The 72,089-nt window shown below is 42.7% G+C and overlaps 1 protein-coding gene across 1 annotated transcript; it reads right to left on the minus strand.

Moving 5' to 3' along the window:
* Window positions 1-24,126: 24,126 nt before the first annotated feature.
* Window positions 24,127-26,002, minus strand: LOC126234808 (uncharacterized). Its single transcript, XM_049943556.1, has 3 exons — window positions 25,885-26,002; window positions 25,538-25,720; window positions 24,127-24,627 (listed from the first exon to the last, which is right to left on the minus strand). Exons 2-3 carry the CDS (start codon window positions 25,718-25,720, stop codon window positions 24,226-24,228), a joined length of 585 nt encoding a protein of 194 aa, XP_049799513.1. The 5' UTR covers window positions 25,885-26,002; the 3' UTR covers window positions 24,127-24,225.
* Window positions 26,003-72,089: the final 46,087 nt, after the last annotated feature.

Raw genomic sequence — 72,089 nt, forward strand, 5'->3', positions numbered from 1 at the left:
GCGTGGCGGCGCTCGGTCTGCAATCACTGACAGTGGTGACACGCGGGTCCGACGTATACTAACGGACTAGGCTACCACTTAGCAAGTGTGGTGTCTGGCGGTGACACCACATATGTTTTCGCCAAGTCGCCGGTGACTTGCTGTAAGCGTCTACGGATGTGGGTGGCGTGTTAGGTGTGAATGCCTTTGACATGAGGTGAAGACCTATTCGACGCGTGTCCGTATCACGTTGCGGCAGTGGCAGGGCGATGGACGTTTGAATGTCTGAATGAGAACCGACAACCACAGCGCTGCCCATCAGACGACGAACAGCAACAGGGCAATCCCACGCCCAATCGGAGCGCGTGGCGCCAAGTTTCCGTAGTTTAAAAACGGTGTATTGTCGACCTACACAACATTAGTAATTTTGGTTCCTACTGGCATTAGCTATCCACAGTTAAATTATGGTGACACGCTTTTTCTTCATCCCGTATAGTAGATACAAGCCCGATACATTTGAAGGTGTTATGGTAACATAACAGACGACTAAGAAGAAGGAAAAATGTATGGTTTATGAGTGATGAACTTCCAAATGGAAGAGGTTTCAAACATTTTATGTAAATCACTTGTGCTATCGGTTCTGTAGTACTCTTCTAGTGTTTGGATTCCGTACCAAGTTGGTACAGGAAAAGGGGAAAATGATTCTAGAACACGAACACAAGCTCCTCATACGATACAGTTCTACACTTAGACATGCTATAATGTTAAAGCAATTCTAGTTTCAGATATATTAGTTGTGGGGAATGCAACACTGTTAATACCCCAATTCAGGGAGTATATTTTCAGCACCTACATTAATTCGACCTACGAGTTTTCTATTCCACTTATTATGATGAGAAAGTTTAAGATGATAAAAACTACTACCCTCTACGCCAGAGGAAAAGACGATACATTCTTTGTGATGCATGCACTATATATCTCTCTGTAGGTGTGTAGCACTCAGTTTTCACATCCAGTTACGATTAAGAAATTATGCTACGCTCGCATCCGTCCTATAAAACGTTCGTCAGCAATGGAAAATGCATGAAACAACGAAATTTTATGGGGAAGTAGACATATGAATAGCAGCAGGAATTGACATGTGAAATTATACTCATGGTGCACTAGCTCCATGAACAGAACACAGTCTCTTACACACACATCTGACAAACAATTGAACACAGGGATTGCAGTACCTCAAATTGCAGTACCTCACCAATGCTTTGTCACTAACTTAGAATCACTACAGTTATGAAACTGAAGACTCGATTTATGTCCAAGATGTGACAGATGATGCTGAAATAGGTTTTCCATCGGTTTGGTGGACATGATTCATCAAACATGCGTTGAAAATCCTCTGCTGACTATGGTATAGAAAGATTTGCTGTTAACGATGGAAGGTAGAAAGCACTCTAAGTCACACACTGAACAATCATTGCATAAAGGTCGAACACAGGTTATACCACACAACTAAAACATCCCGAAGAACAACAGAAAGAATGGATAAATGTGTTATGAATGACCTACCGCAACATCTCCCTCTCTCTAGAATGCATCATCAGTCTACCATTAAATCATCCTTAGTAACTGCTACTCTCAGACGACTACTCCATCTACTTTCAATTAGTCTTTAACGCAAATCCATGTCAATTTAGAGGCACATAGTTCTCTTTTTTAAGAAAGCAACTTGTATGTATCCCTGTTACCTCAATAGACATACAGCAGAATGTTGTTAAAAAACCATGCAACAACTGTTCTGTAAAGTACTTGCTAGCTGATACCGAGTGGTTGTGATTGGTAGAGAATACGTAGAAACACATTGTAACTGCTGTTTGGTGTCATCCATGTTAAACATTCTGTTACAGCTGTCTTATTTCTGTGCACGGAAAATGATTGTTTCTCTGGTTCCCAGTGCTCCCATGTCACCTGTTACTCGTATTTCTCTTGCTGCCGCATATTCGTTCTGATGTACAAGAACTTTCCTGCGTGAATCAGACATGAAAACACTCCCTCATTGTCCTTCAATTTCCCCAGTTTCACATGGGAGGCCTCCAGACCACGCTCCGAACCTACCACCAATAAATCCACGACCCCACACATATAGCGAGTGGATTAACTTCTGAAGCACTTCCTAACGAATTCCTGGCCATAGCGCATGGTGGATCCAGTTTAGAACACTATCCCACCCGTAACGCATGATAGGTTCATATTCGAACCCTATACGGACCATAATGCGTGGGGAATGCACCCTCAAACACTATCCCTGATACAATGCAATCCCTATCCTGATCATATCCCCAAGCAACCTTGTGCCACGAAGGTCCTCGAACGTGAAACCGATACAGGCACAAACACATAGAAAAAGAGCGTAGTTGTGCTAGGTGGTGACAGTTGTACGACATGTACAAGCAAATTTAGAATACGTGGTGAGACGTGATGTCATGATTACACTAGCAGAAGTGACATAAAATCTGTAAAATTACCGAATTTGACGGAAAATACATCTAAATTGAGGGAAAATACGCCACATACGGGGAAACTGTAAGACAATGAAGGAGTACTTACAAGTCTGTTTGGTGCAGGAAATTTCTTGTACATGGGAAAAATGTATGTCACAATAATAAGTATACGAGAAAAAGTTGACATGGAGTCAACGGTAACCAGGGAAACAGTCATTTTTCGTACACAGCCATAAGACGGCTGCCGTAGAATGTTTAACGTGGATCATCAACAAATGTAAAGTAATAGGTATACATACGAAGTCTGCTGAAAAAATTCCGGAACATTTGTAACTTTGTGCCAATGGTGTGTTGCAGCGAAATGCGGTTGGCATCCCTGTACACGCTTGTGCTTATGTGTACCTGCTGGAAGTTTCAGTGTTGTATGTCTGTTAGTTATTGTTCTGTGCTGTAGTGAGTAGAACCTTATGCCTCACAGTTTGCAAATTTCGAGATGGAAGAGAAGCAGCGTATCTGCTTTAAGTTTTGCATGAAACTCTAAGAAACGTTTACAGAGGCACATCAAATGATGCAGGGAGCCTACGGCGATGAGTGGTGAGTATTACGAATGTTTCACACGGTTTTAAAATGGCCAGACGGAAGTTAAAGACGGCCCTCGTTCAGGACGCCCTTCGACGTCTACTGACGACGCTCGTGTCAGGAACGTCAATGAAACTGTGCGTGCCAGTCGAAGACTGACTATCAGAGATACTGCAGAAGAATGTAACATTTCACTTGTGTCATGTCTTGAAATCCTGACACAGCATCTATGAATGGCAAATTCTTCCCACTACTCTTGAGTCAACACCAGGAAGACCTTCGCCTCGCAGACTGTGGAGAGGTTCTGGATCGCGCAAATGAGAACGAGATGTTCCTTAAGAGTATCATAACTGGTGATAAGACGTAGGTCTACGGTTATGATGTTGCGACCAAGGTTCAATCTCCACAGTGGTTTGGGAAATTTTCTCAAAGACCGGAAAAAGCAGGTCAAATGTCAAAGCCATGCTGATAGTTTTCTTTGACTTTCAAGGATTAGTTCATCATGAATTTCTGCCACAGGGACAGAGTGTTAATCGATGGTAGTATCGGGACTTGTTGCGGCGTCTGCGAGAAAATGTGAGATGGAAACGGCCTGAAATGTATGCATCAAAATACAGCTGATGTACAGTTCACAATAAATCTTCGAATATGCCACCGTCAATTTCAATGCATGTTTGCACTCTGGGGAGAACACGTTATATCGATTGTCCAAGTGCCTCTGTGCGATCTCTAAGGAGGGAAGCAGCATCCATGACGCGACCAAGCAGCTCATTTCACGTATTCAGCATTCGTCTACACACCTAAGACTTCACCCAATTATAAACAATATTCTACTGGCGTAAGATCTACTGGCGATCTTGCTGGCCAATTAATAATTGTCCGCAGCTCGTGGTCGTGTGGTAGCGTTCTCGCTTCCCGCGCCCGGATTCCCGGGTTCGATTACCGGCGGGGTCAGGGATTTTCTCTGCCTCGTGATGACCGGGTATTGTGTGATGTCCTTAGGTTTAAGTAGTTTTAAGTTCTAGGGGACTTATGACCACAACAGTTGAGTCCCATAGTGCTCAGAGCCATTTGAACCATTGCCGGTTACGGTGCTTCACTAGGCTAGAGTGTTGTACCTTGCAACCCGTTTCAGGTTTTCGGATTTTGCCGGTTCTGTAACTGAAGTTCAGCATCTTTTCTCACTCAAAACTGAAGTGATAGCATTCGCTGCTGAAGTCTTTCTCTGTAATTACAAACAATTTCCGAAAACTAAAATCTTCCAAATGCGAAAATCTGTTCGAAGTCATCATGCTCTTGTAGAAGAAATATTCTGTTCCGATTTGAAAGTGTTCCAACAGAGTGAATATTGTGGCTACTGTGTGTAATAGTCTCTGTGCTACATTATTACTGTACTACATACCAATAATCAGTAAGTTCAAAAATGGTTCAAATGGCTCTGAGCACTATGGGACTTAACACGTGTGGTCATCAGTCCCCTAGAACATAGAACTACTTAAACCTAACTAACCTAAGGACATCACACCACACCCAGTCATCACGAGGCAGAGAAAATCAGTAAGTGAAAACAACTTTTGATAAAGTACGCTCTAAGGAAAAAAAGAATACGACGCACCACACAGAAATTATCCGAAAAGGGACGGAAATCGGTATATGTGATGAACAGCTGAAACCAAACGATTGATTACAATTTCAGAAAACTCGTATGTTTATTGAATAGGAAGACCTTCACAAGCCGCGGAAGGCCAGCGTATACCAGATTCAATGCCAGTGTGAGAAGACATATATTGAACAAACAGTGAGCACGGTCGGACGTCGTTGCCGAGAACACCAGAGGCTCACTAGACTGAGGTACGCCAATAAGTCAGCTGTCGCAGAGCACTGTTTATCCGACGGTCACGCGACGGACTGCGAACGTACCAGGATCTCGCCACAGACTTCCAAATACTGGGACAGCGCCGTTAGAGAGGCCACAGAGATTAACACCAGGGACGGTCTCATCAACCGAGACTGCTGCTATAATCTCAGCAAGGCTTGAAGGCTTGGGAACGAGCACTGAGTTTCATTAAGAAGACTCTCAGCACACAAAACGATCTGGCGACCACGATGGACAGAGGACGTACATCAGCGCTGTCACAGACGCCGACGCCATCGCCTCCGCGACCGCCGACGTGGTGGCTGGTGGGGGCAGGGGGTGTCGTGGGCCGCGCGCCCTCAGGAGCTCAGTTTGTCAGCGCACCTGACGATGGCGACACGTCTGATCAAATGGTTCAAATGGCTCTGATCACTATGGGACTTAACATCCGTGGTCATCAGTCCCCTAGAACTTAGAACTACTTAAACCTAACTAACCGAAGGACATCACACACATCCATGCCCGAGGCAGGATTCGAACCAGCGACCGCAGCTGTCATGCGGTTCCAGACTGAAGCTCCTAGAACCGCACGGCCGCACCGTCCGGCCTGTTCAAGTATGTTCCGAACAAAGTCTTAATGGACGCGAAAGACCCAGCGTAGCTTAACACCAGTTTAACATCGTGTTATGTAAACACAAATTCAAGAGAATGCAAAACCTAGCTGACAAACGAAAGGTGTTAGCGAAAATGAGCGTAAGGAGAGCAATGACAGAAGCGTTCAGTGACTTTGAAAGTAAAATTTTGTCAAAACATATGAATAAAAACCCTAAGAGGTTTTGGTCTTACATACTCGTAAAATCAGTAAACGATCCTCTGTTCATTCACTCAGCAATGATGCTGGCCCCGAAACGGAAGATAACAGAGAGAAGGCCGAAATGTTGAATTCAGTCTTCCGAAATTGATTCACTGCGGAAGATCGTGACACAGTGCTTCTTTTCAATCATCGTAAGAACGTCGAAACGGCAGATACTGACATAACCGATCGCCGAAAAGAAAATCAGCTACAATCTCTTGGTAGTGGAAAGGCATTAGAACCAGATGATATATCTATAATATTCTATAGAGATTATGCGAAAGAAGTTGCCCGCCTTCTAGCAGCAATTCATCGTAGACCATTGGAGCTACGAAGAGTATCTAGCAACTGGAAAAAAGTACAGGTCGTTCTCGACTTCAACAAGGCACGCGTAACGGTTGAACACCATTATCGATCCATTTCATTGGTGTCAATCTGATGTAGAATTACGGAACATGTTTCATGCTCAAGAATTATGATGATTTTGTATAACGAATATCTCCTCTATGAAAATCAATATGGATTCCGCAAACAGACATCTTGAGAAACTCGGGTCGTGCTGTTCCTTCATGAGATCCATAACGCTAGAGTCAACGGTGTTCAGGTTTATGCCGCGTTCCTTGACTTCACGAAGGCATCTGAAACGGTCCCGCACTGCCATTTAGTGAAAAAACCACGAGATTATCAAGCATCGCACCAGATTTGCGGCTTGATTCAATACTTACCTACAGACAGAGCTCAACAGGTCGCTCTTAATGAAACAAAATATCAGATGTAAATGTAATCTCCAGAGTTCATCAAAGAAATGCCTTAGAACCGTTACTGTTTATAATCATTGTAAAATACATAGTAGGAAGCGCAGGACGCTCTTTAAGACTTCGCAGATGATACTGTTGCCTACAAGAAACTAGCAGTACCAGAGGTATTATCGATTTCCAGCATCACCTGCAAACAGTTGGTAAATGGGTTAGGCTCTGGCATTGACCCTAAACGTAAACAAATATAATTTATTGCGCGTCAGTAGGAAAAGAAAACAGGTGCTCTACAATCACACTATTGGTGACGAACTGCTGGAAGCACGTGAAAATTTAGGACTAAGTATCCTCAGCGATCTCCCTATAAACCACCGTTGTTCCATCCGTAAACAGACCGACAGAAAACGTCCAGTTATACACAGACCACGCGACATGCTGGTGCCTTGCAGCCTCGATCACAACAACACAAGAAAGACTACAGACCTGGATGCAAACATGGCGAATTAATCTCAACCCTAAGAAGACTCAGACTGTTCTAATCAAACACCGATATTTAAAAAATATAGTAGGAAAAGCAAACATCAGACTGAGATTCACAAGACGAATCATATGATTGGGAGTGACACCATCTTGATGTATACGTGACGGTTCATTGCTACAACATAGTTGGTAAAAAGCATTTGTTCATGATGATTATATTGCCCGAGATCTCGGGTTAGCGTCTTTCGTTACTATCAAAACAACCTCGGTGTCGGGTTCGAAACCGCCAACGCAAAAATTTTGGTTAATAATCAGCACTGGCGGCCGAAGACTTCCGGCCTAAGAAGTCACCCTCATTCTGCCAACGGCTTTGTCAAAGAGGGTGGAGGAGCGGGCAGAGGTTCAGGGCTCTCTTGTCCTTGGGACGGCAAACTGCCACTAAAGGCCGGAAGAACCAGCAACGATCAAAGGCATGTGGGTGCAGAAGGCAATGGAAAGCACTGTATTAAAGACACATAACGTGTATCCACAGGACATATGGAGTGTAATTGAAAAAGTGTCATGCTGATCTCTCTACTGGCAAAGGATTCCGGAATAGTCCATTATTCGGATCTCCAGGAGGGGTCTACCATGGGGGGCGGTGACCATAAGAGAAAGATTAATTAACCAACGGAAGGATAACGTTCTACGTGTTGGGGCGTGGAATGTTAGAATTTTGAACGTGGGAGGAAAGCTAGAAAATATGAAAAGAGAAATGCAGTCACAATCTAGATATAGTAGGACTCAGTGAGGTGGAAAGGTGGAGGTAGAAAGAAGACAAGGATTTCTGGTCAGATGAGCATAGGGCAATATCAACAGCATCAGAAAATCGTATAATCTATATGAATAGTAGGGTAGAGCAGAGAGTGTGTTACTGCGAACAGATCAGTGACAGGGTTGTTATCAGAATCGAGAGCAAACTAACAACGACGATAATAGTTCAGGTATCATTCTGTGTATCGATAGTAAGGATGCCACATAGGTTCAAAGGTTGGCACTACCACGAGACACCGACGGCAGCGTTCTCTAGCTGGTGCTGTGCAGCTCTACGAGCTCCGCTACAGATTCAGCCCATTTCATCAGGTGCAGCCAGCCAGGACCCTTAGCTTCAGCTTCGCACCACATTCCACGTTATGTATTCTTATTTCTTGAGTAAAGGGGATTTAAATTCATACAGCAGTACCGACGTGTTTCACGTTTTCCTGATCCAACCCATGCGCCGCCTTCCAGGCGGGATACAAAACATTCCGACGTCGCAAGCTGAAGATGAAGAGATTATGAAAGTATATGAACATATTGAAAGTGTACTACAGTACGTGAAGGGAGACGGAAATCGAATATTCATGAGGGAGTGGAATGCGATTGTAGGGGAAGGAGCAGAAGAAATGGTTACAGGAGAATATGGGCTTGGGACAAGGAATGAGAGAGGAGAAATGCTAATTGAATTCTCTAATAAATTTCAGCTAGTAGTAGCGATTAGTCTATTCAGTAATCACAAGGTATACATGGATAAGGCGGGTTGATACAGTAAGATTTCAGTTATGGTCAAGTAGGTATTAAAATCCATGGAGAAGAAATAAAAACTTTGAGGTTCGCCGATGACATTGTAATTCTGTCAGAGACAGCAAAGGACTGGGAGGAGCAGTTGAACGGAATGGATAGTGTCTTGAAAGGAGGATATAAGATGAACATCAACAAAAGCAAAACGAGCATAATGGAATGCAGTCGAATTAAATTGGGTGATCTGAGGGAATTAGATAAGGAAATGAGACGCAAAGTAGTAAAGGAGTTTTGCTATTTGGGGAGCAAAATAACTGATGATGGTCGAAGTAGAGAGGATATAAAATGTAGACTGGCAATGGTAAGGAAAGCGTTTCTGAAGAAGAGAAATTTGTTAACATCGAGTATAGATTGAAGTGTCAGGAAGTCATTTCTGAAAGTATTTGTATGGAGTGTAGCCATGTATGGAAGTGAAACATGGACGATAAATAGTTTGGACAAGAAGAGAATAGAAGCTTTTGAAATGTGGTGCTACAGAAGAATGCTGAAGATAAAGTGGGTAGATCACATAACTAATGAGGAAGAGTTGAATAGGTTTGGGGAGAAGAGAAGTTTGTGGCACAACTTGACTAGAAGAAAGCATCGGTTGGTAGGACATGTTCTGAGGCATCAAGGGATCACCAATTTAGTATTGGAGGGAAGCGTGGAGGGTAAAAATCGTAGAGGGAGACCAAGAGATGAATACACTAAGCAGATTCAGTAGGATGTAGGTTGCAGTAGGTACTGGGAGATGAAGAAGCTTGCACAGGATACAGTAGCATGGAGAGCTGCATCAAACCAGTCTCAGAACTGAAGACCACAACAACAACAACATCAGAGATTCCGAAATCAGATACTGGATGGTAAGGCATGCCCGGGAGCAGATATAGACACAGATCATAATGTAGTTGTGATGAAGAGTGGGGTGAAGTTTAAGAAATTAGTCAGGAAGAAACAGTACGCAAAGAAGTGGGATCGGAAATACTGAGGCATGATGATATAGGCTTGAAGTTCTCAAGGGCTATAGATGCAGCAATAAGGAATAGCTCTGTAGGCAGTACAGTTGAAGAGGAATGGACATCTGTACAGAGGCTAATCACAGAAGTGGGAAAGAAAAACAGATGTAGAAAGAAGGTAACTGCGAAGAAACCATGGGTAACAGAAGAAATATTTAAGATGATCGATGAAAGAAAGAAGTACAAGAATGTTCAGAGAAATTCAGGAATACAGAGTACAAGTCGGTGAGGAATGACATAAACAGGAAGTGCAGGGAAACTAAGACAAAAGGCCTGCATGAAAAATGTGAAGAAATCGAAAAAGAAGTCATTGTCGGATGGACTGGCTCAGCATATAGGAAAGTCAAAACCACCCTCAGTGAAATTTAAAGCATGTGTGGTAACATTAAGACTGCAGGGTTAATTCCATTGTTAAATGCAGAGGAGAGAGCGGATACGTGGAAAGCGTAATCTGAAGGCCTCTATGAGGGGGAAGATTTGTCTGATGAATAGAAGATGAAACAGGTGTCGAATTATAGGAGATAGGGAATCCAACATAAGAAGCAGAATTTAAGAGAGTTTTGGAGAACTTAGAAAGGATAGATCACATTTCATCAGAATTTCTAACGTTCTTGAGGGAAGTGACAACAAAACGACTATTCGCGTTGTTGTGTAAAATATTTAAGTTTGGCAACATATCATCAGACTTTCGGAAAAATATCATCCACACAATTCCGAAGCCTACAAGAGCTGATAGGAGCGAAAATTTTGTCTCAATCAGCTCAACAGCTCATGCAGCCAAGTTGCTGACAAGAGTAATATACAGAAGGATGGAAAATAAACTTGAGGATGTGTTTGATCACGATCAGTTTGGCTTTAGGAAAGGTAAAGTCACCAGAGAGGCAACTGTGACGTTGCAATTGATAATGGAAGCAAGACTAAACAAAAATCAAGACAGGTTCATTCGAAAATTATGAGGAAATAGGGGTAAGCTATAGAGAGAGGGGTAATATACTGTATGTGCAAGAGCCAAGAGGGAATAAAACAATGGACGGCAATCAACGAAGTGCTCGGATGAAAAAGGGTGTAAGACAAGAATGTACTCTTTCGTCTTTACTGTTCAATCTGTGCATCGAAGAAGCAATTAGGCAAATAAAAGAAAGGTGTAATATTGAAATTATAATTCAAGGTGAAAGTATATCAATGAAACGATTCGCTGATAACATTGCTAACCTGAGTGAAACTGAAGATTTGCATGATTTGCTGAATGGAATCAATAGTCTAATGAGTAGAGTATAAGGACTGAGAGTCAGGCGAAGTAAGACGAAAGTAGTGAGAAGTATCAGAAATTAGTAAAGCGAGAAACTTAACGTCAGGTTTGATGGTCTCAAAGTACATAACCTAAGCACCAAAGTAACCATTGACGGACGGAGCAAGGAGGACATCAAAAGCAGACTAGCACTGGCAAAAAGGGCAGTCCCGGCCAAGAGAGGTTTGCTAGCATAAAACGGAGGCCTTAATTTGAGGAAGGAATTCATTGCATGATGGTTAAACGTGGACTATGGGGAAACCGAAATAGAACGGGATCAAAGGTGGGGTAAGGAATGAGGAGGTTCTGCGCAGAATCGGAGAGGAAATTAAAATGTGGAAAACACTGACAAGAAGAAGAGCAGGATGATAGGACAAGACATCAGGGAGTGACTTGTGTAGTATGAGCTGTAGAGGGCAAAACCTGTAGAGGAAGAGAGTGATTGGAATGCATCAAGCAAATAATTGAGGACATAGGCTGCAAGTACTACTCTGAGATGAAGCGGTTGGCAGAGGAGAATAATTCGTGACGGATCGAATCAAACCAGGCAGACGATTGATGACTCAAGAGAAAATGACGCAGTCCAGCGTTTGTCTACACTTTTATGAACACTAATGCAGACTGTAAGGGCAGTGAATACTCTGCAAGATGCTCCCATGCTGGCCACAAGTTTTGTAATAAATTCTTGTGGTAACGAATTCCCACTGAACCACCAGCGCGGTTGAGAACTGATAGGTCACTGGGACATGTGGGCGAGCTGCAGTATGTCTCTCCAACTCGTGCTACACGTGCCCGGTAGGATTTAAGTCGGGGCCAACGGGCAGTCCAGCCCAATCCCCGAACAGCATCTCGTCCCCAGAGCTTCTCCACCTGCTCTGAACTAAGCGGTCGCGCATTGTTAACTATAAAACCGAAGTCAGGCAGGAATGAATCCCTGAAAAAAATGCACGGGAGAGGTCTACTATGTCACAATAATGTTGACCAGAGAGTGTGCCGAGGTCAAAGATTTGGATGTTCGGGATGCCAATGCAATGTTAGACCTCACCGCAGCATATCACATCGACCACCAAAACGATCATGTTCAGTAATATTGCTGGATGAATTAAATGTTACCACCTCTCGCTAGATGAGGGTACGTCCAGAATAACTATTCACACTGAATCGCCACTCATCTGAATAGAGCACGCGACCCCCCCCCCCCCCCTCTCATTGGCCAAGTCCTTGTGCTCTCGACACATCGCAAACGATACGTCCGATGCACGGGTGTCAACAGAATACAACATACCAGTGACAGGGCAAAGTGACCACCCTGACTGTCCAGTCACCATACCACGGTGCAGCGTAAGACTGCGCCCCTTGCAGGCCAGCAAGTTGTTCCCACTGTATGAGGTAGATATATTCTTGCCTGTTGCACATGGTGCAGGTCGTCTGCTTTTGTGGTTGACCGTGGTCGATCACCTCACCTCCGTCTGACAGCAGTACCTGCGGTTTGAAACGCTGTACATGAAGAAGAAGACAACGCTGTGATCAGTAGCAAACTCCTAACCTACACTTGCTACACTTCGTCCTCCTTCCAGTTTCTGTATGATTCTCCCCCTGTGAAGTCTTCCAAATGTTGTAGTAGGTCATGTAGTGGAAACACCACCAGTGTGTACCGTATCCGCTCGATGATGGACACACATTGTCTTTTTCCGTTCTTTCAAATGCCTCATGTTGTGGAGTTAGATTCATTTGCCACTATTGCCACACTGACGACGTCCTGCTTTTTACGCACGGTTGGAAGACCTCTGCCAACGTGCTCCTGCACTTTCATTCATTTCCAGAGTGGTTAACACATCATCCACTCACAATGCACCAGCTGTGTTCGATGTCAAAGTGCAATAACTGCTCACAGACGACGATTTTAGCTGGATGTGTGTATGACTATAGTTTTAATGGATTATTCGGTAATGAAATGATGCAACATCTCGGTACTCCACTTACGAAATGACCATCGAGGCCAGTAATGGTCCATAAAAAGTGCTGTAATACATAGTTTTGTGTGGGAATTGTTTACACAAAACAGCGATACTGGCACCTGAACTAAAGGACGAATTCAGAGTTACTCTGCCGGATGGGTGAAAAGGCGAAACGCGTCTGGGAAAATAAAATATAGTGCAGCAATAGAAGGCGTTTTATTTTTAAAAAAATCTGTTCTTGCTTCGGAGGATAGCCACTGGAAAGAAATTCGAAAATTATTTCGTCTGATCCGTTACTTCTTACGCTCTCACAGCTATGACTGATAGAAACATCGTCTTTCGAGATGTGCCATGCTTCCACTAGAAATGCTAATGTGAATATCGTTGTAGCTACGATTAATCTTCGAGTCAATTATTGTTTATAGTTTACATAACATCTTTAGGATTGCTGTGGTGTGTTACGACAAAATATGAAATTTCATCAACAGTCTGGGACCCTAACCAGGTTTGTTTAATGGCTTTAGGTAACAATTACCGCAAGAGCTACTACCACAGAATATTTTTTACTTACAGTCCATTGCTTGCATATGTATAAATCGGAAAAAAAAGACATAGGGCAAGTCATCCGCTTAGTGAGGAATGCGTTACAGTGACAAAACCCATTGGCTGATCATAGCTCTTTTCTGTTCTTCGTAGGAAACAATGTGTAAGTCAGTCTTGAGGTTGTAACGGAACATATTAAAGGCTTTACTTTCCCGAAGTATGCGATACCCTCCAAATTCAAGCAGTTTAATGAGTATTTATGATTATAGAAAAGTTATTGTGTATGTTAACAATGATTGCACAACATGTCTCCATAAACAGTCAACCCATTAACTTATACTGAATAACTGACCCACACAAAAGTTTATATCACTTGATCACTGATACAGCAAATGTCATCATGAAAAACACTAAGTTTATCTTAAATAATTAATGTGAAGTACGAAAAATAGTGGCCAACTTAGGTATTTTGGATCTCCTTAAATAAAAATCACCCAGTGAACCTATTTGTTCACTAGGAGCGTTTTCACTCAGTATTCACGTAATCAATCCTATTTTAGACGAAAACCAATGTAATTCTTAATAATTCATGTTACTTACTTATTTATGCAAATTAGAGAAGTCAATTGACAAACTTAAAAAAAATGGCCTTTTTGTAACAGAGAATTATTCTGTCAAGTCAATAAATCTGTCTGTCATTTTCATAACATGTTAAATTATGTCACTCGATGCAAATTAATAACTTTTCTGCACAAATTATGATAACAGATGTACATGTGACTTATAAACTATATCTCTTTTTAGTAGTTCTTTGACAATGTTATAAATACAAGCAGCGAGAAGGGTCGGGAGGCAGTCGGAGGCAGTCGAGGGCAGTCGGAATGTCACTTTGGTGAAGTGTGTTTCTGTGTTATTGTTTGGGATGGAAAAACAATGCAAAGAACATGTAAAGGAAGTACTACTTTGTGTTGTGTTATGGTCTTTTGTGGACAGTGGAATTAATATGGCCACCAAAGTAATAAATGTTTGATGTTTACATATGTGTTGGTTTCGCTCGTTCTTTATCATCAAAAGCACATGAAAAACACGGGACCTCATGTGTTTACCCTAGACAACCAGATTTAGAGCCAGCATCAGCATCAAGACACAGCAGCGATCCAGCAAGCAGCAGCGATTACTATAATACAATACATTTTAATGGCGCCAACCTAACATCAAGTGCTAACAAGCTCCGTACATTGGAGTGAAATAGTGCGATTACAGCAATTAGCAATATCTACGACCAGGCAGACCATTACAAAAGTGGGGGCTCGTCCGGGATCTTTAAGTGCATCGATGATAATAGTGCAGCGATAAATTTCGTAAGTGCTTAGCACTCCAAAAAAAAATTTATTTGTGCATTGTGGCAACAGTGAAAATATGTCAAAAATAAATAAATAAAGTGTGTTTGTGTGACTACGAAAAACTATCATCACACCGCTCGGAAGATTAACGTCTGGATTATGTCAATGGAATTCATCAATCAAGACTTCAGCTTCAATAAAACCGAATATAAGTGAAGAAAGCCAACAAGAACACCGACCACGACATCATAGCATAGCCATAAAGCAAGGTATTTTGTTGTTGTTGTCATTAACAAAATTAATAGTGAACATGTCTCTACCTGAGAGTGATGAGATCGTAGGAAATGTAAAAATTGAACCAGGGGATGGCGAACAATTAAACTTAACAGAGTGGCTAGCAGGGTTAGCAACTCAAATAAGCTCGCAACTTAAACAATCGAGTGAACAAGTAAGTTTGAAACTTGAAGAAAACACAGATACACTGAATAAGTTAAGTTTGGATTTTAAACAATCAAGTGAAGAAAACACAGATAGACTGGATAAGTTAAGTTTGGATTTTGATCTATTAAGTACTCATCTCAATGAGAAGTGTGAGGAAATTAAAACTACCCTCAGTAAGAACACTAGCGAACAGTTGATACACTTCAGAAAAGAATTTCAAGTTAAAGTTGAAAGTTTAAATGAAAACATACAATCGAACACAGACAGCATTGCTGTCATCTACAACAGAGTAGATACTGAAGCTAAAAGATTAGATCAGAGAATAGACAAAACATCAGAAAACCTCAAACAGGAATACAACCTGTACACCACTAATGTAGATACAAAAGTAGAAAATATACACACTAAATATACACAATTGGAGGACGCATTGATGTCCAAACAAACGATTTACAATCAAAATACAATGTATGGGCACATCCAAGTGAAATGCTTTCCTGGTGAAAATCTGCACCCTATTGACTTTATTCACCAATGTAAGGATATGTTTGTTGTAGGAATGTCAGATAACATAAAAATTAAGTTAGTAAAACGGTTTCTAGAAGGGGAGGCCCTATCCTGGGCAAATGAGAATAATGATTCTTGGAATACGTTTGAAGAGTTTGAAGCTAAATTTATTTGTAAATTTTGGTCACAGTCCATACAAGCCAGATTAAAGTCAGAATTTCTAAATGGACCAGTGTATAGAGGGAAAGTAGGGGGAATGCAAAAATTTTGCAGAGATCAATTGAAAAAACTTGCTCACTTGAATAACTCTTTTGATATTATGACACAAATTGATGTTTTAAAAAGAAGATTACCAGAGAGACAGCAGTGGGAATTGGTCCATGGACCAGACGATTCAATGGAAGAGTTCCTGAAATTTGTAGATAGATTAGATAGGGCCTTGGAAAGAGAAAGTAACCAAAGTTTTGGCTCTGGCAACAACCAGTATGGGGGGGTGGAACAGGAATGTAAATAGAGATTATTATGGGAGGAGAGACTTTGAAAATTCTGGAAATAATGCTCCAAATAGGGGAGATAGGAGATATGAAAATGATTTCAGAAACAATACACAGGAGGGAGGATGGAGGAGAGATAACAGGAATGATAGAAATAGGTATTGGGGAAGAGAACAAGATAGAAGGGGGTTTGTTGAAACTAGTGAACAAAACGACAACTACAAACGGACAGACCGAGGAAACCAGCCGGGAAACGGTGGACAGTCCCACTAGATGTCCGTAGTTTTGGGGTTAGACAGTATTATGACAGGACAACACATAACCGAAACTGGAAAAGGAGAGGATACAATGTAAAGAGTAAATACCATGAAAATACTGATGTAGTTACAATGAATTAATTAGAATTTAATAAAAGGTTTTGGGATACTATGAGTAAAAGTGATACAGTTAATAAAAACTGTGTTCAAGCACAGGTAGTTAGTGAAAGTGCAGAAGTTGAAGGTATTGCAGAGTTCCATAGTTGGGCTGAAAAAGATACTGGTGTTAATAACAAGTCAGACACACCACAAATAGAATCTATTTTGGGGGGTTTATTTGATAAGAAGGGGGATGACGAAGTGTTTAATGGAGCCAAAGACTCAATTGCTGAGATTCAGATACATAGGGGGGAAACTGAAGATGGGGTTGTTGTGGAGAAGGAGGAAGAAGTAATAGAGGGACATTTAAATAATGATCCTAAATCAAGTGATGTTATTGATGAGAGTGTGGAGGAAGAAATAAAAGTATTTGTAGAATTGAAAAGTGATTATGTGGTAAAGGTAAGTGATGTGACAAACATGGGTAATAATGAGGTTAATTTAAGTGAAATGCAGACTAGGGAATGTGTATCTGAGGACAAGCTAGTGCCTATTGGGAACTATGAAACACTAATCTATGAGAATGGCAATAATAATAATATTAAAGAAAATATAAAGGGATGGAATGTAAATGTGTGTTTTCGAGAAAAAGGGGAAAAGTTTTTAGAAGTGTTGTGGAACAACTATGGAAACTGTATAAAGAAAGATGCCTTTTGGAAAGAATTAGCAAAGGTAAGTGCAACCTTGTATCCTATATGGTGGTTAAGAATCTGTAGCGGACTTCATAAAAAATGGGGTGAAAACAGTAATTTGTTGAGTGGCAACACAGTGTTAAGAGGAACAGATGAAAACAAAGGTTTATGTTTAAATGTCAATGCTTTGCAAACAGAGAGGGATGTGTCTAAGTGTAGGAAAGAGACATTAGACTTAGGGACTAAAGAAATTGAAAATGATCTATTGTTTGAGAATACTGAAATAGACAAAGATGTTGAGCTAGGTTGTCCATTTGAAATAAAAGAAAGCCCACATCCTAATGCGTATAGACTTATCTTTCCCAGATCAAGAAGGTTATTTGGATTAAGAAACATCACTGAATTGAAACCATATAAACATGATCAAGCACATTTCCCTGTTTGAATACAACAACTTACCCATTTTCCGTAAAGCATGTTATCAGCAAAGATTTTCACTGGGTGTGTAAAATAGCAACTACCACTCATGCTACAGACCCTGGAAAAGTTCCAGATATCTGAGACAATGTTTTTATATTTTTATTGTCACTATTGAATATTAAATTTTGAGACATCTTCTTTACTTGCAATGGGCAAGAAGGTGACAAACATTTATTACTTTCTTTTTGTATTGTTGAATATGGGACATACTTGCACCAAATATAAAAGACAATGTAAAAATTGTTGTGCAAGACCCATCATTTTGTTACTATTTTTTTCTTAGGCATAAGATTTGAGTACAATTTTCTACAGCTAATCAGATGTTCACCAAGTTTGATGTTTGTGTTATGTTGTGACCAAAATGAAGTGTGCAATTTTGGTATGAATATGTTCTTGTACTATCTTGACTATGTGTCTCAATGGGAGACAAGTTTTTTAAATATTTCCTTTTTTTTTAAATGCATATTATATTCATACATGTGACTTCTCTAGTGTTTGTGTTTATATATCATATCCATACTTATAATTATGTTCTTTGTTTTCATTTCCTTTATGTGGCTCAAAACGAGCAGACAGTTGCAAAATTTTCCTATGGACATCTGACCTGTCCATCTATGTAATATATTTATGTTCCTTCTATTATCTTGATTAATCTGTGACTCAATGAGAACTGACTTTGAAATAATTTACATATAGTTTTTATATATCTAAAAATCGCATGTGATATATTTGTGTCTGTTTTTTATCATTTTTCATGTGGCTCACTGGGAGCAAAGATTAACATTTTTTTTTACTTTCATATATTACTAAATATTTTTATGATGCTGTAATACTGAGAGCCATAACGCAAAGTGCATCTGAAACAACACAACTAAAATATTTGCAGGAAAAAGTCATTTTGAAACGGTGTAACGGTCGTTGTATACATACAAATTATGCATAGTAATTGACACATTTGTCCTAGTCGGCTAATATCATTAACATTCTGTAAATTATATTACCCGAGGGGGGTATTGTAACGGAACATATGAAAGGCTTTACTTTCCCGAAGTATGCGATACCCTCCAAATTCAACCAGTTTAATGAGTATTTATGATTATAGAAAAGTTATTGTGAATGTTAACAATGATTGCACAACATGTCTCCATAAACAGTCAACCCATTAACTTATACTGAATAACTGACCCACTCAAAAGTGTATATCACTTGATCACTGATACAGCAAATGTCATCATGAAAAACACTAAGTTTATCTTAAATAATTAATATGAAGTACGAAAAATAGTGGCCAACTTAGGTATTTTGGATCTCCTTAAATAAAAATCACCCAGTGAAACCTATTTGTTCACTAGGAGCGTTTTCACTCAGTATTCACGTAATCAATCCTATTTTAGACGAAAACCAATGTAATTCTTAATAATTCATGTTACTTACTTATTTATGGAAATAAGAGAAGTCAATTGACAAACTTAAAAAAATGGCCTTTTTGTAACAGAGAATTATTCTGTCAAGTCAATAAATCTGTCTGTCATTTTCATAACATGTTAAATTATGTCACTCGATGCAAATTAATAACTTTTCTGCACAAATTATGATAACAGATGTACATGTGACTTATAAACTATATCTCTTTTTAGTAGTTCTTTGACAATGTTATAAATACAAGCAGCGAGAAGGGTCGGGAGGCAGTCGGAGGCAGTCGAGGGCAGTCGGAATGTCACTTTGGTGAAGTGTGTTTCTGTGTTATTGTTTGGGATGGAAAAACAATGCAAAGAACATGTAAAGGAAGTACTACTTTGTGTTGTGTTAAGGTCTTTGGTGGACAGTGGAATTAATATGGCCACCAAAGTAATAAATGTTTGATGTTTACATATGTGTTGGTTTCGCTCGTTCTTTATCATCAAAAGCACATGAAAAACACGGGACCTAATGTGTTTACCCTAAGCAACCAGATTTAGAGCCAGTATCAGCATCGAGACACAGCAGCGATCCAGCAAGCAGCAGCGATTACTACAATACAATACATTTTAATGGAGCCAACCTAACATCAAGTGCTAACAAGCTCCGTAAATTGGAGTGAAATAGTGCGATTACAGCAATTAGCAATATCTACGACCAGGCGGACCATTACAAGGTACATTGACCGTAATGTAACAATGCATACGTTGTCAGAACGCATTTTTAATTGACCCAGTCATGATGGCAAACACGACTTAAGTTACGGCATATTTGTCTCAGAACGTTTTTTCCTGATACCATCGACTTAATAAGATCTCGCTTTGTGCAGGAAGACTCTGCACCCGTTCCTCTCGGAAGTATTAGGCTCCGATGTTACCTGATTTACGCTTCGTCGTCGACGACGTTGTATTGTCGGAGTTATATAGATACTTTCCGTTTGTTACTACGATTTGTGACCTCTCTGACAGCAAATCACGAATCCAGTCGTATAACTGAGGCGATATTCAAAACGCAGGCAATTTCACTGCAAGCTTCTTGTGTGGTACAGTGTCAAGAGCCTTCCGGAAATCTAGAAATACGGAATCAATTGGAAATTCCTTGTCAAATGCACTCAACGCTTCATGTTTGTAAAGAAGTAGTTGAGTTACAAAAGAACAAAGGTTTCTAAATCCTAGTTGACTGTCTGACAATAGAACGTTCTCTTCGAGGTAAATCATAATGTTCAAACACAATACATACTCCTGCTGCATATCGACGTTAATGATATGGGACTGTAATTTAGTGGATTACGCCTACTACCCTTCTCGAATATTCGTGTGACCTGTGCAACAAGCCAGTCTTTGGATACGGATCTTTCGTCGAGCGAGAAGTTGTGTGCGATTGTTAAGTGTGGAGCTACTGCATCGGCATACTCTGAAAGGAACATAATTGATATACATACAATCTGGACCGGAAGACTTACTTTTAATAAGTGATTTAAATTGCTTCACTACTCTGATGACAGCTCCTTCTAAGTTAGTCATAATGACAGCTGTTCTTAATTCGAATTCTGTAATATTTGCTTCGTCTTCTTAGGAGAAGGAATTTCTGAGGGCTGTGTTTAGTAAGTCTGTTTTGGCAGAACTGCCGTCGATAATATTTCCATTGCTATCGCACAGAGAAGACTATGACTTCACGCTAGCATACTTTGCACACGACCAGAATCTCTTTGGATTTTCTGCAAGGATTCGAGGCAAAGTTTCGTTGTGCAAACTGTTGTAAGGGTCTCACATTGACGACCGAGCTAAATTTCTAGCTTTTGTAGGAGATCCCCAACCTTGGATATTTTGGGTTCGTTTGGATTTGGCATCCATTTTCTCGTTTAGAAAATTGCTTGACAGTTATTGTGTGACAAAGAGACTGTGGTGATCTATTGTTCTGTTCTGTTCTGTTCTTGTTGTGACAATAGTGCAGGCGACTGCTTCAGTTCTGACGTCAAAAGTTAATGCCCTCTGCACGTCTATTTCTGTCAAGGCATTCGCTTTTATTTCATTGATGAAGTAGTAATAACATTTAACGATGGTTCATTCCCTTTATTGTGGCTGACTTGAATCGTTGTCTGACTTTGTAAAGCATCGTAGAAATGGATGGAAGACGTAAATTTTATGGAAATCCCATGTAATGTAAAGGAAAAGTGGTGGAGAGGAATGTAGTACAGTCAATTGTAGAGTACATAACAGATATCGAACGAAATCAAAGGGCGTATCGTCAAGGCTGCAAACTTAAAAAAGCGTTCATGCATGCAGTGGAAGCCATCAAACTACACATCGTAGAGTGTATCTTTCAAACCTGTTAGCCGTTTCCTTTCCTATTCCACGCACAGCTGGAGCAATAGGTGAACGATTAAGTGCCCTTGCGCACTAGGTGTTCTCTTTCGGGTAAATTTAAAGTATCAAATTGCGTTGAACCTGCGCTCCAAAATTGATCACTAATCCATGGCAGGTATGTATTAAAAAACTTTTCGATGATCGTCATGTGTGTGTTGAAGCATAAAGTAAGTGTTCCCGACTTCTGGTTGGCGTTCAGTACAGCTCCGAGATGTCAGCACATTAGCGAAATAAGGAATATCACGACGGATTTATGATTGCAGAGTAGAGTTCCTAGCTACCAGCATATTGTCATTAACAGTACCTATAAAATTCCATTACCTTCGGAACCATATTCGCTGTTTTCGAGATAAAATTCAGTCTTTTTGTTACACTAATTGTTCTAAAAAGTGCAAGAATACACCTGGTGTTGAACTTTATGCTTCCGTCGGCTCCTGTCTCAGTGTACTGGAAGTTCTTCGACATAGTCAGCTACTGTGAAATCTCTAAACTGAGAAGTGTTTAAGGTGTCATGAAAGCCTCTGTTTAAGTACCTACTAAGTGACGTACTCCATTGGAATGAACTGCATTTCCCAACACGTAAGAAATACATTTTGACAGTACTATTGTTTGTAAATACGGAAGGAGACGGGAACACAAAGCTCTAAAGGCAGTCATAGTCGTAGCGTGTGGCTGTTAATATTCGTGAAGAACCATAAGACGCTGTACAGTTCGTATGTGAGAAATAATGAAGAAGACTGTGTTGAGGTATTCAGCACGTATGTCAGTAGGACACTGGCGAACATTTGCCTGCAATCCAAAATGACGTTGCGCAGGTCTTTTCACACTTATATTGGGCAGGTGACAGCAGCTGGTTACACGAGACCAAACCGCCCGCTGGAGTGTCCAGCACCTAAGTATAGAATACGGCGTGTGCTGTGTAGCTGACCGAGGCTTACTGCAAGAGGCGGCTGTGGCAGCGGTGTTGGCGCGGCCAGCGCCTGCCATCATCCGGCACGGTGCTGCACGGCACGGCAGCTGCAGTGGTTAAATAAAGACCCAAGTGAGTGCCTCTCCTGTTGCTTTCCCTCCACTACACACTACAGTGACGTGTGTTTGACAACCATACAGACCCCATGAATGAGTTACACACAGCTCCGACAACCAGTGGGATTCCCTCAAGTACTGCTCTATAATAACCAGTGTGCTTCGCATCTCTTTGAACTTAGATTTTGAATTTATTGTCTGCTTTAAAACAAGGATTTGTGAATTTTGAAACTTAAGGTTGCTGGTGAGCGGAGCGTTGAATTGTTTAACCAGTAATGTCATCGAGGTGAGCCAGATGGCTGCGTTCTTTGAAATTTAATGTCAGAGGGTTGTTTTCTAACCACAGGACACTGGTACACTCTAACAACCTTGGAACTTCACGTAGTCGAATGAGGGTGAATGTGCCGGTGGAGTTTACAATTTTTCCTGCACATAGCGCCACACTGCGTCGGTTTGCTAGGCTTTCCTGGATTGTCGAATTGCTAGTATCAATATCAGATTTGCTTCTGTCTTCTGTGAATAGTGAATATGTAGTACAGTCAAACCTCCGTTCAACGATTACCGATACAATCATAAACCCGGATGCAGCGATAATTTTATAGCCCCGGCAGGTTTCCTATATGTACTGTTCTGTATACAGCTCATTATAACGATGGAGTAATTTTAGCAACACCCTGTAATAACGAAGACAAACTTTCGGGACTATAACTATTTACAGCTTCTAAGAATTTTCCATAGGGGTACGTATTGCTCCTAAAATCTCAGGACCTTCAGCGTGATATTTTCGGGAGCTTCGCTACGTACAGAGCTGTCAGTAAGGCCGGTATTACACTATCAAATTTCTTTGTCAAAGATTTGATCAAAGATGTGATCCAATATTCCGTCCAATATATTGGACAAAGATCTTTGACGAGCGCTAGAAGGGGTATTACACTGTCATCAAAGATTTCGTCAAAGTTCAAGATGGCTGACAAAAACAAATTGTTATTAACCGCAGCAGCTGCTGCATGTGCCACAATTGCTGTGTGTGCACATGCGATACAGAAGCGGTGGAAAAAAAGGAAACGTACCTGGGTGAAGCCGTGGGTTTCACGACGAGACGAAAAAAGCATTCAGCAAAACTTGTTACGTGAGCTAATAGTGGAAGACGTCAAGTCATACATCAATTTCTTGCGAATGGATGAGCATACTTTTCAGTATGTTCTCAGTGAAGTGATTCCTCATATCTCAAAACACAATACTCACCTAAGAACTGCTATATCTGCAGAAGACAGGCTCACTGTAACACTACGATTCCTTGCTACGGGAGAAAGTTACTCTAGCTTACAGTACAGCACTCGAATTCCACAATGCACATTAAGTAAAATAATACCTGAAACGTGTGAAGCAATTTATAAAGCACTAAAGGACCATTGTCTGAAGGTAAATAACTGTTCGATACACTTTATGTTCATGAAGATAAATTGTTATTATTTTATTTATTTACTTTATTTACATGGCAAATGAGATGTGTGATACCACAAAATTAATTGAAATGTACGATGCGGATGAGACACTTTACAATGTGAGGCACCCTGATTATAAAAATTGATTAAGAAGATTGGAGAGATACAAAAACATAGCAGATATTATTAGCCGTGACATTCGGCCAGGATGTACAAAAATTATACACACATATATTTATGGAATGGAGTCTTCATCCTCGATTCCAGCCTGCTGCAAGGCAACCTGGATATATCCAGAGGTGGACGGTTGTGCACGGGCTGTCGCATGCAGCAAATCCCACCTGTCCATCAATGTCCGCTGCAGACTGTGCATTGTGACTGTGGTGTATTCCCTGCCGCCCACCCTTTCCATTTCACGCAGCTCTGCTGCGATGTGGGCGCCCAGGGTGCTGTAGCGGTCTTCATGGACAGGCAAGGTTCTGGCAGCATCAGCCATAGCCTGTAGTGTCCTGCTGGCCTCCTCCATGACGTTAGTTGCCACGTCTTGCGTGACTTTCCTCCTTTTTGTGGGAGGCCGCTCTTGACGCAGGGGCTGTGGCTGTGCCTCGCTACATGCGACAGGCTCTTGGATCTCATGCTATAAAATAAAAGATAAAAGCCATTAGTTACGTACTTCCTTGCACATACATAAATCTTATTTATTTACGGGTACCCACAAGGAGAGGAGAGTGGGAGCAAATTGCAGAGGATTTCGAGAAGAGGTGGAACTGTTATAACACTATAGGAGCAATGGACGGAAAGCACATTCGTATTAAATGTCCACAAGCTAGTGGATCTCACTTTTTCAATTATAAATCCTTCAACAGTATCATTTTATTTGCCATGGTAGATGCTTCCTACAAATTTTTGTATGTGGATGTAGGAACTAATGGGCGTGTTGGTGATGCTGGAGTGTTTTCAAAAAGCAAACTACGTGAGTGTCTCATTGACCGATCTATGCTCAACATTCCTGAAGGCAGGAAGCTTGGGAACACAAATGTTACAACTCCAATGGTAGTACTGGCAGATGACGCTTTTCCTCTGAGTTATAACATTATGAAGCCATACCCCTTAAAAGGAATCACAAAAGAAGAAAAGGTTTTCAATTACAGACTGTCACGAGGGAGAAGATTAGTGGAGAGCAGCTTTGGCATTCTTGCAAGTCGTTTCAGGATTTTTCTTACTACCATTAATCTGCCTCCTGAAAAAGTTACCACAATAACACTGGCTGCCTGCACATTGCACAACTTGTTAACTGAGAGAAGAAAACACTTGTACACACGTCAGGAAACAGTGTCTGCCGTAGTAGGAGACTGCACTTATCTGGAGACACAAAGCACTGAGGACCTACAGCAAATGGAACCTATAGCTTGCCAAGCTGCTTCTGGACGTACAGTACATGGGAGAGCAGTTAGGGAATACTTTAAGACATTTTACAATGGCACTGGGAAAGTGCCCTGGCAAGATAATCACATTTAGTAACGTAAAATGTTAACAAATGTACATACCGCACACATTTCCTCAAACGTCGGTGTGGCACGTTCACTTCCAGTTTCACTTTCTGTGCTATCCAAATTGCACAGACTCTCGTCGGCCTCTGTAGACTGGTCAAGAAATTTCAACATCTGAAACCAGTATACTTGTGGTGTATATGCCGCCTGCGCACTGGCTCCACTTTTGCTTTTATTCATCTGCAATATTAATAATGAAAATAATTAAAACTACATGTAGGTTACGTAAACATTATTGTATGCTTCAAGTCGCTGCAGTGAACAAATTAATGCTAATCATTTGTATGACATGTAAACATTACTAGCATAAATAAATAAATAAAAATGAAAATGTCAATACGTACTTTTGCTTTCTCGTACGAGTAGCTCGTACGGAGGCCATTGATCTTCCTCTTTATATCTTCTGCCGTACATCCTGGCCGAATGTCACGGCTAATAATATCTGCTATGTTTTTGTGTCTCTCCAATCTTCTTAATCTATTTTTATATTCAGGGTGCCTCACATTATAAAGCGCCTCATCCGCTTCGTACATTTCAATTAATTTTGTGGTTGACGCCACACACCAATTGTATCTAGCTGCCATGTTTACAAACACAAAAGATGACAGAACGCTCCAGCGATGCTGGCGCTCCCCGTGGTAACATTTCGCATTGCAGTGAACAGAAGACAAGCGATTTCTTTGATCAAATATACGGCCTCGGCCTAGATTTGATCAAATATTGGACGACATTTGTCAAAGATCCCATTACACTATCAAATATCTTTGACAAAGATATTGGACAAAGATATTGGACAAAGAAATTTGATAGTGTAATACCGGCCTTAGACTGACCGCGTGGCGCGTTGTCACATAGAGAGGGGAGCTTTTAGCTTTTGGTCTCGAGTTTCGTCTTATAAAGATTTATTTGCTGGGTTGCAGCAGGGAATGCAAGGCTTTTGTAAACTTTTAGTTTGATTCCCAATGCAGTCTTCACTTTGATCCGTGAGAGGAACGCAGCTCAAAGGAGTTGCATATGTTGAATTGCCCTCGGTTCAGTGTCAATGTTTATGTGCCTACAATTGTGTGTGTATGCTTCTAATCTTTTCCGGATCTTGGTAATTTTTGTGTATTTGTGAATTTTCTTTGTCTCATGTGATTAAAATTTGGCCACGGTCCATAGAAATTGTCTCCGCGGACCGAGTGGGCCCGGGAGTCTGTTATGAAACGTGTCGTATTTCACAAGCAATTGCACATAGTTAGCATGCAACAGCAGGCTATAGATGCACTACATCAATGTTTTAAGGAATAAATAATTTTGCCTTCAATCTTATCTTGTGTACCGATGTTACGTCGCCGTTACCTTCGCCATTTACCTTGTAGTTTTCCTTATTGGCCCACCTATAGCGTTTCCATGTGCACAGGTGTAGTGATTAGTGTCCCTTTTTTTATCTGAAACAAATGATCTGGAAGAGATCGTGTTTTCACGAATCTTGCTGCAGGCTGCACTTACGCATGGTGTTCACGTCCTATTTACTTTACTCAATATTTGATTCACGGGAAGAATGCCTGGATCATATTAATAACTACATCCCATTCTTTATCAATGACTGTACAATGAATGTTCTTTTGTGGGTTTTTCTTATTAATAAATTAAGTAATTTTCCGACTCAGTGCTACCTCTTTTTGTCGTGTGGCTAGAGTTGGTGGCGACCCTACCTTTTATATTGATTTCAGTGTCAAGTAGTATTTTCTTATTCAAAGTGCGCGTGGCTCTTGAACTATCAGGATACATTCAAAGGGCGCTTCATGCTTCTTGCACATAGCGTCCTTTTATTCACGCCACTTACGATCTTCAGTATATTAATATTGGACTGCATGCTAAACCGACCACAGACACATATGCACCGCACATGTGATTCCTATAAGGAACAATATTCACAGATGCAACGTTGTTCTTTTCCATGTCAGTAACCTTTCAGTTGGCCTATCCTGCTAACATTAATCATATCACGTAACATAATATCTAATGCTGCCTTACAGTTGGCTGACCATGCCCGGATATTTTAACTAGCAGTTAAATACAAGTGAATAATAATCTCACTGTGTGTACTAGAAGAAAAGTGATATTTATAAGTAAGTAAGCTCCATTCACTACATGTCTGCCTCATACTGCATAGGAGCGATCAAAGCTGGATGAACTGCTTGAATGAATATGGGCCGGTAGAATGTCGCGGGTAAAATGAGAAGACCTGACAGTTTACAGATTTAGCTGTAACAACAAAGGGGATCTGGTATGTAAAAGTGGTTAACATGTAATGGTTAACATGCAAAGGATATTGGAATATTGAAGGGAGCGCGAGTACAAGTTACTTTCAGGTAGTTTACAGGTTGAGTGCGTTGTGGGACGTGGTAGCACGGTCTAAGAAGTCCCGCAGGCAGGGGCGATGGCAAGGGGGGGCTAAGGGGGCTATAGCAGTCCCCCCGCCCCCCCCCCCCCACCCCCCTTAATGGAGTACCATTTTATACTGGATAAAATGAGTTCAGAAATCAGCGAATATATTACTTGCACAGATTGAATCCATTTTTTTAATAATTATGTAGCAATATGGGTTGCAATGTATTTCAAACACAGTTTAACAAAAGAATAAGAGCGGCAAACAGCTTACTATCTAAACCAATAAATATCATTTAACTTAAAATGGGCGACTTATTGTTTATTAATATCCACTGGATGTATATTAATGTACCACTTACAATAATCATAAAAACTAAATATGCCAGGTACGCCTACCAACACTTAAATTACTAACCCCAGACAAAAACTTTAAAATCGCCGGACATCTGGGTCCGATCGTATTACTTTCCCGGGCACATACATTCTGTAGACGCGTTGTAGTGCTGGCAACGCCAGCGGGTGCGCGCCACCTACCGACCAGAAGATATAAACTACACACGATAGTTACAGGAATGTGTGAAAGCGCATTATAGGGACGTTCATGTTGAAACATAGTGGGCGTTTGTAGTAAGGAATATGAACGTAAATTAAGGCTGTTTTCATACAGCTCAATCAGTAGAAGGCAAATGATATCTAAATTATTCAGTTGTCTGATGAGCGGGGCAACGTCGCGGTGTATACGATCGCCGATTGTTGGCGGCTTCTCATTACCTCAATAAAGAAGTAAGGAAAATACAGGGTGTTCCAAAACAATCTTTACAACATTGATCATAGATATTTCAGAAACGTGTTAAAAGGTGATGTTTCATTTATATATACATAAATTTAAAGGGCAGCCTCCGATACTAAATTTTAAAACTAACCAAAAATTGATATGATAACCGAAAAGTCCGAAAGAGAAAGTAAATAAAAGAACTCAAACCCGGAAACTGAGTGTAAAATTCATATAACGGCTTCAACCGAGTGAAGAAACCGACTGCACGAAAAAACAATCGACTGACCAATCGATTGTTAAAAACAGTCAATTGTCCTTCCAGTGCTTCCTCGTGCTGTCAGCGAACACCTGTTTTCCGAATACGATTATTGATATTACTGAAGCGTGGAACTGAGTAGTGTGACCGAATCATGCGTCGCGAACTGTCAACTTTTTTCTGAAATAATAGTGTATTAGAGATTGGAGTGAGCGTTTAAAGACATTGCTCCAATGAATCGCAAGCTAGCGGATTATATTGGCAAACCTGAGCATAGGGCCAAAAACTCGTAATGAATCTGAAGCTTGCGCTATAGAACTGAAACCGTAACAGGCATGTGCATCCTGAGACTACAATTCCGACAACACAAAACAATTGGTAAGAGTCATATCTTCTTAATTTTAAATAACACTTCCTTCATGTTACTGAAATTTTTTACTAGTAGTTATTAGTTTAATTATGTAGGATTAGCGCTATTATGTTTAATCGATAACTAATGATAAGAATACGACTGCTTGAAAACATAAAAAGTGAGGTCAATTTTTAAAGATGCCATTCGTCTATAAGGAGGTAAAATATTTTCTGCATAAACCAGCATTATTTATTGTTGTATTTTTTTTACTAAAGCTGGCCATGCGTATTTATTGTATTAATAATATCGAAAAAATTTGTAAGATGTGAGATGGTGGTTGTTTATTCTATGACTGAGGACACAACTGTGTATGCTGTAATGACATTTGTTTAATGTTGCAAACTTTTCAGAGATATACACGCTTTTACACAGTTTACAATGTACCAATGTTAAAGACAGTTGTGAAAATGATGCATCTTGTCCTCTGAAATTTAACTAATCCTAAACACAACAATATAAAATTTTAACTAGAAGTTTCTTTACAAAATTATTCTTACAATTACGTTATGATGTTGCTTAGTACTACGATAAATCATCCGATTCCGTTTCAAAGTTCGGTTCTATTTAGGATGACAATCAAGTCCACGGAGGATGGTTAGTTTTGTGGCAAGTTGAGCAAAAGATTACCCAGGGTCGCTCGAGTTTACAGTGGACACAAGCTGGTGAACCAACAAGTTTACGCCTCTACACGCGGTATTTACCTTTGCTGTGATGAGCTACCCTATGCATTGCCGCTCTCTGCCTCTGAAATTCCTATAAAAGCTTATTAAACCGTTGCTGAATTTTTCCCTATGTTTCTCGTTATGCGAGAAATTAAATACTCATCCCTAGTCTTGGAATATGGCAATATACACGCGCATGGCTGGAGCAGCGTGCATATTATAATGCCCTCTGAGTTCTCTCAAGAACAATTAACTAACTGTCTGGTTCGTTTCTCCGCTGTTGGAGCTAATTCCTAGCTGGACGTCAGCCGCTGTGAACGCAGTGTTCACACAAATTTGTCCTCTGCGTCGTACAGAGCGTTATGCTCCCCGTTCTGCACTTGACGCCTGGTCAGAGAAGAGTCCTCGAAAATTTCCGTCTTGTCTTTCTCGTAGCCTGGGTTCTTTCATTCTCCGTGTAACGGCTTTTTTCGACCAATAGGCTCTGCGTCACCTGGTCGGTCGGTCGTTGACGCGCCTTGGGACGCGCCCTAAGTGCTTTCCGTGGTACCCCTGTGGTGTGGCCTTCTCCTCTCCTCACAGTTGCTTCCAAATCAAAACGTTTTTCCTCGCTCCTTGTCTCACCTTCTGCTCATTGACATGCTTCACATGATAGGTCTGTTAATACCGTCGATTGAGTGTCATCCCTTTTGCATTACATACTTACAGGCAAATTTGCTCATTACCGCCAAATTATATTAGGTGTCATATTCACCTTCCCGTTACGATATAGAAAGCTCTTATGTAAGGTCTAAATTGACCTTCATTTATTCTGTCACCGTACCAATTATTTAAAGCTTTCTTTCTCAACAAGATCTACCAACTTTCAGTAATAGTCTATAAACATGTGAGAGCATGTCTGAAGTTTCTAAAAGCTTTTCAGACTACTAGAAGAAAGCTTATAGGCCTTCAGTAAATAATGTGATGCGGATCTTTCCTGGTTTTGCTGTTATTAACGTGACTGACCGACTGATGGAACAGGGCGGAACCAACCAACGGCCTTCACTGACATAGATCGCTAATGTCGTGCTAAATTTTGAACCCTTTCTGTAGGAACATTTCAAACAAAACTTCCAGGCGAAGGCCACTAAATTAAGACAAACATAGTTTTTAATGTATCTTTGGACTCTTAAATACCGTTCACAGACCAGTTTCACAAACAAATAAGAGTTACAGTGTGTAAACTGTATCTTGACAGTCCTGAATTGGTAAAAGTCAGGTGATGGCTGTAGTAGACTGACAAGGCAGCCAGTATACAGTGAAGTAGCCAAAAGGGCACGCGTCAACTCACGCCGTCTTGCGTTAAGTCTGAAACAGGATACTTTATGAATGCTACAATGAAAAGAACGGAGCTTCTCGTATACTTAACTTTATTCCCTCTTGTGGTACATCGCTATGGTTAATACAAGTGAGACTCTCTCCAGATATGGTTAACTGCGCCTTGCTAGGTCGTAGCCATGGACTTAGCTGAAGGCTATTCTAACTGTCTCTCGGCAATAGAGAGAAAGGCTTCGTACGTGTAGTCGCTAGCAATGTCGTCGTACAACTGGGGCGAGTGCTAGTCAGTCTCTCGAGACCTGCCATGTGGTGGCGCTCGGTCTGCGATCACACAGTGGCGACACGAGGGTCCGACATGTACTAATGGACCGCGGCCGATTTAAGCTATCACCTAGCAAGTGTGGTGTCTGGCGGTGACACCACATTCCTCCCCCGCAAATCGGCGAACGGTCGTGTGATAAGGCTTCCGTCCGCCGTGGGGAGGACCCCATGTGGACGTATGCGATGAGGTGTGGAGCCTAACAACAGGCGAGGCTGTGCCACCCGCACCCGGCCATTCGGTCCGAGGGGAGCTAGGAAACGCCTGAAAACCTAGTCCAGGGTGCACGTCAACATGCGGTGTATGCGTCCGTAATGAGACAGGAGGGGCCGAAGGGTCGACCTCCATGTGGTCGGGGCACCCGACGGGCGAAGACGACATCAGGTCCGGAGCGGGCAAGAGTTCCATGGCGGAGGACGGCTGGTCACGTGAAGCGATCGGCGGCGCGTGACCCAGGGAGGCGCCATGTGGTGGCAGCGACGCGGCCACTGCGGGCGGCGCCGGCGGGAGAACAGGCGTCGGCGGCGGCGGCGGCGGCGCGTCGCCTTTAGGCAAAATGGAAGGCAGCGTCGGTAACACCTGGGGATGAGGCGAGCCAGTAGATGGGTCCTCAGGGCGCTGACCGGACGGCACCGTCGCTGAAAGCAGACGGGGAGCGGCAGAACCCAGGCGACGACAGAGGCGCAGCTGATTGAGATGCCGACGCACCTCACCAGAGGCCCCCAAAACCAAATACATCGCGCGGCCGAGGCAGCGAAGAATGCACCCTGCGAGCCAACGCCGTGAACCGCGATAGTTGCGATAGAATACCACGTCGCCAGGAGCCAAAGCAGGAGTCTGCCGCTGCACAGGAACCTGATGCGGCAGGTGCAGCAAAGACATCAAGGTTCGATGAGGACGACCATGGAGCAACTCAGCCGGCGAGCGACCATCGCGGGGCTGAGAGCGATACGAAGACAAAAAGAGCAACAATGCGTCCTCCCGAGAATGCGACTCTTTCAACTTCAACATCTGTGACTTGAGAGTCCGGACCAATTGTTCAGTGGCACCGTTTGACTGAGGCGAAAACGGCGCGGATGTCAGATGTTGAATACCATTGGCCTTGCAGAAAGACTGAAATTCGGCTGACATGAATTGTGGGCCATTGTCAGAAACAATAGTCTGTGGAAGACCTTCAATGCAAAAAATAGCAGACAACGCTTGGATGGTGGCAGAAGACGTCGTGGAAGACATCCGGACAACAAAAGGAAAATTACTGAAAGCATCGACCACAACCAACCATCGAGCATTCCAGAATGGACCAGCAAAATCGATATGTAAGCGTTGCCAAGGGGAAGTGGCTTTCGGCCATGCAAAGAATTTCCGCGGCGGTGCGATTTGTTGTTCGGCACACGCCACGCAAGAAGAGCACATATTCGTAATCGCAGTATCGATTCCGAACCAAGTACAATGCTGACGAGCAAATTGTTTCGTTCGCACTATACCCCAATGTCCTTGGTGAAGAAGCCGTAAGACAGAGGACTGTAACGAACGTGGGACCACGACTCTGGATTGATCATTATCCGAACGCAACAACAAAACACCACGTCGTACACAAAGTCTCTCCTTGTGAGCAAAAAATCGGCGAACCAGCGGATCCTTGATCTGTGACTTTGACAAGGGCCATTGCGTAGCAACAAAACGCAAAACAGTAGCAAGGACAGGGTCAGCAGCGGTGGCTGCAGCTACACGACGAAAATCAATCGGAAACGATTCGACCACGGCATCGGTTTCCGAATCAATGAACATGCAGGCAAGTTCAGAAGAATCGAATGCTTGATCCTCAGCAACCCGCAAACGGGACAATGCATCAGCGTTTCCGTGCTTAGCAGTGGACCGATACAAGATATCGTAGCGGTACTGCGAGAGGAAAATGGACCAGCGAATGAATTTCTGCACTGTACGTGGAGGTACAGGCTTGGTCGGATGAAAAAGCGATGTCAAAGGTTTGTGGTCGGTGATGATGGTAAAGTGACGACCATACAAGAAATCATGGAACTTAGTAACACCAAATACGAGAGCCAAAGCTTCTTTCTCTATTTGTGAATAATTTCTTTGCGCACATGAGAGCAATTTGGACGCAAAGGCAATAGGGCGATCATGCGATCCATCTTTGTGCGCAAGCACAGCACCGATCCCGAAATCCGATGCATCTACCATCAACAAAAGGGGTTTCTGGGGATCGAATGGCGTAAGGCAAGTATTTGAAAGCAACGCCGATTTCAACTGGCGAAAGGCGCGTTCGCATTCCGTCGTCCAGACAAACGGAACACCTTTATGGCGTAAGTGATGAAGCGGAGCTGAAATGGAAGAGGCATTGTGCAGAAAGCGATGATAATAAGTAACTTTACCCAGCACACTCTGTAGCTGCTTCACATTCTGTGGCGAAGGCAAGTCCTGTGTGGCATGGAGGTGCTCTGGACTCGGATGGATGCCTTGGGCATTGATGACATGTCCCAAATATGGTAAGTCACGAGCAAAAAAACACATTTGTCCTTCCTCAAGCGAAGACCATTTTGTCGCAAGACCTGAAATAATGTTCGTAGGTTTACAATATGTTCGTCTTCTGTCTTTCCGGAGATCACAATATCGTCCAGATAGTTCGCAGCAGTAGGGACCGACGCACAAACAGATTGTAAATATTGCTGAAACAATGCAGGGGTGGATGCACACCCGAATGGCAGTCTTTTGAAGCGGTACAAACCAAGATGCGTGTTAACCACCAAGACGCACTGGGATTCTTCGTCCACAGGTATTTGCAAGTACGCATCTGCTAGGTCCAACTTTGAAAAATATTTTCCCGGGCACAGTTTGTCAAAAAGATCTTCCGGGCGGGGCAAAAGGAAAAGTTGCAGTCACAAGTTGTGGATTCACAGTTGCCTTGAAGTCCACACAAAGTCTCAATTTTCCGGAAGGTTTTGGCAAAATTACTAAGGGTGAGGCCCAGAGAGAAGCCTGCACACGTTCAATTACACCTTGAGATTCTAAATCGTGTAACGTTCGTGCGACCTCAGCATGCAATGCGTGGGGAACATTGTGCGCCCTGAAAAATTTCGGTTGCGCGTTTAATTTCAGTTCCAAATGTGCTTCATAGTTCGTAGCGCAACCAAGGCCCAGCGCAAAAATGTCTGCAAATTCCTCACCAAGACGAGAAACACTGGCGGAAGGCACAGTCTGATTCACGGATAGGACCTGACTGACTATAGACAAGTTAAACAACTGAAATAAATCTAAACCAAACAAGTTCACTGCCGTAGAAGAACGAAGAACGTAAAAGACACAAGTTTTGTTTGTCCCTTGTATGTGGCAAGAAGGCTGCACTGTCCTAACACAGGGATATTCTGTCCTGAGTAACTATTTAACTTAACATTTGCGGCACGCAACGGAGGTTTGCCCAGTTGTTTGTACGTGTCATGATTGATCATTGAAACTGCAGCTCCGGTATCGAGCTGGAATGGGATCACTTTGCCTTCAAAGTCCAAGTCTACAAAAAGTATATTGTCCTGCTGACGACAAGAGCGACTGTCGCGTACAATTGGAACTGATACAGGTACCGAAGCACTTGCGACTTTACGGGATTTCCGGCGACGGCGACGCACACTGTTTGTGGGACGAACACAGTCACTGTTAGATAAAGTGGCACTGGACGGGATGGAATTAACTACATGAATGTCCATGGGCGAAGGTCCACGAGCCTGATTGTCCTTGGTTCGATTCCGGCGTGAAGCAAAGGGCCTGGAATTGTTGTGAATGTCTGATCTAAGCTTTTTCTGGCAAACACTTTGAACATGGCCTTTCTTATGACAGTTAAAGCAAATAGCTTGGCGTGACGGGCAATTTTCACGCAAATGTCTAGTTGTACACCGCGGGCATGATTTGAGAACCGCATTGGCATGCTTACGTGGCACACATGTTTGCGAGCTAGGCTGCAGCTGCGCGGACGTGCGCGAGGGCCGCTTAACGTTCCGTGCTGCGCGCCCGGCGGGCCGGTTAATGTGACACACTGCTGGCGAAGTTTCAAATGATTCCTGAGCAAAGTCAAGTGTGTCTTGCCTATCCAATATGTCTATCACTTGTTGAAGGGAGGGATTAACTAGTTTCAAAATCTGTTCCCGTATGCGAACATCAGAAACGTTCTGTGCTATTGCATCACGCACCATAGTATCTGAATAAGGGAGTCCACAGTCACATTCAAAAGCACACTCCACAGTAAGTCCTTGCAATGGTGCTACCCACTCCCTATTAGTCTGACCGGCCGTACGTTTTGTACGAAAGAACGTATACCGTTTTGCAACGACATTGACTGTTTCCTTGAAACAGGCATCTAAAGCAGACAAAATTTCTTCGTAGGACAGAGTTGCTATGTCACGTCGGGGAAACAATTTCACTATCACACAGTAGGTGGACACACCGACACACGAAAGCAAAAACGGCTGCCGCTCATTACCTTGAATTCTGTAGGCGGCGAGATGAAATCCAAATTGGCGTGACCACTCAGGCCAGCTTTCGTCGTCCGCGTGAAACGGACGAAACGGTGGTGCAACTGCGTGTTGTGGCTGCGGTAGCGATGAAGCGGCGGCGGCCGCATCGTTTTGCAGCGCACGTTGACCCTGGACGAGCTGTCCAAGGGCATCCAATAAGGCCTGCGTCTGCTGATTCTGCAAGCGATAAAATTCGGGCAGTACATCTGGAGAATGTGGCGAAGCCATGACACAAGCAAATTAATACAATACGAACGTTAAAGTCCCTTTTGAGACTCGTCGCCAATGTAGTGGACTGACAAGGCAGCCAGTCCACAGCGAAGTAGCCGAAAGGGCACGCGTCAACTCATGCCGTCTTGCGTTAGGTCTGAAACAGGATACTTTATGAGTGCTACAAAGAAAAGAACGGAGCTTCTCGTATACTTAACTTTATTCCCTCTTGTGGTACATCGCTATGGTTAATACAAGTGAGACTCTCTCCAGATATGGTTAACTGCGCCTTGCTAGGTCGTAGCCATGGACTTAGCTGAAGGCTATTCTAACTGTCTCTCGGCAATAGAGAGAAAGGCTTCGTACGTGTAGTCGCTAGCAATGTCGTCGTACGACTGGGGCGAGTGCTTGTCAGTCTCTCGAGACCTGCCATATGGTGGCGCTCGGTCTGCGATCACACAGTGGCGACACGAGGGTCCGACATGTACTAATGGACCGCGGCCGATTTAAGCTACCACCTAGCAAGTGTGGTGTCTGGCGGTGACACCACAATGGCAGTCAATTGTTCTGGGCTGCTGGTAACATTAGGTAGCTGAAACACTGTGTGAAGAAGCCATTGTAGTCTGCTTTCTTTTTACTGCTTCACTGTTCTGTGTCTTTTTTCCTTGTCATTACTGTATGGAATTGCTGGAGTCAGTACCTTCATTAAGCATGTCAATACACAAGACCATTTCAATACTGTTTATCGAGGGATCCCATACGAATGTTTGTAGGGGGAGGGAGCAAGACCGAGGGATATGATGTTAATGTTTTGGATGACAAATGGTGACGTTTTGGTAGTCATAATAAATTTAAGTTTTTATATGTGTAAATAACGCTGTATAGTTTTGTGTTGAGCCACTTGTACGTATCATTGACATTTAAAGCATATTTAAATCACAGGAAGAAAGATGAGAAAGGACTGAAACATATTATGACCCATATGACAGGAAGAGCTGTTAAAGGCGCCTTACGTGATGATGAGAAGCTTAAGTTTTTAAAGAATACTTGTAAGCCTCCTGCAAACTTTTCTATTCCTACTCAATTAGAAGGGAAGCAAAACCGAAGATTTAAGCATAAATGGATGAGCCAATACAACTGGCTTTCATACAGTAAAATGTTACGTGATGGATTTTGTACTGCATGTGTTCTGTTTTCTCCTTCAGGTGCCGGAATCGGCTCCCAGGTACTTATTACAGCTTTCGACTATTCTAAATAACTGAAACCTTTAACTGCCTTTGTAAAAAACGTAACTAACTTGGAGGTGTAGTTTTTAAATGGAAACACTTCAGATACAAAAACAGAATTATTCAAATAGTTTTCAGGCTTGTTTTCTCAGCAAAAATTTCTATGTTGCTAACATTTAGAGTACTTGCAAGGTTTGGTGTCTGCGCTATTTTTTCTTTACTTAATTCTTTACCTAAGACATTTTTAATTTATTTTTATAGACGTTGAAAACACTGGTAAAAGAACCATTGGTCAAATACAAGAAGCCTACAGAAGATCTTCTTCATCATGAAAACACAAAATATCACAAATTTTCCACGGGGAGGGCTATAGAGTTCACCAAGTGTATGGAATCAAGTAAAAAGAGTATTGCCGTTGTCCTCGATACCAAGAAATCTTCAATTATTGAAGAAAACCGGAAACGCTTGAGGCCTATTATAAAGACTATAGTCCTGTGTGCTAGAAGTAACCTACCTTTACGAGGACATCGTGATCATGGTTTAATTCCTCAGCTAAAAGAAGAAAAAACTGATGATCTTCTAGAGGGAAAACATGGAGTGTTTCAGAGTCTTTTGGCTTTCCGTATGGACCTGTGGCCGGAACAGTTCTATGATAAGTAACACAGTCCAAAACGAAGTCATACATTGCATTGGTGACCCCATTCGCTCCTCAATATCGAGGGATGTGAAAAAGGCTGAATTTTTTAGCATTATATGTGATGAAACAACTTCTGTCAGCACTAAGGAACAGATGACATTTTGTGTTAGGTACATTCACATAGAGACCTTTGTTAGCAAAGAAGACTTTCTGGGTTTTACTGTGAAAGGGTACAGTACCGCCCGACATTGAAAATAGGTACAAAATACTTCATTATTCTTGGCAGAACAACACATTTTTTGTGTAAAATAACTCAATTTCAATTAATATAGCGAAGCCGGATACCAGTGTGGGAAAGAATGACAATTTATTTATTTAATTGATCACATGTGCACTCCCACAAAGTAAATCCCGACATCCAGTTTGGTGAGATCTGTGGAATGAATGAATGTATGGTCGTCTGCTAACTGCAGATAGTGAATGTGAATATATGATCATCTTTGAGTCGATCCTTTGGCCACCTTTGGTGAGACCAAAGAGATGAAAATTTTACCAGAGCTTTGAGCGCCTGAAATGTGGCTGACCAATAAGGTAGCAAGGTGCTTCTCCCACTTCAACAGAGGTGCGAGAGAACCTGAATACGGCCATGTTTCAGCACTCTGCCGCTGGATCTTGTGCTGTTAAGACCTGTTTTAGTTGTGCTCCGTAATGACGAAAGAGTGGAGACATGGTGTGCATGTGGAATATTTAAGGGTAGTTTGAAATAATAATTTCTCTATCTCAGGAACTTTTGTGGGGAGAATTAAATGTCAGGCAGGTAATATTAATTGGATTGTAGTAATCTTCGAAAGTGACCGACGGTCACAATGAAACCACATGTAGCTATAAGTTGAAATACTTCCGTGTGCTTAAGTTAAGCTGAATTACTAGCGTGTGTACAATAAGTTTAAATATTTAATAAATAGCGTGTGTACCATAAGCTGAAATATTTAAGAAATGGCGTGTGCAGGACTTGAAATTAGAGACGAGTACTTCCACGTGGTGAGTACTGTGTGAGTCTCAATCTGTGTATGAGACAAAGGATAAAGAGAAGTACTCGTCCATGATATCAGTTGAGGACTCGCGTGTGTGATGGTTATGTTCTTAATGTTAAATTGCGTGATATGATTCCGTGTGACGCTAGATTTAAACTCTGAGAGAGAATCAAGGTGAGTCGGCCGTCTATCCAGCAACGCCACTTGGCTTGCATTGCACAGGAAGACGTGCATATATCTCCAGAGTTCATAGCAGGAAAGTAGAATTACAAAGTGGGGCAGTGTCGTGTGAAACTGGGATAAATATTGATTGAAGTGGGAAAGCTGAAAGTGATAATGTTGTGACTATTACCTGTGTAGTATTTCATGTTGTAGTGTGATGTATGTCATGTAATTTGGGTATGTGTGGTTTGCATGGGAGAGTCGCGAGGTAGTTTCGAAAGATTAATGGGTTATGCTTGTTCCTTCTGTACCGCTCGGTCTGGAGGAAAGTTTCGTGATGATGATTGTGAGAGTCGAAGTGTGAGAAATAATAAAAGATCCACCATCCTATCCAGAAAGTGCTCTGTAGAGTTAAATAATTACGAGACCATAATATAGAGACTCACCATTGTAAAGCCATGCCCACTGGGCGGAATTTCTCATGTGTTATTGTTGTAGGTTATAGAATTTGTGTGTTTAGGTTAGAGTATTTATCGGAATAAATAAGATAGTGAAGAGAAAAAGATTGTTGGACTTTTCCTTCGAATTGTATGTTGTCATAATGTCCCGAATTTAAAATGTGTGCGCCATTCGTATTCAGTGCGGTGGCCACGTGTTGACAAAAGCCGTTAAATAAAAGACAAAAAGTAAATGTGGTATTGCCAGTGCGTAGTGTACAGTCAGAGTTCTGTAAAATACTGATAGTCAGATGCGTGTTTCCGTTGCGTATTATTCATACAGGAGGATAATTTGTAACCAAATAGTAAGATACGAGAGTTCATGTTGCTCGATAAATAAGAATGAATCCACTCACATGGCAGACCACTCATCTTGCAGGCCTGACTGCTTGATGCCACAGTATGAGCAAGGCATGTGGGTGCCTCTCAACTGAACTTAAATCAGCTACTGGCATTTCGATTGCAGAAGCCATCGATGAAGAACTCAAGACACTGGGGCTGAGCTATCAATATCTTTGTGGACAGGGCTATGATGGCGGCTCAAACATGGCTAGGAGATTTAAAGGAGTTCAATCTCTTATTTTAAGTAAACAACCGTTGGCTATTTATACCCACTGTTTTAGCCACTCTTTGAACTCGTGCATTTCTAAGTCTTGTGATACTCCGATAGTTAGAAATATGATGGGAATTGTAGGATCAGTTTCAGCATTCTTGTCTGCCCCTGCAAACAGAAAAAGTTCCCTAGAGGAGGTTATATCACGACTACCGTTCACAGAGTCAAGGAAAACAAAGTTGAAGGCAATGTGTCCAACAAGATGGGTTGAAAGACACGATACCCTTATTACTTTCAAGGAGCTATTTGTCCCGGTCGTGACCTTGCTTGACGAACTTTCAAGTAATCGTGAAACCAACGCAGAAACGGCTTTACTAAAGCTTGCATGTTTAGTTCTGCTGTCCGAAGAGGAGACTTCGTAGAAGCGTTAGCAACTGCAGCATATTGTTTCTCTTTAACTCTAAGACTAAGCGAACAGCTCCAAAGTTCTAAAATGGATTTAACAACTGCCTTAAATCATGTCAATGCTGTGCTTGAGGTGTTCAACAATATAAGGACGGATTCGCAAATTCGGAAGTATTTTTGAAGACGCTGTTAAACTGGCAGAAGATATTGGAAGTGTAATAGCAATGCCAAGAACTATTTCAACACAAACCAAAAGAGACAACGTTCCTGCTTCAAACGCCGAGGAATACTTCAGGCGAACAGTATTTTTACCTGTTGTGGATAGTTTTATTGCCGAGCTAGAAACAAGATTTCCCCAAGATTTTCGCACCATATTACCACTTGAAGGACTAATTCCTGCATACTGTTTAAAATACAGTGAGGATGAAGTGATCCAGGCATCCGAGAAATATAAACAGTTTTTGGAGAGTTCTTCGCTTTTAATGAAAGGAGAACTGAAACTATGGAAGAAAAAGTGGGTTTATGAAAGTAAAAGACCTGAAACAGTAACTGAAGCATTAAAGAACAGTGACAAGCAGTTTTTCTCAAATGTGTATGTTTTACTCCAAATATTTGGGACTATTGCTGTCACCACAAGCACTCCTGAACGAAGTTTCTCTACTTTGAGACGAATAAAGACTTATTTGCGTAACGCAATGGGGCAGGTGAGACTAAATGGATTGGCTCTTGCAAATATCCATAAAGAAAGAGGTATGGACATCGAAAATCTCATTGATATATTCAGTAAAAAGAAACAGAGGCGAATGAGCATGAAAAATTGGGCAGAAGACGGAAATATACAGTGAATTTTGTTACAGATTTTTTTTTATATTCATGTCTAGTTCGTTTCTACATTCATGTCACCTTCTGTATCCAGAAAATTAATGAAAACTTATTTGTTGTAAGTCGACCTTTTTCATGGTTTATGTAATTTATAAAATCTCCCATGTGAAAATAAGTTTCTTTTACGGTGAACTCCAAAACAGTTACCAAAAGCTACTTTAAGCAACACCAAATTTTACCAATTTGTCGGCGGACCCCAACTCTCCTTTTGTTAGGTGACATTGCACTCCCCCAATACCGCCCCCCCCCCCTTCCCCCAATTAGCCTCCTCCCCTCGACCAACTTGTAGAACCGCCCCTGCCTGCAGAGGAAATCGCCACTGCGGACCCTTGAAACAGCACAATGGCTCCTGCCAGCCACCTGTTGCTAGCTAATGCCACACGCCAGGAACACATCGCTTCTGCAGATCGTTTGACTCGCCCCACAGCTCACTAATTTACAAAACTCGTGCGCCTTTTGTGTAGACAGCTAGAAAAATGAGTCGACACGTGTAATGTCCCAATGTCGTACTTTCACAGGCATTCTTTGAAACAGGGAATTAAATGCTTTACTCCATGCGATCCATTAATGGTTTCTGAACTGAAGAAAAATCGTCAGTAACGCATAGTACGTAAGCTGAGACACGGACTGATTGTACCTAGCTCATCTGACGCAATCGCGACTACTAACGTAACCTCGCTGGCCATTAGAATTGCAACAGCAAGATGATTAGCAATTATCGAGACGTTACTACTTGTGCGGAATGATTAATTAATTAATTGGAGTGTTTCTGTTGATCTTGTAAGTCAGCATTATTCAAGAAAAGGGACGAAGAGGACAGTTTTGTCACATTCGGGATAGCAAGGGTTCACATACTCGTCCGACCACCCTCATTATGCCCTTCTGTTTGGTACCTTACAACGACTGAGGTCAATGCCTGGCGGGGCCCACTGAAGAGGTTCACAGTTCCCTCCGTTAACCAACATTTTTCAATTCGTGGTTGTGATATTTCTCCGAAGATATGGTCATCTACTCGACGTTTTAACCTGGTCTTTAATTTTTCTATGGGGAAATGTTGCAGAAATACTGATACATGTATACATATATTACGAGACAAGTGTATTACGAGAAAAGGGAAATTAAATGCCCATTGGTAAGCGTTCCTCTGACAAGAAGATACAGTCTTAAGAACACATAACACGAATGATAAAACCAACACTTTTCATCTAGAGGTTACAGAGTTTAGAGCTACCTTTCTAATTCCTGCTTTAGTGTATCCTTCTAATGGTAAATCAACCACCCAGAAAAGGTGTCCTTCTGGCCATTAAAATCGTAACACTAGGAAGATTAACCAGTAACGAATCTGTACTCATTGCGTGTATATGCAAGAGCAGCATGAGTACACGTTTAAATTTGCATGTGATCTGGGTGTGTACAGAGTGTGACATTCACACAACTGCCCCCTCACTCAGGGATATTGATTTTAATTCGGTCGTCCATCGTTCTGAACTGAGCCTAGAGGGGAGATACGGACACATCATCTAGAGCTGCTTCAACTCACTGCCACAGTCCAACCACTGTAGTGACTGGCAAGTGCTAGCGTGCTAGCCGTTCAACAACGCACTACCAGACGTTTTCAATCTAGAGAACGCGTTGGCCAAGGCAACAAACCAACACCCTCAATCACATGTCGTATCTACTGCTTTATTTTCGTCTCCTCTCAAACATATTAGTATTACAGAGATGAATCGCAAATACAGAATTTATTTAATCCTCAACAGCCTCACCACCTGGTCAGTATCAAGTGGGATGACCCGTTGCACCAGCCGACTAATATTTCTTCCTTCTGGGGTATGAAGCTTTAAGGTCCTGCGCGTCGAATACATAACACACGGATACAACACAAACAAAGCAACTGGGGCAGTGTTCCTGGACATCGAAAAGGCCTTTGACCGTCTGTGGCACAACGGCCTCATACGCAGACTCAGCGACGGAGGGTTCCCCGACGGGCTCTTACTTCTCATACGCTCATATCTCGCGGACAGGAATTTCAACACCGACGTGCAGGGCCAACAATAAACATGACATGGTATCCAGGTTGGAGCACCCCAAGGAAGCATCCTAAGGCCCATACTGTCTAACCTCTAAATTAATGACCTTCCAGCTACACGCAACACGATGGTGGCAATCTAACCGGATGAAACTGCCATCCTCGAGCAAGACTGGAAACCGTCCAACATTAACTCACGACTACAAACTGCTCTCAGAGAGGCAGAGCCTTGGTTGGTAAAATAGGGTGTTAGAATAAACGTCGAGAAGTGCGAAGCCGTTCTGTTCACTATAAGATCGAAACTACTGCGAAAACATCAACGCTGCAACCCAATAACACTACGTGCAATCCCAAAACGTTTCCGTGAGAAGGTCAAATACCTTGGTGGCTAGCTGGACCGGAAACTACTCTAGGGGGGACCAATAAAGCAAACGCGAGGACCAAACTATCCTATGCTTAACAGGCGTAGCTCTCTGAATAGGAGGGTGTCCAGGTCCATGTACATCACACTTAGACTTCTGATGACGTATGCTGCTCCCATCTGGGGATACGCTCCGCTCACACGCCTGCGCCGTCTGCAGCTCATACAAAACAAAGTACTCAGAATCATAAGCAATGCACGGCGTTACACACGAGCCGCGGATCTTCACCGGGAATATCGGCTAGATACCGTCTTGCAGGTATTCCAAAAACTCTCCATACGACTTTACAGAAACACGAGACAGTCGCGTAACCCGTTTATTCTTTATCTGGGGAAGTAAGACCACAACCATAGATGGAAACATAATAGACCAAAGACACTATTAGAAGGGAACTAAACATATATGGTCCGTAGCACGCTAACACAACAGTACTGGCGAGCCCCTGCAACATAGCTACTACTGACAACCCCAGATGCTCGACCCGCCGAAAAACAGGCAATCGCAGGGAAGCCGTACTGTACACAACACGCAAACCAGCCATACAGACACACCCTACACTGTGAGCTGATCTATGGCCGATCGCCCACTAATGTGTGACGACCTCGAACTATTACAGGGACGCAGCGGCTGCAGCGCGCCCTACAACGAGCACCCGCAACGACGAAGGTAACAATGCACGATACCTCGCACTAACATAACCTCACCTTGCATGCACTGTCGCAGCTAGCAAGCCGCTACTACCCTTACTACCAGTCCTACTGTGGCAGGGGATTTTTTTCTCTTGGTGCTTGCCTTGGCACTTTCTTCCCCTCTGCCCTTACAAACCGATACCCTTCGATCGCTTTCGTTCACTTTCTGTCTCCTGATGGACCATGTCAGTGAGTAAGTAATCCTACCCAGAAGCACGGACAACATCACAGCCCGCATCCTCTGACTCCTGATTCGAAAACTAACATGTTATATGGTGGTGTCAGTAGAACTTTTTGGTTGGTCATCACGTCGGTGTGGGCGTGGAGGGGCACCATCCTGTAGGGAAAAAAGGCAGAGGAACTGACTGGAAGGGAAGGAAATATTGATGTCAGCTGCATCCGGGGATTTATACAGAGTCAGCGATGACGAGTGAAGATGTGTGCCGGACAGGTATTCGAGACCGGGATCTCCTGCTTGCTAGGCAGTTACGTTAACAACTGTGCTACCCCGACCCGCGCTGACAATCTTGGCGTTCCTCGCAGCAGGGTGTCGTGCGGTTTCCTACCGTGGATTTTCCTACCGTGGGGTTTCCTACCATGGGCTTTCCTACCGTGGGCTTTCCTACCGGGTGGTTTCCTACGAGCAGTGGCACACTAAACCTGTCAGAGGCCCGCGCCGGCAAAACAAATCGAGGCTCCCCTTGCTGCCCTCTCCCACCCCCCTCACAGGATCTCTCCGAGAGTTTCAAACGCAAACGGAAGGAAGTCCCACATTGCTTATCGTCTTCATTTTGTGTCGTGATAATTTACATGGTATAACGTTATTTTACTAACACTGAAAGCATAGAGCGAGCGGGGTATATAAAAATGAATTCCTATTTCCCAAACCAAGAGAAATGTTACTGTCTACATAAAACTTCGTTCAGTGCGTGGTGGAGGGTACTTTGCTTACAGATTTCAACAAAAGCCACTGTGTCGCTCCGATCTTGATGAAATTTTGTACATTTGATCTTCAAAACAAGAGCCACCTCACTGTCTACGTGAAATTTCATACGGTGTATGGCGGACGGTGCCTTACAACAGAATTACACACCATTTGACTGAACAGCTTGGGAACTGGCTCATGTATGTATGTTTTCGTGGTGAAGGCATTTACACAAACCAACGTATGGCGGATGGTTGGTCTACCTTTAAATAAATTCAACATCGTATCGTCAGTCAGCATGAAAGTTGGCAAATATACGTATTTTTTCATAGACGGGGAAAGAGGAGATGGCATGACGGACGCGGAGGACGGGATATACGGAGAGAGGAGAAAGTGATGGGGGCGGGGTGGGGGGAGGAGTTGCATCCAGAGACGTGAGAAAAACAGATTAAAAGAGAGAGGGAGCAGCAGGTAAACAGAAAAAGGGGGAAGGTGATGAATGACTAATGGACCACAGTAATAAACACATAAATTAGGGGTGTTATTGTGAATTTCATGTACTATTAGAAAAAGCGGAGGAGGAGGTGGACGGAGACGGGAAGATGGATGGAGAGGAGGATGAAGTGTTGTGAGAGAGGGGGGCAGATGGAGGAGATGGAAAGAGAGACGGTTGGGCGGAAGGAGGAGGTGGATAGAGAGACGAGATTGGACTAAACTGCTCAAACAGTCGCTCGAGACCCGGTAGAGCGTCCTCAGGTATTGATCTGTGGTCTGAGGTACCATTCCGTGAGCGTCCTATGCTACATGCACCGAACAGTTTTCTCTAATTCCGTCTTCATATTTGTGTCCCATGGGGTATTCATGTTGTTCCCGTTGAGACTTCAGGAGAACGAGTCCCGAATTCGAGGCAGAACTCAACTGGAAACTGGTGTCGTGGTTAATAATACTCTCCGTGACCTTAATCTCAATAGATTAATCCTGCCCCAATATCTCGATGTATGTGTTACAATCTTGGCATCGTTATAGTTCACAGAATGAGTGAATTTTAAACAATGCACGACAATCTCTGACTTGGTTTCCTGTGTCGGTATAGTGTGCCTGTGATGTTCTTTGCACCAATGGCAACGGTACTAGTCGTGTGGCCGATATATTCCATCCCACATTCAAAATGTATGTGGTAAAAGCCTGGTTTCCGCAGACCCAGGTAAACTTTCACACTCCCTGGAACAGCCTTAAGCTTGGTTGGAAGATGGAACACGCTCTTGATGTTATGTTCGAGGAGAATTCTACTGATTTTTGCAGATATCGGCCCGACATATGGCAAATATCCAACTTTCTCATTTCATCTTTTACCTCTTAACGGCCCGCATCTCGTGGTCGTGCGGTAGCGTTCTCGCTTCCCACGCCCGGGTTCCCGGGTTCGATTCCCGGCGGGGTCAGGGATTTTCTCTGCCTCGTGATGGCTGGGTGTTATGTGCTGTCCTTAGGTTAGTTAGGTTTAAGTAGTTCTAAGTTCTAGGGGACTTATGACCACACCAGTTGAGTCTCATAGTGCTCAGAGCCATTTGAACCATTTTTTACCTCTTAACGAACCACTGATGGGTAAACAGACCGCGGTGGCTGTTGAACATTTCTAGAAGAGTATCCGTTTTTGTACAACACAGATTACAAGTGTTCTATCAGCGTCGCCAAATTATCCGTGTCTGTTCAACCAGTTCTGAGTAAACTATTTTTCTATGTCGGATAGTGGTAACTGCTGGCGTGCAGTTACAAGTCTGAGTGAGTTTGGGGTAGGCCTACGCACTGTGACTGAAGATACCACCTGCCTTCCTCTTGACAAGTACACCTAGGAATGGGATAGCCTATCCATCTCCAGTTTCATGATAAATTTAATATTATGATGGCGTGAGTTTAGCAGGTCCAAGAAAACGTGGAGATTTACCCTCCCGTGATGCCATGTAAGAAAGGCGTCTTCCAAGTACCTAAAAAAGCTTTGCAGTTGATCTAGGACCGATGTAAGTGCCTCCTCTTCAAATCTCCCCATAAGGAGATTGGCCATCATCGGTGAGAGAAGGCTACCCATTACCACCCCTTTCATTTGCACGTACAATTGAGCCCCTTGGAGGAGGTACGTCGAGGTAAATATGTGTCTCAATAAGTCAAGTAGAGAACCGTTGAACTTTTCCCTATCAGATCAAGTGAATCATTCAGTGCTACGCGGGTCAACAGGGGCACCGTGTCGAAACTGACCGTGATGTCAAATACCTTCAACTGTAACTGCCTCAGGCGTTATAGGAAATCCTCTGAGTTACGAATGTGACGGGCACACTTTCCCACATATGGGGAGTGAATCTTCTGTGGTGTTGAGCAGTGAGGTAGGTGGCTGCGTCCGTGTTGCTGACTACTGGACGTAGAGGAACGCCTGCTTTTTGCACCTTAGGCAGACCGTGAGGTGTTGGCGTCACTGGTGCTTTTGCTCTTAGCTGCTTAACGATCTTTTCTGGAAGGCCGATTTCCTTTAGAAGAGCCCAGATCTTCTTATCCACCTTGTCTTGTGAAGTCGCTGTCCACTGGTATTTATACTGGGTCGTCCAGAAGTTGTCCCACCTCACTGTCATAATCTGCCTTCTGTAGGACGAGGGTAGCATTTCCCTTCATCTGCTGTTAACACCACAACGCTATCATCTTCCCTGAGTTGTTTAAGGGAAAACCTCCCATCTCCATAGATGTTTCGTGAGCGCTCTGCGAATCTCCCCTTCAGCATCATTGCCAGTAAATTTCAGGGCCACCTGCTCCATTGCACTAACGAAGGCCGCCGCAGGAACATTTATGGGGGTACTCAGAAATTAAGACCCTTGTTGAGCACTTTCAATGTGGTTGCGTCGAATCCCTTCTCACTCAGGCTGACGACCGTGCGAGCGTCCTCGTTCGGCTGCGCCTTGTTATTAAGACGTTCAAACTTGGCTAGTTGACAGGACGCGATTTCTTCCTTGTGTACTCCGCTATTGACCAAAAGATGCCATCAACTCGATCCAAGACTTGTCTGGTTAGAAGGTTTGGTATAAAATAGTGTAGAGACAGCAAAACTCTTGATGTCACATCATGTCGGTCACATATGTCACGTACTCTCTCCCTGACTAATGCTGAGCTCGCTCGATGGTTAATTCTGTTGATAAGTCTAGAACTGACGTCATGTTTAATTTTAGCAAGCACTGGATCCACGTGCTCTTCTCGGTGTCTAGGCCGGAAACAGAGAGAACAGAGCTTTTCCACATTTCCTTGTCAAAACTTATCCAGCGTTCTAAGTATGACATAGAGGGAGAAGTACCCACACCCTAAAGGCCTGCTACTGTCGAGCAAGAAGAGATATTCAGAATGCAAGGACACTCATTCAGTATTCTCATACTGCAGGAAGTGCCAGTCAGAGTCTCTGAAAGCCGAGGCTGGAACTCCTTAGAACAGTGTTCGAGCATCTGAAAGCGCTTACCAGGTAAGAAAACCAGGACCAATGAAGTCGTTAAAGATAGGTGCTCCAGCGTCTTATGATTTCTGAGCTGACCTGCTGCTGTAGGGATAACGTCGTGGACCGTTAGAGGGTGAGGGTCTACATTAGGACCCTCACTTTCAAACTTTTGTTGTATACATCTACATCTACATCTTCATGGATACTCTGCAAATCACACTTAAATCCCTTGAAGAGGGTTCATCGAACCACCTTTACAATGATCCTCTGTTATTCCATTCTGGGGCAATGCGCAGAAAAAACAAACAAATATACCTTTCCGTGCGAACTCTAATTTTCCTTATTTTATAAACATGATATTTTCTCCCGATGTATGTCAGCGCCAACAAAATATTTTTGCACTCGGAGGAGCAAACTGGTGACTGAAATGTCGTGATAAGGTCCCGCCGCAACGACAAACGCTTGTGATTTAATGATGCCCATCCCAAATCCCTCATCATATCCGTGAAACGCTGCCCCTATATAGGGAAGGATGGGGAAGAAAATCATCCGTGCCCTTTCAAAGGAATCATCCCGGCATTTGCCTGAAACGATTGAGGGAAATTACAGGAAATCTAAATATGTATGGCCGAATGCGAGTTTGAACTGTTGTCCTCCCGAATGTGAGTCCAGTGTGCTAACCACTGCACAGTCTCGCTCGGTCTACTGCGAACTGTGACTTCTCTGACAGTAAATCACGTATCCACTTGCATAAGTGAGGCCATATCAAGTAAGCACGCTATTTGACTACAAACCACTTGTCAAGTACGGTGTCAAAAGCCTTCTTGTTGAGTGGTACTTAAGATATGTAAATAAATTAGTTAAATCAATGTGAAGTGAAGTAGAAATTAGAATATAAATGAAAAACTTAGTTTAGTTTAGAAGAGTTACAAACTGGCAAATAGCGGGCAGTGCAGCAGAGGCCATGACCGTGAAGTCGGCACGTTCAGGAGAAGCCATCGCCCTCCCCAAATAAGCGGAAGCTATAGATTCAGCCGTCAGGGCATCGCCCGACCGGCTCACGTCTCAATTGTCACATGTGATCAAAGGCCCTCGCCTACATTCCAAGAGCCAATGACCGACGTTAAGAAGATTCTTCGAGAAGCTTTTCAAGAAGAGGCAATGACCTTGAAGTCGTTCACCTCCAGTGAACTGAAGTGAATAAATACGCGAGACGCAGTGGGCCAGACAGTAGTAGTTTGCAGTTCAGTTTTGGTTCGAGTTCAGTTACAGTACAGTTCAGTCGGTGCTGAAGACCATCATGCAGGAAGAGACTACATCGTACACAGAAGCACCAAGTCCGCCGCTGTAATGGAATAGCAAGCAGCAGCCTCGCCTCCAGAAGACAGAAGTCAGAAGGTATTTGAAGACTGATTTTTACGTACCCGGGTGACTCGTGAGGACGGGAAGGAGACGGCCTCACATCAGCAGTCACCTGTGAGCTGGTGATGAAGATCTAACAGCCGAAGACTGGCAAGCTGGAGTCTGTTGTTCGAGTCCGGGACGCTGGCCGACGCACAACACTGACACACGCGGCCGCATAGAGAAGAGAAACACTGGGACGCCACATCCGAGGTATCACCATCAAATTCACGACTTCGTTCTCAATAATTAAACGGGCCGCCTCACGATGCGTGTCTCCAGTCAACTGGGCGAAACAGCGACACGAGGTACACACCGCCAGGTATAATCAGACGCCGTCGCTCACGCAGCAGAGGCTTCGCAAACGACACAGCTGCCACTCTCGCAGCCAGAACAATCCAGTAAGAAAACCATTGTACAAATCTTCAATAAAAGTTATCTTATGTAAAATGCTGTTTCATTCTACCTCATACCCGAGCCAAGGAAGAACTCACCCTGCCCACGTGTTGTTAAGAGAGGAAAAGTAATTTATTTAGTGTTTTTCACCCTGACATAATGCTTTAGAATTAAATGCCCTTTGCAGTAATGCTCATCCTGACAATTGAGTAGCATCAAAAGAGGTCACCCAGTTACATTCTGGAAATCTAGAAAAACGGAATCAATATTAAATCCTCTGCAGATTCCACTCAACACATCTTTGAGTATACAGCTACTTCTGTTTCATAAGAACGATGTTTTTTTAAATCTTCGAGGTAAAAGTTTGATCACAATACATGTTCCAAAATCCGACTGCATATCGACGTTAATGCTATGGTTCTGTAATTTAGTGGATTACTCCTATTGCCTTTCTTGAGTATTAGTGCGACCTGTGAAATTTTCCTGTCCTTGTGTACTGATCTTTCGACGAGCGAGCTGTTGTTTATATTGTTAATTGTGAAGCTATTGCATCAGCGTACTCTCATAGGAACTCAATTCACATACATTCCGGACCGTAAAATTTGCTTTTTTTAAATGATTTGAGTTGCTTCACTACTCCGAGGGCATTTAATGCAAAATTATTCTTGTTGGCAGCTGTTCTTGATTCAAATTATGAAATATTTAATCCGTCTTCTTTGTTGAAGGAATTTCGGAGGGCTTTGTTTAGCAAATCTGCATTGGTAGTACTGTCATCGATATTATTTCCTTTGTTATCGCGCAAGAAAGCGCTGATTGTGCCTTCTCGCTAGATATATAACATACGAGCGAAATCTCTTTGGATTTACTACCAGGTTTCCAGACAAAAGTCCTTTATGGTAACTAATCAAAGCATTTCATGTTGATATCCGCACTACATTTCGAGCTTTTGTAAAAGATCGGCAATTTTGGGTGTTTTGCGTCCGTTTAAGTTTGGCATGCTTTTTCGTTATTTCTGCAGCGGTGTTATGATCCGGTTTGTGTAGTCGTTTTTTAATTTGTTTGGTATAAATCTTTCAGTTGCTTTCGATACTATTTGTTTGAATTCCAGCTATATCAGGTTACATTGTTAATTAAGGAGGAATGGAAATTGTCTCTCAGTAAACAGTGTAGCGAATTTTTATCTGGTTTTTTGAATAGAAGTATTTTTAGTGGATTTTGGAGTTGCGGTACTTACTCTCGCTACAACAACCCTGTGTTCACTAATTGCTGTATCCGTTTTGATGCTCGTTACTCGCTCAGGATAATTTGCTCCTAAGAGATCGACAGTGTTTTTACAATCATTTAGGATTCTAATAGGTTGGTGAACTAATTACTTGAAATAATTTTCACAGAATGTGTTTAGCACAATTTCGCGTGATATTTCATGGGTACCTTCGGATTTAAACACGTATTTTCACCAACATATCGAGGGCAAGTTAAAGTCACCACCAACTATAACTGTTTGAGTCGGGTACGTGTTTGAAATTAGACTGAAGTTTTGTTTCAACCTTTCAGCAAGTGTATTATCTCAGCTGGGAGGTCAGTAAAACGACCCAGTTATCATTTTATCCGGTTGTCAAGAATGACATGTACCCATACTAACTCACAGGAACTATCTACTTCCATTTCGGTACAAGATAAACTGCTTCTAACAGCAACAAACACGCGACTGCCAGCTGTATTTAGCCTATCCTTTCTGAACACCGTTAGGTTCTTCGCAAAAAATGTCGCCCAAGCATAACTTTAAGTGATGTGTCGACACAAGTGCCGACACAGTGTGATTTGAGGGGACCGCAATGCACGCTATAAACACACGAAGGATGGCGTGAGGTCTGAAACAGGATACGTAATGAATGCTATAAAGAAAAGTACGTAGCTTCTGGAATACTTAACTCTAATCCATCCCTGTTGTATACATCGTTCTTGTTGAGACATGCTTCATACGATAACTATCAATTGCTTTGTAAGGCTAATGGCGCCTTGCTAGGTCGTAGCCATGGACTTAGCTGAAGGCTATTCTAACTCTCTGCTCGGCAAAGGAGCGCGGCTTCGTCAGTGTAGTCGCTAGCAAAGTCGTCCGTACAACTGGGGCGAGTGCTAGTCCGTCTCTCGAGACCTGCCGTGTGGTGGCGCTCGGTCTGCGACCACTAACAGTGGCGACACGCGGGTCCGTCATGTACTAATGGACCGCGGCCGATTTAAAGCTACCACCTAGCAAGTGTGGTGTCTGGCGGTGACACCACATTAAGTATCTATAACGATTAGAATATCAGTACTTTGTATTAGCCACCCGCAGTTGGCTCCACCCTGTGCTCTTCATGGCATCCGGAAGGACCCGTTCCACATCTGGATTGGGCCCACCGGGTATGCACAGGGGCTTTCTTCCCTTCCTTGGCAGCCATATCCCTAAGGGTCTCCATAACGCGCCTGACATTGGACCTCCCAGCTACCAATGATCCAACCCTTTGGGATCTTGCAGGCCGAAAGGTTTCCTTTGAAACAGGGCAAGCGACTGCATCTGACTGAGGGACATTGTCAGCCGCAGATAGCACCTGGAATCTGTTTGTCAGCCTAACCGGAGTGGCCTCCCCAGGAAGTCTTCTGTAGCCCGCCCCTTCCCCCTTCATATTCAGACGTCGTTTCAGAACACCCACACCGTTGTTTGAGGAACTGTACATTCCTGTCCTTGCCTTCTTGTGGACTTGAGAGGGCTCTGTGTGAACGCGTCTCGGATATGCTCTACGTTAGCATCGCACGTGCGTTGCTGACCAATGCCCTTCCCTGTGGGTATACAACCAACTTTAAAGGATTTTGTATACCACTAATAAATCTACAGGTGCAGCGGTGGCTTCTTGCTGTATCGCCGGCGAAATGACGTTGGACGTGAACAATGGACTGACCCCATGCAAATTCCAACACACACATGCTGTAGTGTTGGCGGAGCGGTTAACTCTCTGGAGTTTCATACGTCTAAAATTTCTCACACCGTCATTCAGCGACCTCACGTGGAATTTAATTCATTTTCTCTAGCCACTTAAGAAACGGGATTAGTTCACCTGAAAAGTTTATGATCTATTTAATAGTACACCTTTGCCCAATCCTAAAGTCGACGAGACGTCAAAACCAACTTTCCACGTCTTCACAGCATAGGCCGAAGGTCCAACGCAGTTATAGAAATCAGGTGGTAAATTTTGGGATCCTAGTAATCAACTTTTCATTATCTTCCTTCCTTCCTGGAGCTTACTAAAATCTTTCGTTATTTTGTTTAGAGATGAAGGGTAAAGAGTGAAGCAGTGCGTCATGGAGTAAATCGGCCATGGTTAGCATCCACATCCATCCCTCTTTCTGAGTTGTCTCTTAAGTAGGGAACTATTCCTACGACCAACAAAGCTAAACAGTTTCTTTCATTGCATTAGTCATAAATTTCAGTAAATAGTCCGATACTAAATATATCATGATCAGATACCTGAGATTCTCAAATTAACTGCTAGTTGCGTTTACTGTAAACAGTTACCAGTGTTACAACACAGCCCAATGTGCAGCAGCAGCAGAATGAGAAAATTCGGTGACTTTGTAGAATACATCTTGTGAGGAACATCCTCATCAGACTTGAGAACATTTAACTAATTATATTCACGTTACACCTTTCTTGTGATTGATATATCGTTGTATCCGAATAAGAATACTGAAGATCGTAGTTTCAGGAACATGCAAACAAGTTGTTAAAATCTAAATTGTCATCTTATATCTGGTACTTAGATGCAAAATCCTGCGGAATGGAGGAAGATTAATACGTACAACCCATGGCGACATGCACGGTGCAGTGTCTTTACCTTCTAATGCCTAAGCACACTTATGTAATACATACTTTACTGAACATGTAAACATCTATAGATGTTTCGAGAAACTTCAATGGTAATGTTAATGCTAAGATGATAATGACATTCAGTATGAACGCTGTCCTACGAAACACTTCAACTCTGTACCACATAATGAATGGTTCTAAGTAGTGGAACAGTAAATTGCGATAATGAGAGGCAATAGTGAAAATGTTTCCGTATCTGGGATTATTTTTTAATTCTTTATTCCTAAAATTCTTTTCAGATGTATGTAACCACATATTTTAATTCGCTTCCACCTTCATGTGTACTGAACATAAAGGACTTAATCAGACAAATAGGTTCGCACGTAGTGACAAAACACGTTATTTAATTGGCATGCTTGTTTTACTATTGCAGTTTTGCATAGTATATATCTCGAAGATTTAATCTAAGATGGCGAAGGGTCGTAGGGTTGCAGATGAACCGTTCAACAGACCTGTTTCCTTCGAACGTATATTTACTGCTTGTAGGAACATGCACACACCTGAGCTGGAGTTAAAATTTAGCAGCGTGCACTCTCGATTACTGCACTGCATCTACGCTAGTTTCACGTGGTTTAGCGGAGACGTATCCGCTGCTCGTTTTGTCAGTCTCATGAGGCTCAAGCTGAGAGCATCGTAAGTGTAGATCCACTGAATATGTGTGAGTTCATCGTAAGTCCCCTTAAACGATCAAAGTTTTCTGATTAGTTGCTGCGTTAGCCCTACTGGCCCAGAAACAGAAGACAATAAAGAGAAGGTCGAATTGCTGTATTTGACTGTCCGAAAATATTACGCCACGAAGCTTTACAATTATTGCTCGTTTGAATCATCGCACAAATGCCAAAGAGCTAGTTTTGAAACAAGCGGACACGAAACAGGAAATCAACAGAAATCGTTCATCAGAGGAAACACATTGTTGATGCGTGAGACAGTGCGACATTCTACACAGATTACTCGCATCAAGCGATTGGAAAAGAAGTGCAAGGCATACCCGTATTCAAGAGGGGTCGTCGGGTACATCCACATAATTGCAGGCCAGTATTACTGTAATTCACTCACGAGAGAAGTGGCTTACAAAAGTTTTGTTCTACCGATTTTTAAGAATTGCTGATCACTCTTGAGCTTTTGTCTGGCTTGACTAATATAAGTGAGTGAGAAGATTCAACTAAGGTCGGTACGTTTCTTCGAAGGATTCTTGAGTAGGCGCGAGAACGTTAAGGTGTGCTCAAAATACATACTCTAGTCGCGGACACCGAAAGATGTTGTACATCACGAAGATGGTACTGCAGAAATTCCACGAGCGTACATGTCGTAGAACGATGGGCAACATATTGTCACGAAATGCTAAATACTGGGAAATCAGAACAATCGGATTCGTTACGATGGTTTGTTTACAGGAGGCCTTCCCTGTACCACGTGCGAATACAAAAGGGAAGGCAGGAGTGCTGAAACACTCTGTGCCACACACCGTAAAGCGGTTTGCGGAGCATATCTGTCGAAGCAGAGCGATGCACGATTCACAGGAGACTCCCAGGCTAAAATACTAAGGAAATACGCGTATAAACTTTGGAAGTGGTTTTGGCGGTGCTCGGATTCACGCTGTATCTTACTTTCATTAGGACACGCAGCATTCAGCAGTAGCAGCTTTTGAAATTGTTGCCTACAGTGTCAGACCTCAGCGTGGACTTGTTACGATGGCTGCATATGGATTGGTCACTTACGTCCATTTTTTTCGTCACAAGTCTGCTTCTCTTCAACAGTTAACCTTCTTTCAAAACCTTATTTAACTTCTAAGTGCTAAGAACGGCAGCAAACTCTTTAATCACTTTATTTCTCTCGAAGAACTGCGACACACCCCCGGATGACTTGAGCTGTCAAAGCAGACAGTTGCTAAGCAACGGCAGAGTCACGTCGCGCGATTTTCTCATTGTTGTGAGCCTGCCCTGGGACCGATACTAAGCAGCGAATATTGGTGATGACAAGCGCCCGTATTATTGGGTTTTGTAAGACTTGTTTTGGCGTTTTTGGACTCCTTCAATTGAAAGTGTAATGGACTCCAATATTAAAATAGAAACGGTCATTATATTTTTTACAGAGCCGTTCTAGTTCTTTGTGGCAAATGAGCTACTAATTATTCCCTATGTCGAAACTCGGAAAAATTCACAAGCAGTTGAGATATTTAACGGTGCTACAACTATCTTCTCTTTTGGTAATATAGTAATGGGACGCCTTTTACGGAAAAAAATCCTATCATATGTCAGTCACACAAAACACAGACTTGTTATGCGTACCTGAGTATGACCACAGTTTGTGGCCTAACGCTACAATCATACAACATGTTGGAATTGCAGTACACAATGAACCACACTTCTAAGCTGTGCAGTATGAAACTTTTCTGCTGCCTCTCAGTACATTTTTGGAGGCTGAGAAAGGTCTGCCATAGACGTCTGTAGTCCCGTCGACTGAATGCCAATTGCAGTGGTCATAACTGTCTGCTTTAATACCAGCAATAGCCTTATCATACATCTGTTACAAATAATTTTTGCAGTGTCGACTTTCCTTGTATATTGCAGGAAGGTCGTAAAATGTTGTGTTCCTTAGAACGACCCATGGCAGATTAGATGACACTAAATCCTCACTAAAGTCTAGACGAAAGGTGTCCGTTTTAAGATTTGCCATAGGAGAATTTAATGGTACAGTCTGTGTTTGCTCTACTTACTAGTGGAGCGCGTAATGTGAGCTGTGGAGCTTGGTACTGAAGAAAATGTCTTTTTAGAACGGAATACCTAAACAAACAATAACTAAGAAGATGACAGTAACTAAAAAAAATAAGATCGTAAACATATAAAATGTCAACTTAAGCTCAATCACATATGCCTGTCAGTCATCTAATTTTATAAAGAACGATTAGAAAGTTTCTGCTTAAAAGCCGTACAGTCCAGAATCGGTATGCCGATCAGGAAGAATCGCCGTGGGCATTCAGGAAATCATCCCACCGACGCATCAGGCTGCTGGTTGACGAAGTCCGTAACTAACTGATACACATCATCCGACAGGTACAGCTGATTTGTAAAGGTCTTATTTTAAGTGAGCGATGACGTGATAATCCAACGGTATGGGATCAGGACTATAGGCCGGGTGTTCAAGTGTCTCCCACGTACGTTGGCGTAACTTGTACATTACGACATCTTCGATGTGGGGACGTGCGTTATCATGAAGCAGCAGCTCCATATGAAATTTCCTGTCAGATTAAAACTGTGTGCCGGACCGAGACTCGAACTCGGGACCTTTACCTTTCGCGGGGAAGTGCTCTACCAACTGAGATACCCAAGCACGACTCACGCCCCGTCCTCACAGCTTTTCTTCTGCCACTACCTCGTCTCATACCTTGCAAACCTTACAGAAGCTCTTTCGCGATTTTTTTCCGCAGTATTGGATCAGAAATTCTATATAAAAATCATGTTTTGTAGCATCAAGTCCTTTTAGTCCCCAATTTTTCTGTGTAAGTCCAATTTAGCTCCCTTTGAGACCTTTAAGAAAGATTTAAGCGTTTTGAGGTATGTTGCACATTGGAACAGTAAGTAGTGCACGGATAATATTTTGTTAAGAACCGACCGGCTTCGTAACGGTGTTGTAACTGAATGTCACCGTTGGAGGCCAAAAGTACAAACAAGCTACGAGCGCATTTCATCAGACTATGCGACTGGGAATCCGAGAACAACCGATTCAGCATTTCGACAACAGTGCGGAACAGACAGAACGTGCTACAGTAACGAGGCTACGTGTAGTAACTTCACTTAGAGATGTCATAAGAATACCTTTACGGATGCGAAGTTCACATAAAGGAACACTGTGAAACCCTGAAGTTAAACACTAGAGCAGACGAGAGCGCTTACAGGCTTGCAAAAGAGAGGACATTCAATCATCTCACTCACCAGTGTGTGACTTAGAGTCCACTGCTGCAAATCTACAGCCGTTCGGCCTCACAGGGAACTTCTGATATACTATCCGCATTCGTGCCGACCACAACAGTGTCTGACTGGGAATGGTGGGGGGGGGGGGGGAGCCTGTCTTTCGTCGATGAAGAACCGATCTACCTGTCTTCGAGCTGTTCAGCTTAGGCTGGGCGCCTTTGTCATCGCTACTGGGGCAGTACAAGTACAGCCTTACCGGCTGTGTGTTGCTGCTGAGTCTCCTGCCTAAACACCAACTCGACAACCGACAACAGGCACGAGCAGATTCCTGGGACCGAGCTTCGGTGCGGCTCCACTCGTCCAGAACGCTGAGGCTCTGACGGACGCCCACGGCCACGCCGGGCTGCGGGGACGCTGCCTCCTGCGACGTAGCCGCAGCGCTAACAACGGGCAACACGGGACCTGTGTTCGGCAAGTTCCTCCTTCCCTGGCACTGACGCGCTGCCTCTCGCGCTTTCAAACAGCGCGGACTCGGCACGTTCGCAGCTAGACAGCACAGGGAAGAAGACTGAGTGACTGTAAAATTCCCGCTGAGAAATGGTTTTAATTTAATGACGTCTCGTTAGCGCCTTGGCGTTCTGCAGGCTCACTCAATCTCGCTCTCCGCAACACGACAATTGCTCAGATCATAATGGGGTGAATAAGGGTAAGACCTCTAAATCAGGACCCTACTAATGATAATTCAAAATTGATTTTCGTAATCTGTTTAAGTCGATTGCGAGTGTTCAGTATAATAACGGCGTTGTAAAGGAAATTAACGTTATCGATTCACAGGGTTATTAGAATGGTAGCTCCAGTTTTAAAACGCTGTAAACAGCTAACCACTTCTCAGAACTATTTATAACTTGAACGGATTATTATCGAAAAAGGGGGAAACGCTATAGGAAAAGAAATACGAAAGTTTTGCCATCAGATGGCGCAGTAAGGGGGAAAATATGCAAAATATAAGACACATGGTAAACGGCTGTTTTTCGGTTTGCCTCTGAAATAGAGTAACTATCTCAATGCAGGATCGCAAGCTGCTTGTAAAGCTCTTTTACAAGAACGGTGACTTTGCGCAAGTAGCTGTGCAGAAGTTCTGGACCCTCCGGGGTATGGAAAAGATTGTTGGTCCGATGTCTGCCAAGGGTCTGGAGTAAATGTTAACGATATTCCTGAAGAAATATTCTGCATTTCCAGGGGGCTCGAGCAGAGGCGTGTAAACATGGAGTGCACGGGGAATTACCCGAACTTTGGACATGCCTGTGAGACCGGTGCATAAAATTCTACGAAACATCATGTATCGATATCCGTACAAAATTGTTCATTTTCAGGACTTGCCTCATGCTGGCGTGGAGTTAGATAAACGTTTGCAGTTCCTGTTCTAGTGGCTAGCGTTGCTGCCTCTGGCTCAACGGGTCCCGATTTCGATTACCGGTTCCCAAGGTTTACTTCCGCCAGTACCTCTCTCCCACATTCCAAACGTCGCAGCAGTTGCCAAGCAATGTCACTCCTGGAAGGCGGGATGTTTCAGAGGAAGGCGCTAACTAAAGCCTAGAGACTGACAGCAATAACAAACAGATGCCTCAAAAGCTATGTAACTGCAACAAAGTCGTGAAAATGTGTAATAGAAAACATTGTGTAGAAAGCAAAAGTTCAAAATTTCATCACTACAAAATATTAATTGGGACAGAACGCACATACGAACAGAGACATTGAATTGAGGATTAATAAAGGAAAATAAATGTATCACGAAAATGTTATGAAGGAGTATGAAAGACAGTAAAAACATTTAAAGTAACAAGCAATAGAGATGAATTGTTACTGTGTAGAAAAGGCCACGCACGGAATTGTTTTTTGCGGGCTGTTGGTGTTAGGTTCCTATTTGACCTAAGAACATAAGGTAGAAATATTTTTCTTTAGTCCGGACCTGCGGCCATTTTTATAGACGTTCTGACATCGGTTTTGCTGTGGCTTTTCTGAGGTATAATAAGCAACGCTTGATCGACGACCCGGAGCCGGCGCTCAGAAAAAATGGATGAATCGATTAATTCAATTCGCAAAACACTGTAATTGCGCTGAAATTAATGCTCAGTTAATGATACCATTTGTATGTGAACCATTCGGATTTCATGAGAAAAAACTTCTGACTGTAGTGAGACTGATGGTTCAAATTTGGTCGACTCGTGTGTCGGACCTTCGTCCAAGATAAGTTTCAACAGTTTCAAAACAAACTTGCTTCGTTTGGATTTTACGTACAAGAAACACCTTTTCATGTGAGGTTTCTGAACCGCGTCGCTTCTATACTTGAAACTGATACAAAACGACTCAAACACTGCTCGAATGTACATAAATAGAGTCAAAACAATTTTGTTTTACTCCAATAATGTTGATCCGTTATCGAGATAAGATGGTTTAGATTCGAGGTTATTGTAGTACATAAAATTAGTACTTACTTGAATCGAATGCGCGTAAACGGTTTCAAGTAAATCAGACAAATACAAAACGCCTTACTACGGTAAAATTGAAAACTCACTTTCAAAAATGTAGGTAGAGTTGGATTTTATGTGCAAAATACACGATTCTGTGAGCCTTTCTAAGCACGCCACGGCACTTCTATGTTCCCAAATTGCGCGAATCGGTTCAAATGTTGTAAGAAGTTATACAAAATCGTGTAATTAATGGCTATGCTATTGTTTTGTGAAAGCTTTATCCCTTGCCACAAAATAGCGGTCTAAGTTTGGACACAAATGCAAGTGAAATTCGGTTTTATGTGAATAGCACAAGCTGAGACCGTTTAAGGTGATAATAATAAATTCAGTCCTACTGTAAATGTAAGAAAAGTTAGCCAAAATCTTTTATCATTCGTCTTTCACTTGCGCAAAACCATGCCTTTTCGCGTGAAATTGTGTTTCGTAGAACTGCATTTCATTTTTAGCTGTGCATTTGGACATAATTAAAATAGCGTTTATTAGAGTTGATTGTCATTTACTTGTTAATGCGATTAAATTTTATTCGCCAGTGGCTTATAACTTTCAAAAAATCTTTGTACATCAAAATAAAGCATGTAACAAACATTAATTATGCCCAGCTCTGTATGAAATGATATATTGTTTACTAGAGCATTTAAAAGTTTGTGGACGACCCCTCAGACAGTTAAACTAACCTATGAATTGGTACAAAAATAACTGTCAGGAAGGAGGTCACCGTACTTCTAACCAGTAGATAAGGTTTTTCTGTGTTTTCTTAAACACTAAAGTGCTGTCTTACAGAAAATTAATTTTCGGACACAACACGCTTAATTTCGTCATTTATACGGAGACTTACAAGCAGTCGTTCTTCCCACGCACAATTCGTGAATGGAACAGGGAAGGGGGGATCAGATAGTGGTACAATAAGTACCCTCCGCCACACACCGTAAGGTGGCTCGCGGAGTATAGATGTAGATGTAGATGTAGATTTATCGTACAGGATTGAAAAGTTGATAGTATTTTGTCGTGCATAGGATATTTCGCTGTTCGTCTATTTATTTCAGCCAATCATACTCACTGCTAAGTCGGTGTGGTTGTTGCAACATTTCGTGCCAAAATTAATTGTGTGAAATTTTCTGGCTATGGATTTTTTACGTTCAATTTTTATTATTATTGCAAGATCCTGGCAATCACAGAGTGTCAGATTATTGGTAACTGGGAACTCCAATCTTAGACGTGTTATGGGGCTTATTAGAGACGTGACTGGCAAAGAGGGGAAGAAAGCCAGTGTGCACTCTGTATGCATACTGGGCGGAGTCATTTCAGAAATGGATCGAGTCCTTCCGGATGCCGTGAAGAGAGAGGTTAAAGCGAACTGCAGGTGGTGGCTCAAGTCGGTAGCATTGATGTGTGCCGCTTTGGATCGAAATAAGTTCTCTCTGGTTTCGAGCGGCTAACAGAGTGGCAAAAGCTGCTAGTCCTGGTGGCGAGATGAAAGGAGAGCGCAACGTTTGCAGCATAGTCGACAGGACCGATGGCGGACCTCTGGTAGAGAACCGAGAGGAGGGTTTAAACCAGAGGCTCAGACGGTACTGTGACAGTGTGGGCTGCAGATTCCTCGATTTGCGCCATAGTGTGCTTGGGTTTCATTTATCGCTCAAAAGGTCAGGAGACCACTACACACATGATGCGGCATTACCGGGTAGGAGGTGCTGTTTGGCGTTGAGTGGGCGGTTTTTAGGGTTACAGAGCCTCGGGGAAAGACAAAAAGGGGTTCTCTCTCAAAATGTGCGAGATGAACGTAGGTCTAGGAACCATCGGCTTAACAGTTGTAAATTGTTGTAACTCTGTTGGGAAAGTACCAGAGCTTCAAGTGGTAATAGAAAACTGATGCTCAAATCGTCATAGGCACTGAAAGCTAGCTGAAGTCGGAGATAAGTTCAGCCGTAATATTTGCAAAGAATCTAACGGTATTCCGAAAGGATAAGGTAAACACAGTCAGCGTTGTCTTGTTTGTTGCTGTTAGAAGTAGTTCATCTCATAGCGAAATTTAAGTAGGTAGTTCCTGAGAATGGATGGATGTCATTCGTAGCAACTGGAATAAAGTAATAACTGGATCGTTTTATAGACCTCCCAACTGAATTAATACAATTGCTGAAAGGTTCAAAGAAAACTTCAGTCTAATTTTAAACACGTACCCGACTCATACAGTTATAGTTGGTGATGAATTTAATGTACAATGGATACGTTGTGGAAAATACATGTTTAAATGCGGAGGCATGCATAAAACATCATCCGAAGCTGTGATAAACGCATTCGCTGACAATTATTTCGAGCAGTTAATTCATGAGCCCATGCCAATAGCAAACGGATGTGTAAACATTATTAACCTCTTAGTAACAAATAATCCTGCGCTAATAACGATCATCAAAGCGGATACAGGGATTACTTTACACAGGGTTGTCGTAGCGAGACTAAACACCTTAACTTAAAAATCCACCAAAAATAAATTAAAAATACCTCTAGTCATGAAAGCTGATAAAAATTCGCTTGACGCATTCCTAAGGAGCAATTTCCACTCATTCCAAAATAACAATGCAACTGTAGACCAGTGTTCAAAGAAATATCATCGTCATCAATTGAGAGATTTATACCAAATAAAATAACAAACGACCTAGCTGATCCCCTTGCTACGCAAAAAGGGTCAGAACACTGTTGCAGAAACAATGAAAGAAGCACGCCTGATTTAAACGAACGCGAAGAGTCCAAGATTGGCGATCTTCTACAGAAGCTCGAAATTTAACGCAAAATTCAGTGCGAAACGCTTGTAACACTTTCCACAACGAAAATTCAAGGAGATTCAGGACATATGTAAAGTATGAGAGCGGCAAGAGACAATCAGTGCTTTCTCTGCACGATAGCAATGGAAATACCAATTACAGTCTTGCTGAAGCAGAATTACTAAACACAGCCTTCCTAAATTCCTTCATCATAGAAGACTAAGCAAGTATTCCAGAATTCGAATCAAGAACAGCTGACACCAAGAATAACTGACAAATAGCCGGCCGTTGTGACCGAGTGGTTCTGGGCGCTTCAGTCTGGAACCGCGCAACCGCTACGGTCGCAGGTTAGAATCCTGCCTCGGGCATGGATGTGTGTGACGTCCTTAGGTTAGTTAGGTTTAAGTAGGTCTAAGTTCTAGGAGACTGATGACCTCAGAAGTTAAGTCCCGTTGTGCTCAGAGCCATTTGAACCGTTCTTATCTATGTAAACAGATTTAGGAGGCAATCTGAACAGCCGACTGAGGTTATTTGCAAATGACGCTGTCATTTATAGACTAATAAAGTCATCAGAAGATCAAAACTAATTGCAAAACGATTCAGAAAATGGAAATTGACGCTAAATAATGAAAAGAGTGAGATCACCTAAACGAGTGCTAAAAAGAATCCAGGAAACTTCGGTTGTACGATAAATCAGTGTCTATTCTAAAGGCAGTATATTCAAGTAAATACCTTTTCATTACAATTACGAACAACTTAAATTCGAAATGACACATAGATTATGTTGTGCGGAATGCAAACCAAAGACTGCCTTTTATTGGCAGAACACTTAGAAAATGTAACGGATCTACTAAAGAGACTGCCTACACTACGCTTTTCCGTCCTCTTTCGGAGCAGTGGTGCGCGGTCTGGGATCCTTACCACATAGGACTAACGGAGTAAATCGAGAAAGTTCAAAGAAACGCAATACGTTTTGTATCATCACGAAGTAGGGGAGAGAGTGCCACTGCCATGATAAAGAATTTAGGGTGGACACCATTAAAACAAAGGCGTTCTCCGATGTGGCAGAATCTTCTCAAGGCATTTCAATCATCAACTTTCTGCTCCGAATGCAAAATTATTTATTTGACGTTGACCTACACTCCTGGAAATGGAAAAAAGAACACATTGACACCGGTGTGTCAGACCCACCATACTTGCTCCGGACACTGCAAGAGGGCTGTACAAGCAATGATCACACGCACGGCACAGCGGACACACCAGGAACCGCGGTGTTGGCCGTCGAATGGCGCTAGCTGTGCAGCATTTGTGCACCGCCGCCGTCAGTGTCAGCCAGTTTGCCGTGGCATACGGAGCTCCATCGCAGTCTTTAACACTGGTAGCATGCCGCGACAGCGTGGACGTGAACCGTATGTGCAGTTGACGGACTTTGAGCGAGGGCGTATAGTGGGCATGCGGGAGGCCGGGTGGACGTACCGCCGAATTGCTCAACACGTGGGGCGTGAGGTCTCCACAGCACATCGATGTTGTCACCAGTGGTCGGCGGAAGGTGCACGTGCCCGTCGACCTGGGACCGGACCGCAGCGACGCACGGATGCACGCCAAGACCGTAGGATCCTACGCAGTGCCGTAGGGGACCGCACCGCCACTTCCCAGCAAATTAGGGACACTGTTGCTACTGGGGTATCGGCGAGGACCATTCGCAACCGTCTCCATGAAGCTGGGCTACGGTCCCGCACACCGTTAGGCCGTCTTCCGCTCACGCCCCAACATCGTGCAGCCCGCCTCCAGTGGTGTCGCGACAGGCGTGAATGGAGGGACGAATGGAGACGTGTCGTCTTCAGCGATGAGAGTCGCTTCTGCCTTGGTGCCAATGATGGTCGTATGCGTGTTTGGCGCCGTGCAGGTGAGCGCCACAATCAGGACTGCATACGACCGAGGCACACAGGGCCAACACCCGGCATCATGGTGTGGGGAGCGATCTCCTACACTGGCCGTACACCACTGGTGATCGTCGAGGGGACACTGAATAGTGCACGGTACATCCAAACCGTCATCGAACCCATCGTTCTACCATTCCTAGACCGGCAAGGGAACTTGCTGTTCCAACAGGACAATGCACGTCCGCATGTATCCCGTGCCACCCAACGTGCTCTAGAAGGTGTAAGTCAACTACCCTGGCCAGCAAGATCTCCGGATCTGCCCCCCACTGAGCATGTTTGGGACTGGATGAAGCGTCGTCTCACGCGGTCTGCACGTCCAGCACGAACGCTGGTCCAACTGAGGCGCCAGGTGGAAATGGCATGGCAAGCCGTTCCACAGGACTACATCCAGCATCTCTACGATCGACTCCATGGGAGAATAGCAGCCTGCATTGCTGCGAAAGGTGGATATACACTGTACTAGTGCCGACATTGTGCATGCTCTGTTGCCTGTGTCTATGTGCCTGTGGTTCTGTCAGTGTGATCATGTGATGTATCTGACCCCAGGAATGTGTCAATAAAGTTTCCCCTTCCTGGGACAATGAATTCACGGTGTTCTTATTTCAATTTCCAGGAGTGTATATACGGAGAAACGGTCATTATAATAAAATAAGGGAAACCAGAGCTCGCACGGAAAGGAATATGTGTTCGTTTCCTGCACTCCCTATTCGAGATTGGAATAACTGAGAATTATTATGGAGGCGGTTATATGCACCCTCTGCTAGGCATTTAAGTGTGACTTGCAGAGTATCAGTGTATATGTAGATGTAGATGTTATTGCTTTGTTCAAAAAAACAATGAGAAGAACTTTAAGATACGACATAACAGCAACAGCAACATGTATGCTTTTCGGTAATTTATTATTTGTTGCTCGAAAATTTCAGCATTCGTATGATTCATTACAGAGTCACTTTTTTCTTGTTGTGATTGAGATGAAACATTTCATTTACAAGATCATTCGGAAATTTTCTAAATTTTGAAACAACACATAAGCTTAGCTGACAAGCAGGCTCTGAGCACTATGGGACTCAACTGCTGTGGTCATAAGTCCCCTAGAACTTAGAACTACTTAAACCTAACTAACCTAAGGACATCACACACATCCATGCCCGAGGCAGGATTCGAACCTGCGACCGTAGCTGTCGTGCGGTTCCAGACTGTAGCGCCTTTAACCGCTCAGCCACTCCGGCCGGCCTGACAAGCAGGTTCCATATGACCACAGATCTGTACGATTCCCAATAAGTTTGGTATATGTTGGTCAGCCAACCTAGGGCGTGGTTATCTACATGTCATGATAAATTATGAAGCTACTTTGACATTTTATAGTGGTCGATTGTAACTTTGTCTGTGAACTGTTTGATAACGTGTTAGACCACTTGGCTCCTGTTGGCTACTTTGCAGCTACTTTTATGAAGCGGAATGACGTAACGTCTCTTGTAGCTGTTGAAATAGGCGAAAGCCATTTGCCGTCCAGAAACCCTTTGAAAAGTAACCCTTTTTAACAGTAGTATGTGTGAGTGGATAGATTTACACATTTTCCTAAGCTTCGATGCTGTTACTTCACATGAACTATGAGCACACGTCATTTTTTGTACAGCCATTCTACATTTTTGTTCGCATCCTAAGTTTATCTATATATTATGGTTGTATCGTAAGCTCATCTAGGCAGCATAAACTATTTATGTAAATATTATCAAAAACTTCGAACAGTATTTAGTGTGTTGTATGTATCCAATTTTTGTTTGCTGTTATTTTGTGTACTGTGTTGAGCATTTATCTTTACAACGCATAGACAGCCTCATGCGTGTATGAAGAAGATGTGTAACTACAAAACAAAAAATTAAGGATAAAAAATAAAAATTTGCAGAATTAGAAAAAACAAATTATAAAACAAAATAGAAAAATCGTAAAAAATAAAACCGTACGAAAAAATAAAAGCAAAAGCCGTCGTACAAACATGTGACCTTAGAGTGCTGGTCATGCTTGCATGCTCTTAGGACACAGCATGCGATACTGGACAAGTTCAAACATCCCAGTTCGGTAATCGTAGAGGAGAAAGACTAACAGTGCCCAACTCAAACAACATGGTAGAAAAGACAGTAAAAAAAAAAACCTATACCGGCTCGTTCGTCGTCCGAGTCAACAAAAATATACATCGGTTGGCAAGTTGTGGCGGTCTAATGTCAGAATTGAGATAGTGTAAAAGTTGGGACACACGAATGAAAAATGCTCTTACTGCAGCATAAAAAGGTGAGTACCTCCTGGGCACAGTTAGGGATGCAGAACAAGGAAAATTATCTGCCAGTTTGAAAGAAATTTAAATGGAAACGTCTTGACATTTTCACTCTTTTTTGAGTTAACCCTACATCCTCAGGGCAGTGAGCTATCTGAGCTGCAAGGTGTTGGTACACCTGATTTTGCAAAAGTTCCTCATCCTGTGCCAAAACCCAGAATATTCGTCAGCCATACTAAACAATGTATAGTACCATACGCCTGAAGAGCATACATGTAATTTCTGAGAAAGTTTTTCTTCAGGCACAAAATTCCTGGGGCTGGATTTGCCGCTGTTGGAATGAAAAAAACATTTTATTCTTTATTTTTTTGGGCGGGGGAGCTGATTTTTTTCCTTGAAGTGACAATTTCTCCCCAAGCCCACCACCTGTTAATTGTACGGTAAGAGACGTAAGAACAAACTTATGAGCTTACAGGGAGTGGGATGTATCTACAATAGGAAGTGTCCAAGATACGTGTTTGCTTGTACGAGTATTTAGGATGTATCGCCGAGTGGGGATGCATGCATCCTAAACTTCAATGACCAGTTGTATCATACCGCACGACAAGGCAAATGCCTTTCTTGTAGACAGGATATGTTTCGTGTTATATGATGTTACTTGACTTGACATGAGACATTATATTACAAGGCAAGTGTACTAATACTAACAAGTAAAAAATTACGAGCATGTCAAGATATTTCGATTTAAATCTCTCTGAATGTGCCAGACAAGTAGAAAAGTTAGTTCCCTTTTTTTACATCCTTAAGTCTGCACAGGCCTTCCTTGCCTTTTTTGTACTATGATAGCATTTTTCATTCTGGCATTGTTATGTAAGATATCGTTCAGTCTTCCAGTCTTCCATCATTCGCCCTTGTATAATGTTTACGTAGCCCCTCCCGGATGCAAGCAACTAAAGTCAACATGTAACTATAACAGTTACACGTATTTTCTTAACCCTTAAACTTCTGTTTCATGAATAATGTATGCTGTTACATCTTAATATCCCCATTTCTAGTCTGGAACCGCGTGACCGCCACGGTCGCAGGTTCGAATCCTGCTTCGGGCATGGATGTTTGTGATGTCCTTAGGTTAGTTAGGTTTAAGTAGTTCTAAGTTCTAGGGGACTGATGACCTCAGATGTTAAGTCCCATAGTGCTCAGAGCCATTTGAACCATTTGAACCCATTGCTAGTCTATTTTATAATTCACTTGATGGGTTTTGTAGATTTTTAGTTTATAAGTCTACAATCCGGATGACTGAGGGATCTCGCTTTATAATATCAACCAAAACGATGTTGCAGCGCTGGTACTGCTAAAGATTGAAAGCAAGGGGAAACTAGATACGTAATTCTTCCCGAGGGTACGGAGATTTACTGTATTGTTTAATGATGATGGCATCCGCTTGGGTAGAAAATTCAGTAAATAAAATAGTCCCCCATTCGGATACTCAGGAGAGGACTACTCAAGAGGATAACGACATCAGGAAATACAAAAGTGGCGTTCTACGGATCGGAGAGTGCTATGTCAGATCTCTTAGTAGGGGGAGGTAGATTACAAAACCTATAAAGCGAAACGTAGCGGCTACAGTTACATATTGTGAGAATAAGTGAAGATTGTTGACAAGTGGAACAGGACTTTCGGACAATTTAATACATGGTTGTAGATAAAAAATCAAGCAGGGGTAATGCAGGAGTCAGCTTAATATTGAATAAGAAAATAGGAATGCTGGTAGGCAACTGTGAACAGTGTAGTGAAGCATTATTGTAACCAAGATATTAAGATAGATACGAAGCCTACACCCACCACAGTAGTACAAATTTATGTTGCAGATGGTGAAGAAATCGCAGAAATATACGATGAGATAAAAGAAATTATTCAGATAGATTAGGGAAACGAAAATTTCGTCATTGGAATTCGATAGCAAGAAAAGGAAGAGAACGAAAACTTGTAAGTGAATATGGACTGGGCAAAAGGAACGAAAGAGGAAGCCGCCTAGTAGAATTTGTCGCATATCACAATTCATTTATCACCAAGACCTGGTTAGAGAATCGTTAAGAGACCTCGAGACACCAGGAGGTATCAGATTCGTTATACAATAGCAAGACAGAGGTTTAAGAATTAGATATTAAATAACAGCATATTTCCAGGGGCAGATACGGACTCTGACCACAATTGACTTGTTATTAACTGTTAATTATAACTGAAGAATTTGCAAAAAGGTAGGAAATTAAGGAGATGGGATCTGGATAAGGTGAAACAGCCAAATAAACTGGTACATCTGCCTAATATCGTGAAGGGCCCCCGCGAGCACGCAGAAGTGCCGAAAGACGGTATGGCATGAACTCGACTGATGTCTAAAGTAGTGCTGGAGGAAAATGACACCATGAATCCTTCAGGGCTGTCCATGAATAAGTAAGAGTACGAAGGCTTGGAAATCTCTTCTGAACAGCACGTTGAAAGGCATCTCAGCTGTGCTCAATAGCGTTTATGCCTGGCGAGTTTGGTGGCCATCGGAAGCGATTCAACTGAGAAGAGAGCAATTCTGGGCGTGTGGGGCTTCACATTGCACTGTTTGAATTGCCCACGCCCGTCGGAATGCACAGTGAACATGAGTGGATACAGGTGATCAGACATGATGCATACGTACGTGTCACCTGACATAGTCGTATCTAGACATATCAGGGGTTCCGTATCACTCCAACTGCAGTCGTCCACACCATTACAGAGTTTCCACCAGCTTGAACAGTAGCCCATGCAGGGCCCATCGATTCATGAGGTTGTTTCCAAACCCGTACACGTTTATCCGCTCGATATAATTTGAAACATGTTCCCAGTCATCTACAGTCCAATGTTAGTGTTGATGGGCTCAGGCGAGGCGTAAAGCGTTCTGTCGTGCAGTCTTAAGGATACACGAGTGGCCTTTGGCTCCTGAAAGCCCATATCGATGATGTTTCGTTGAATGGTTCGCACACTGACACTTGCTGATTGCCCAGCATTGAAATCGCCAGCAATTTGCGGAAGGGTTGCACTTCTGTCGCGTTGAACGGTTCTCTTCAGTCGTCGTGGGTCCTGTTCTTGCAGGATCTTTTCCCGGCTGTAGCGATATCGGAGATTTGATTTTGTACCGTATTCCTGATATTCACGGTTCACTCGTGAAATTGCCGTGCGGGAAAATCTCCACTTCTTCGCTACCTCTGAGATGCTGCGTCCCATCGCACGTGCGTCGACTATAACACTACGTTCAAACTCACTTAAATCTAGGTAACCTGCCATTGTACAGGGTGGCGCACGAAATGTGTTACCATTTTGTTTTTGAATATAAACTTTATTGTCAATACAATTTGAAAGGAACATATACTACAATGAAGAGCCGTCCATGGAGATTTGTTCTAACTCAGCACATCCTCAATATGTCCACCATTTCGTTTCCTAACTTCCTTCAAACGAACACTGAAGTTAGTGATTACCCTGTGGCACATGTCTTCCGTAATTTCACTGCAAGCTTGAAGAATAAGTCTTCTGAGCTCCATTAAATCACGTGGACGTTTCGGGAAAAATTTTTCCTTTAGGTACCCCCACAGAAAAAAGTCACATGGATAGAGGTCTGGACTGGAAGGGGGGG

The sequence above is a fragment of the Schistocerca nitens genome, chromosome 2 (genome assembly GCF_023898315.1).
Source record: "Schistocerca nitens isolate TAMUIC-IGC-003100 chromosome 2, iqSchNite1.1, whole genome shotgun sequence".
Classification (NCBI taxonomy): domain Eukaryota; kingdom Metazoa; phylum Arthropoda; class Insecta; order Orthoptera; family Acrididae; genus Schistocerca; species Schistocerca nitens.

What these genes read in the sequence shown, in the direction of transcription:
- LOC126234808 (XM_049943556.1), bottom strand. Translation starts at nt 25,720, where the DNA reads ATGAATAAAAGCAAAAGTGGAGCCAGTGCGCAGGCGGCATATACACCA. An exon ending in CGTTTGAGGAAATGTGTGCG is followed by an intron (nt 24,628 to 25,537) that starts GTATGTACATTT and finishes TTTATTTTATAG; the next exon opens with CATGAGATCCAAGAGCCTGT.